At 43.8% G+C, this 63,894-nt stretch overlaps 1 protein-coding gene and 5 pseudogenes across 3 annotated transcripts; 1 reads left to right on the top strand and 5 right to left on the bottom strand.

The window, feature by feature from the left end:
* Nucleotides 1–16,271: 16,271 nt before the first annotated feature.
* LOC125549681 (small nucleolar RNA Z247) lies at nucleotides 16,272–16,410 on the bottom strand (annotated as a pseudogene).
* A 5,377-nt stretch (nucleotides 16,411–21,787) lies between these two features.
* Nucleotides 21,788–22,771, bottom strand: LOC125546455 (protein DETOXIFICATION 16 pseudogene; annotated as a pseudogene).
* Nucleotides 22,772–32,634: 9,863 nt separating this feature from the next.
* LOC125547568 (phenylalanine ammonia-lyase-like) lies at nucleotides 32,635–36,775 on the top strand (annotated as a pseudogene).
* Nucleotides 36,776–43,824: 7,049 nt separating this feature from the next.
* LOC147977727 (E3 ubiquitin-protein ligase SINA-like 10) lies at nucleotides 43,825–44,809 on the bottom strand. The gene is made up of 2 exons (XM_087516427.1): nucleotides 44,588–44,809; nucleotides 43,825–44,499 (listed from the first exon to the last, which is right to left on the bottom strand). The coding sequence occupies exons 1-2, from the start codon at nucleotides 44,807–44,809 to the stop codon at nucleotides 43,825–43,827; spliced, it is 897 nt and encodes a 298-aa protein (XP_087372553.1).
* Nucleotides 44,810–49,478: 4,669 nt separating this feature from the next.
* On the bottom strand, nucleotides 49,479–51,805 carry LOC125547569 (putative E3 ubiquitin-protein ligase SINA-like 6; annotated as a pseudogene). Its single transcript, XR_015617931.1, has 3 exons — nucleotides 51,434–51,805; nucleotides 50,374–51,107; nucleotides 49,479–49,885 (listed from the first exon to the last, which is right to left on the bottom strand). The product of XR_015617931.1 is annotated as a putative E3 ubiquitin-protein ligase SINA-like 6 (transcript).
* Nucleotides 51,806–52,759: 954 nt separating this feature from the next.
* LOC125547570 (putative E3 ubiquitin-protein ligase SINA-like 6) lies at nucleotides 52,760–53,901 on the bottom strand (annotated as a pseudogene). The gene is made up of 2 exons (XR_015617930.1): nucleotides 53,592–53,901; nucleotides 52,760–53,468 (listed from the first exon to the last, which is right to left on the bottom strand). The product of XR_015617930.1 is annotated as a putative E3 ubiquitin-protein ligase SINA-like 6 (transcript).
* Between the last annotated feature and the right edge of the window lie 9,993 nt (nucleotides 53,902–63,894).

Below are 63,894 nucleotides of genomic sequence, written 5' to 3' on the forward strand. Positions count from 1 at the left end.
GCCATATCTCATAATCATAGAATGCGGCAATTGCTAACATTATTCGGACGGACTTCAGCTTCGCTACAGGTGAGAAAGTCTCATCGTAGTCAACCCCTTGAACTTGTCGATAACCCTTAGCGACAAGCCGAGCTTTATAGATGGTCACATTACCATCCGCGTCTGTCTTCTTCTTAAAGATCCATTTATTTTCTATGGCTCGCCGATCATCGGGCAAGTCAGTCAAAGTCCATACTTCGTTTTCATACATGGATCCTATCTCGGATTTCATGGCTTCCAGCCATTTGTCGAAATCCGGGCCCGCCATCGCTTCTTCATAGTTCGAAGGTTCACCGTTGTCTAACAACATGATTTCCAAGATAGGGTTGCCGTACCACTCTGGTGCGGAACGTGTCCTTGTGGACCTATGAAGTTCAGTAGCAACTTGATCTGAAGTTTCATGATCATCATCATTAACTTCCTCTCTAGTCGGTGCAGGCACCTCAGGAACATTTTCCTGAGTTGCACCACTTTCCGGTTCAAGAGGTAATACTTCATCAAGTTCTACTTTCCTCCCACTTACTTCTTTCAAGAGAAACTCTTTCTCTAGAAAGGACCCATTCTTGGCAACAAAGATCTTGCCTTCGGATCTAAGGTAGAAGGTATACCCAACAATTTCTTTAGGGTATCCTATGAAGACGCATTTTTCCGACTTGGGTTCGAGCTTTTCAGGTTGAAGTTTCTTGACATAAGCATCGCATCCCCAAACTTTTAGAAACGACAGCTTAGGATTCTTCCCAAACCATAATTCATACGGTGTCGTCTCAACGGATTTCGACGGAGCCCTATTTAAAGTGAATGCGGCAGTCTCTAAAGCATAGCCCCAAAATGATAGCGGTAAATCGGTAAGAGACATCATAGATCGCACCATATCTAATAGAGTGCGATTACGACGTTCGGACACACCATTACGCTGAGGTGTTCCAGGCGGCGTGAGTTGTGAAACTATTCCACATTTTCTTAAGTGTGTGCCAAATTCGTGACTCAAGTATTCTCCCCCACGATCTGATCGCAATAACTTGATTTTCCTGTCACGTTGATTCTCAACCTCACTCTGAAATTCCTTGAACTTTTCAAAGGTTTCAGACTTGTGTTTCATTAAGTAGACATACCCATATCTACTTAAGTCATCGGTGAGGGTGAGAACATAACGATAGCCACCGCGAGCCTCAACACTCATTGGACCGCACACATCAGTATGTATGATTTCCAATAAGTTGGTTGCTCGCTCCATTGTTCCTGAGAACGGAGTCTTGGTCATCTTACCCATGAGGCATGGTTCGCATGTGTCAAATGATTCGTAATCAAGAGACTCTAAAAGTCCATCTGCATGGAGCTTCTTCATGCGTTTGACACCTATGTGACCAAGGCGGCAATGTCACAAGTATCTGGGACTATCATTATCAACCTTACATCTTTTGGTATTCACATTATGAATATGTGTAGCATTACGCTCGAGATTCATTAAGAATAAACCATTCACCATCGGAGCATGACCATAAAACATATCTCTCATATAAATAGAACAACCATTATTTTCGGATTTAAATGAGTAGCCATCTCATATTAAACGAGATCCTGATACAATGTGCATGCTCAAAGCTGGCACTAAATAACAATTATTGAGGTTTAAAACTAATCCCGTAGGTAAATGTAGAGGTAGCGTGCCGACGGCGATCACATCGACCTTGGAACCATTCCCGACGCGCATCGTCACCTCGTCCTTCGCCAGTCTCCGCTTATTCCGCAGCTCCTGCTTTGAGTTACAAATGTGAGCAACCGCACCGGTATCAAATACCCATGAGCTACTACGAGTACTGGTAAGGTACACATCAATTACATGTATATCACATATACCTTTTGTGATGCCGGCCTTCTTGTTCGCTAAGTATTTGGGGCAGTTCCGCTTCCAGTGACCACTTCCCTTGCAATAAAAGCACTCAGTCTCGGGCTTGGGTCCATTCTTTGGCTTCTTCCCGGCAGCTTGCTTACCGGGCGCGGCAACTCCCTTGCCGTCCTTCTTGAAGTTCTTCTTACCCTTGCCTTTCTTGAACTTAGTGGTTTTATTCACCATCAACACTTGATGTTCCTTTTTGACTTCTACCTCTGCTGATTTTAGCATTGCAAATACTTCAGGAATGGTCTTTTCCATCCCCTGCATATTGAAGTTCATCACAAAGCTCTTGTAGCTTGGTGAAAGTGACTGAAGGATTCTGTCAATGACCGCGTCATCCGGGAGATTAACTCCCAGCTGAGTCAAGCGGTTATGCAACCCAGACATTTTGAGTATGTGCTCACTGACAAAACTATTTTCCTCCATCTTACAGTTGAAGAACTTGTCGGAGACTTCATATCTCTCGACCCGGGCATGAGCTTGGAAAACCATTTTCAGCTCTTCGAACATCTCATATGCTCCGTGTCGCTCAAAACGCTTTTGGAGCCCCGGTTCTAAGCTGTAAAGCATGCCGCACTGAACGAGGGAGTAATCATCAGCACGTGTCTGCCAAGCGTTCATAACGTCTTGGTTCTGTGGGACGGGTGCGTCACCTAGCGGTGCTTCTAGGACATAATCTTTCTTGGCAGCTATGAGGATGATTCTCAGGTTCCGGACCCAGTCCGTATAGTTGCTGCCATCGTCTTTCAGCTTGGTTTTCTCTAGGAATGCGTTGAAGTTGAGGACAACGTTGGCCATTTGATCTACAAGACATATTGTAAAGATTTTAGACTAAGTTCATGATAATTAAGTTCATCTAATCAAATTATTCAATGAACTCCCACTTAGATAGACATCCCTCCAGTCATATAAGTATAACATGATCCGAGTTGACTAGGCCGTGTCCGATCATCACGTGAGACGGACTAGTCAACATCGGTGAACATCTTCATGTTGATCGTATCTTCTATACAACTCATGCTCGACCTTTCGGTCTTCTGTGTTCCGAGGCCATGTCTGTACATGCTAGGCTCGTCAAGTCAACCTAAGTGTATTGCGTGTGTAAATCTGTCTTACACCCGTTGTATGTGAACGTTGGAATCTATCACACCCGATCATCACGTGGTGCTTCAAAACAACGAACTGTCGCAACGACGCACAGTTAGGGGGGACACTTTCTTGAAATTATTATGAGGGATCATCTTATTTACTACCGTCGTTCTAAGTAAACAAGATGCAAAAACATGATAAACATCACATGCAATCAAATAATAGTGACATGATATGGCCAATATCATATAGCTCCTTTGATCTCCATCTTGGGGCTCCATGATCATCTTGTCACCGGCATGACACCATGATCTCCATCATCATGATCTCCATCATTGTGTCTTCTTGAAGTTGTCTTGTCATCTATTACTTCTACTACTATGGCTAACGCTTTAGCAATAAAGTAAAGTAATTACATGACGTTTATGTTGACACGCAGGTCATAAATAAATAAAGACAACTCCTATGGCTCCTGCCGGTTGTCATACCCATCGACATGCAAGTCGTGATTCCTATTGCAAGAACATGATCAATCTCATACATCACATATATCATTCATCATTCATCACAACCTTTGGCCATATCACATCACAAAACACTTGCTGCAAAAACAAGTTAGACGTCCTCTAATTGTTGTTGCAAGTTTTTACGTGGCTGCTATAGGTTTCTAGCAAGAACGTTTCTTACCTACGCCAAAACCACAACGTGAATTGCCAATTTCTATTTACCCTTCATAAGGACCCTGTTCATCGAATCCGATCCGACTAAAGTGGGAGAGACAGACACCCGCCAGCCACCTTATGCAACTAGTGTATGTCAATCGATGGAACCGGTCTCACGTAAGCGTACGTGTAAGGTTGGTCCGGGCCGCTTCATCCCACGATGCCGCCAAATCAAGATATGACTAGTAACGGCAAGCAAGTTGACAATATCGACGCCCACAACTACTTTGTGTTCTACTCGTGCATAGTAACTACGCATAGACCTAGCTCATGATGCCACTGTTGGGGAACGTTGCAGAAAACAAAAAAAATTCCTATGTTTCACCAAGATCAATCTATGGAGTCAACTAGCAACGAGAGGAGAGTGCATCTACATACCCTTGTAGATCGCGTGCGGAAGCGTTCAAGAGAACGGGGATGATGGAGTCGTACTCGCCGTGATCCAAATCACCGATGACCAAGCGCCGAACGGACGGCACCTCCACGTTCAACACACGTACGGTTGGGAAGACGTCTCCTCCTTCTTGATCCAACAAGGGGGGGAGGAGAGGTTGATGAAGATCCAGCAGCACGACGGCGTGGTGGTGGATGGAGCAGTGATCGCGGCAGGGCTTCGCCGAGCTTCTGCGAGAGGGAGAGGTGTAGCAGGGGAGAGGGAGGCGCCAAGGCTTTAGGTGCGGCTGCCCTCCCTCCCCCCCCCTTTATATAGGCCCCCTAGTGGGGCGGCGGCCAAGGGGGTGGAGTACCCCCCAAGGCAAGTGGAGGCGCCCCCTCCCCTAGGGTTCCCAACCCTAGGCGCATGGGGGGCCCAAGGGGGGGCGCACCAGCCCACTATGGGCTGGTTCCCCTCCCCACTTCAGCCCATGGGGCCCTCCGGGATGGGTGGCCCCACCCGGTGGACCCCCAGGACCCATCCGGTGGTCCCGGTACAAAACCGGTGACCCCGAAACTTTCCCGATGGCCGAAACTACACTTCCTATATATAATTCTTCACCTCCGGACAATTTCGGAACTCCTCGTGACGTCCAGGATCTCATCCGGGACTCCGAACAACTTTCGGATTACTGCATACTCATATCTATACAACCCTAGCGTCACCGAACCTTAAGTGTGTAGACCCTACGGGTTCGGGAGACAAGCAGACATGACTGAGATGATTCTCTGGTCAATAACCAACAGCGGGATCTGGATACCCATGTTGGCTCCTGATGTCTACTACACAACCTTCTTCTTGTAGACGTTGTTGGGCCTCAAGTGCAGAGGTTTGTAGGACAGTAGCAAATTTCCCTCAAGTGGATGACCTAAGGTTTATCAATCCGTAGGAGGCGTAGGATGAAGATGGTCTCTCTCAAGCAACCCTGCAACCAAATAACAAAGAGTCTCTTGTGTCCCCAACACACCCAATACAATGGTAAATTGTATAGGTGCACTAGTTCGGCGAAGAGATGGTGATACAAGTGCAATATGGATAGTAGATAATAGTTTTTGTAATCTGAAATAATAAAAACAGCAAGGTAGCAAGTGATAAAAGTGAGTGTAAACGGTATTGCAATGATAGGAAATAAGGCCTAGGGTTCATACTTTCGCTAGTGTAAGTTCCCTCAACAATACTAACATAATTGGATCATAAAATTATCCCTCAACATGCAACAAAGAGTCACTCCAAAGTCACTAATAGCGGAGAACGAACGAAGAGATTATGGTAGGGTACGAAACCACCTCAAAGTTATTCTTTCCAATCAATCCGTTGGGCTATTCCTATAAGTGTCACAAACAGCCCTAGAGTTCGTACTAGAATAACACCTTAAGATACAAATCAACCAAAACCCTAATGTCACCTAGATACTTCAATGTCACCTCAAGTATCCGTGGGCATGATTATACGATATGCATCACACAATCTCAATTCATCTATTCAACCAACACAAAGAACCTCAAAGAGTGCCCCAAAGTTTCTACCAGAGAATCACGACAAAAACGTGTGCCAACCCCTATGCATAGGTTCCCAATGTCACGAAACCCGCAAGTTGGTCACCAAAACGTACATCAAGTGGCACGTGGTATCCCATTGTCACCACAGATATCCACGGCAAGACATACATCAAGTGTTCTCAAGTCTTTAAAGACTCAATCCGATAAGATTACTTCAAAGGGGAAACTCGATTCATTACAAGAGAGAAGAGGGGGGAAGAAACATCATAGGATCCAAATATAATAGCAAAGCTCGCGATACATCAAGATCGTAACATCTCAAGAACACGAGAGAGAGAGAGAGAGAGAGAGATCAAACACATAGCTACTGGTACATACCCTCAGCCCCGAGGGAGAACTACTCCCTCCTCGTCATGGAGAGCACCGGGATGATGAAGATGGCCACCGGAGAAGGATTGCCCCCTCCGGCAGGGTGCCGGAACGGGTCTAGATTGATTTTCGGTGGCTACGGAGGCTTCTGGCAGCGGAACTCCCGATCTATGTTGCTCCCGGATGTTTTTAGGGTATATGGAGATATATAGGCGGAAGAAGTACGTCAGGGGGGGCACGAGGGGCCCACGAGGCAGGGGGTGCGCCCAGGGGGGGCGCGCCCTCCACCCTCGTGACCTCCCCGGAAACTTCTTGGAGTAGGGTCCAAGTCTCCTGGATCACGTTCGGTGAGAAGATCACGTTCCCGAAGGTTTCATTCCGTTTGGACTCCGTTTGATATTTTGTTTCCTTGAAATACTGAAATAGGCAAAAAAACAGCAATTCTAGGCTGGGCCTCCGGTTAATAGGTTAGTCCCAAAAATAATATAAAAGTGGAAAATAAAGCCCAATATAGTCCAAAACAGTAGATAAAGTAGCATGGAGCAATCAAAAATTATAGATATGTTGGAGACGTATCAGGCATCCCCAAGCTTAATTCCTGCTCGTCCTCGAGTAGGTAAATGATAAAAAGAGAATTTTTGATGTAGAGTGATACTTTGGCATAATTTCAATGTAAATCTTCTTAATCATGGTATGAATATTCAGATCCGAAAGGTTCAAGAAAAAAGTTCATATTGACATAAAAATGATAATACGTCAAGCATACTAATCAAACAATTATGTCATCTCAAAATAACATGGCCAAAGGAAGTTCATCCCTACAAAATCATATAGTTAGGCTATGCTCCATTTTCGTCACACAAAGATGTTCCCAACTTCTATACCCCCGATGACAAGCCAAGCAATTGTTTCATACTCAAATAATCTCAAACTTTTTCAACCTTCACGCAATACATGAGCGCGAGCCATGGACATAGCACTATGGGTGGTATAGAATATGATGATGGGGATTGTGTGGAGAAGACAAAAAAGGAGAAAGTCTCACATCAACGAGGCTAATCAATGAGCTATGGAGATGCCCATCAATTGATGTTAATGCAAGGAGTAGGGATTGCCATGCAACGGATGCACTAGAGCTAAGAATGCTCAACAAAAGAAAACTAGTGGGTGTGCATCCAACTTGCTTGCTCATGAAGACCTAGGGCATTTTGAGGAAGCCCATCGTTGGAATATACAAGCCAAGTTCTATAATGAAAAATTCCCACTAGTATGAACAAGACAACTTATGAGAATCACTATATGAAAATCATGGTGCTACTTTGAAGCACAATATATGAGACTCACTACATGAAGAACAAGGTGCTACTTTGAAGCACAAGTGTGGAAAAAGATATAGTAGCATTGCCCTTTTTATTTTCTCTTTTTTTTGGGCCTTTCTTTTTTTCTTTTTGGCCTTTCTCTCTCTCTCTTTTTTGATTGGGCAATGCTCTAATAATGATGATCATCACACTTCTATTGATTACAACATAATGATTACAACTCGATACTAGAACAAGATATGACTCTATATGAATGCCTCCGGCGGTGTACCGGGATGGTGCAATGAATCAAGAGTGACATGTATGAAAAATAATGCATGGTGGCTTTGCCACAAATACGATGTCAACTACAAGATCATGCAATGGCAATATGACAAAAGTAAAGCATGTCATGATGATGATGATGGAAGTTGCATGGCAATATATCTCGGAATGGCTATGGAAATGCCATGATAGGTAGGTATGGTGGCTGTTTTGAGGAAGATATAGGGAGGTTTATGTGTGAAAGAGCGCATCATATCACGGGGTTTGGATGCACCGGCGAAGGTTGCACCAACTCTCAATGTGAGAAAGGGCAATGCACGGTACCGAAGAGGCTAGCAAATGGCGGAAAGGTAAAAGTGCGTATAATCCATGGACTCAACATTAGTCAAAAGAACTCATATACTTATTGCAAAAATTTAGAAGTCATCAAAAATCAAGTACTACGCGCATGCTCCTAGGGGGATAGATTGGTAGGAAAAGACCATCGCTCGTCCCCGACCGCCACTCATAAGGATGCACAAGCCAGGTACACTTCATGCTTCAAAATTGTTACACAACTTTAACCATACGTGCATGCTACGGGACTTGCTAACTTCAACACAAGTATTTCTCAAATTCACAACTACTCAACTAGCACGACTATGATATTATCACCTCCATATCTCAAAACAATTATCAAGCATCAAACTTATCTTAGTATTCAACCCACTAAAAAGAAAGTTTCACATATCTTGAATACCAGGTATATTAACATTAAGCAAATTACCATGCTATTAACGACTCTCAAAATAATCTAAGTGAAGCATGAGAGATCAAGTTTCTTTAAAACAAACCACCACCGTGCTCTAAAAGATCTAAGTGAAGCACTAGAGCAAAAATTATCACGCTCAAAAAGATATAAGTGAAGCACATAGAGTAAACTATCAAGCTCAAAAGATATAAGTGAAGCACATAGAGTATTCTAACAAATTTCAATTCATACATGGATCTCTCAAAAGGTGTGTACAGTAAGGATGATTGTGGTAGACTAACAAGCAAAGACACAGATAATACAAGACGCTCCAAGCAAAACACATATCATGTGGTGAATAAAAATATAGCTCCAAGTAAATTACCGATGGAAGTGGACGAAAGAGGGGATGCCTTCCAGGGCATCCCCAAGCTTAGGCTCTTGGTTGTCCTTGAATATTACCTTGGGGTGCCTTGGTCATCCCCAAGCTTAGGCTCTTTCCACTCCTTATTCCATAGTCCATCGAATCTTTGCCCAAAACTTGAAAACTTCACAACACAAAACTTAACAGAAAACTCGTAAGCTCCGTTAGTATAAGAAAATAAATCACCACTTCAAGGTACTGTAATGAACTCATTCTTTATTTATATTGGTGTTAAACCTACTGTATTCCAACTTCTCTATGGTTTATAAACTATTTTACTAGCCATAGATTCATCAAAATAAGTAAACAACACATGAAAAACAGAATCTGTCAAAAACAGAACAGTCTGTAGTAATCTGGATCAAACGTATACTTCTGGTACTCATAAAATTCTCAAATAAATTTCTGGACATGATGAATTTATCTATTAATCATCTTCAAAAAGAATTAACTAAATATCACTCTCCAAATAAAAATGGCAGTAGTTCTCGTGAGCGCTAAAGTTTCAGTTTTTTTTGCAGCATGATCAACAAGACTTTCCCCAAGTCTTCCCAAAGGTTCTACTTGGCACAAACACTAATTAAAAGCATAAAAACCACATCTAAACAGAGGCTAGATGAATTATTTATTAATAAACAGGAACAAAAAGCAAGGAACTAAAATAAAATTGGGTTGCCTCCCAACAAGCGCTATCGTTTAACGCCCCTAGCTAGGCATGATGATTTCAACGATGCTCACATAAAAGATAAGAATTGAAACATAAAGAGAGCATCATGAAGAATATGACTAGCACATTTAAGTCTAACCCACTTCCTATGTATAGGGGTTTTGTGAGCAAACAACTTGTGGGAACAATAATCAATTAGCATAGGAAGGCAAAACAAGCATAGCTTCAAAACTTTAAGCACATAGAGAGAAAACTTGATATTATTGCAATTCCTACAAGCATATATTCCTCCCTCATAATAATTTTCAGTAGCATCATGAATGAATTCAACAATATAACCAGCACCTAAAGCATTCTTTTCATGATCTACAAGCATACAAAATTTACTACTCTCCACACAAGCAAATTTCTTTTCGTGAATAATAGTGGGAGCAAACTCAACAAAATAACTATCATGTGATTGAAAATTAAGATCAAGATGACAAGTTTCATGGTTATCATTATTCTTTAAATCATACGTGTCATCACAATAATCATCATAGATAGGAGGCATGCTTTCATCATAGTAAATTTGCTCATCAAAGCTTGGGGGACAAAAAATATCATCTTCATCAAACATAGCTTCCCCAAGCTTGTGGCTTTGCATATCATTAGCATCATGGATATTCAAGGAATTCATACTAATAACATTGCAATCATGCTCATCATTCAAATATTTAGTGCCAAACATTTTATAGATTTCTTCTTCTAGCACTTGGGCACAATTATCCTTCCCATCATACTCACGCAAGATATTAAAAAGGTGAAGCGTATGAGACAAACTCAATTCCATTTTTTATAGTTTTCTTTTATAAACTAAACTAGTGATAAAACAAGAAACTAAAAGACACAATTGCAAGATCTAAAGATATACCTTCAAGCACTCACCTCCCCGGCAACGGCGCCAGAAAAGAGCTTGATGTCTACTACACAACCTTCTTCTTGTAGACGTTGTTGGGCCTCCAAGTGCAGAGGTTTGTAGGACAGTAGCAAATTTCCCTCAAGTGGATGACCTAAGGTTTATCAATCCGTAGGAGGCGTAGGATGAAGATGGTCTCTCTCAAGCAACCCTGCAACCAAATAACAAAGAGTCTCTTGTGTCCCCAACACACCCAATACAATGGTAAATTGTATAGGTGCACTAGTTCGGCGAAGAGATGGTGATACAAGTGAAATATGGATAGTAGATAATAGTTTTTGTAATCTGAAATAATAAAAACAGCAAGGTAGCAAGTGATAAAAGTGAGTGTAAACGGTATTGCAATGATAGGAAATAAGGCCTAGGGTTCATACTTTCGCTAGTGTAAGTTCCCTCAACAATACTAACAAAATTGGATCATAAAATTATCCCTCAACATGCAACAAAGAGTCACTCCAAAGTCACTAATAGCGGAGAACGAATGAAGAGATTATGGTAGGGTACGAAACCACCTCAAAGTTATTCTTTCCAATCAATCCGTTGGGCTATTCCTATAAGTGTCACAAACAGCCCTAGAGTTCGTACTAGAATAACACCTTAAGATACAAATCAACCAAAACCCTAATGTCACCTAGATACTTCAATGTCACCTCAAGTATCCGTGGGCATGATTATACGATATGCATCACACAATCTCAATTCATCTATTCAACCAACACAAAGAACCTCAAAGAGTGCCCCAAAGTTTCTACCGGAGAATCACGACGAAAACGTGTGCCAACCCCTATGCATAGGTTCCCAATGTCACGAAACCCGCAAGTTGGTCACCAAAACGTACATCAAGTGGCACGTGGTATCCCATTGTCACCACAGATATCCACGGCAAGACATACATCAAGTGTTCTCAAATCTTTAAAGACTCAATCCGATAAGATTACTTCAAAGGGGAAACTCGATTCATTACAAGAGAGAAGAGGGGGGAAGAAACATCATAGGATCCAAATATAATAGCAAAGCTCGCGATACATCAAGATCGTATCATCTCAAGAACACGAGAGAGAGAGAGAGAGAGATCAAACACATAGCTACTGGTACATACCCTCAGCCCCGAGGGAGAACTACTCCCTCCGTCATGGAGAGCACCGGGATGATGAAGATGGCCACCGGAGAAGGATTGCCCCCTCCGGCAGGGTGCCGGAACGGGTCTAGATTGAGTTTCGGTGGCTACGGAGGCTTTTGGCGGCGGAACTCCCGATCTATGTTGCTCCCGGCCGTTTTTAGGGTATATGGAGATATATAGACGAAAGAAGTACGTCAGGGGGGGCACAAGGGTCCCACGAGGCAGGGGGCGCGCCCAGGGGGGGCGCGCCCTCCACCCTCGTGACCTCCCCGGAAACTTCTTGGAGTAGGGTCCAAGTCTCCTGGATCACGTTCGGTGAGAAGATCACGTTCCCGAAGGTTTCATTCCGTTTGGACTCCGTTTGATATTCTGTTTCCTCGAAATACTGAAATAGGCAAAAAACAGCAATTCTGGGCTGGGCCTCCGGTTAATAGGTTAGTCCCAAAAATAATATAAAAGTGGAAAATAAAGCCCAATATAGTCCAAAACAGTAGATAAAGTAGCATGGAGCAATCAAAAATTATAGATACGTTGGAGACGTATCAGCTCCCACATGCTCCTCGATGATCTCATCGGATGAACCACGATGTCGGGGACCTAATCAATCCCGTACTCAATTCCCTTTGTCAATCGGTACGTTACTTGCCCGAGACTCGATCGTCGGTATCCCAATACCTTGTTCAGTCTCGTTACCGGCAAGTCACTTTACTCGTACCGTAATGCATGATCCCGTGATCAACCACTTGATCACATTGAGCTCATTATGATGATGCATTACCGAGTGGGCCCAGAGATACCTCTCCGTCATACGGAGTGACAAATCCCAGTCTCGATTCGTGCCAACCCAACAGACACTTTCGGAGATACCTGTAATGTACCTTTATAGTCACCCAGTTACGTTGTGACATTTGGCACACCCAAGGCACTCCTACGGTATCCGGGAGTTGCACAATCTCATGGTCTAAGGAAATGATACTTGACATCCAGAAAAGCTACAGCAAATGAACTACACGATCTTTGTGCTATGCTTAGGTTTGGGTCTTGTCCATCACATCATTCTCCTAGTGATGTGATCCCATTATAAATGACATCCCCATGTCCATAGCCAGGAAACCATGACTATCTGTTGATCAACAAGCTAGTCAACTAGAAGCTCACTAGGGACACATTGTGGTCTATGTATTCACCCATGTATTACGATTTCCGGATAATACAATTATAGCATGAATAATAGACAATTATCATGAACAAGGAAATATAATAATCATTTTATTATTGCCTCTAGGGCATATTTCCAACAAGAGCATCAAGCAAAGGCACCCGTTTCGGTGCAACGAGACCAAGACCAGTCCAACGGCAGGGAGGAAGTCATTGTGGAGCCCAAGCCAGCGTCACCACCAGAGCCTTTGGCAGGCGAGGACCAACTTTAGTCAGGATAAGTGTACCAGATGTTCCCCTTCAAAATGGCCAATTGTTGGCGCCCTTCCCGCTCAATATTTGGGAAGAGGCCCAGGGCCTTTGCCTATAAATAGGACTAGCCACCCACAGGGTAGAGGGGAGATCGGAGATCAGAGATCAGAGATCGGATCGAAATCAGAGAGAGAATCGAGGAGAGAGAGAGAGAAGGGTGACTGAACTCCTCCTAGCAGTTGATCCCCCCAGCCAAGAACAGACCCTCGCGAGGCTGTTCTTCCTTGTATTGCTCATCATCATCAGCCCAAGAGGCAATCCACCACACCACACACTGGAGTAGGGTATTACACCACAACGGTGGCCCGAACCAGTATAAACCCTATGTCTCTTGTGTTGTTCTTTCCATAGCTTAGATCTTAGCGAGGCGGAGGGGTGCAGGTAGGTAGAAGGCGAAATCTCCGCGCGCACCCCAGTGTTCGAACCTCAAGGGTCTGCCGGAACCCGAAATCCGACAAAGCCTTTGAAGTTTAACACTTAACCTAGAATACCATGCTCTAGGTGCTTGTTTCAGACCATATAATGCCTTGTCAAGTTTGCACACATAATGATATTTGTCTTTTACCTCATACCCAGGTGGCTGTTTCATGTAGACTTCCTCCTCTAGAATGCCATGAAGAAACGCATTTTGCACATCCAATTGACGAAGACTCCAACCATTTGATACTGCAACAGAAAGAACAAGTCTGATAGTAGTTGCTTTAACAACAGGACTAAACGTGTCCTCATAGTCAATACCGTACCGCTGTTTAAATCCCTTTGCTACTAATCTAGCCTTGTATCTGTATATTTCTCCACTGGACTTTCTTTTGACTCTGTAAACCCATTTACAATCAATTATATTTCTGCCTCTTGCTGGAGGAACCAAGTGCCAAGTTTTGTTTCTAATAAGAGCATTATATTCTTCATCCATAGCATTTTTCCAGTTTTTATCCTCAAAAGCATCAATTAAGTTTCCTGGCTCACCTGTGACAGCTAGGCCACCAAAACAAGCATTACTGTACCTGACCGTGCCATCCGTCCGAACCTTGGGCTTCAAAACTCCATGCTGTGATCTGGTTCTCATCGGCACAGAATCGGCAGCAGGGGGCCGCTGCACAGAAGATCCGGTGGGATCCGGCGCGGCAGACGATCCAGCGGCACCTGATCCGAGGCTGATTTCCTCGGAGCCGGAGCCAGTTGCTCGTTGGGCCACTTGGCGAGGCCCACCAGACGACGCGGAGAGGCGCCTGGCCTGGCGCGTGAATGCGGTTGGCCCACCTGCGCCGCTGGGCCCGCCTTGGATTGTCGTTGTCTCACCCGCGGGCCGCGGGGGGGACGCGTGGTCGTCCGCTGGTGGCCCGCCTGACCCCGAGGCAGGTGCGTTGCCACTGCCTAGCGCGGCTGGCGAGGGCGGATCCACACCGGGATCGCCGCTGTCAGCTCCTTGGTGCAGCACCTGAATCCTCCTCGTGCTCCGCGCTTGTCGTTTGCTGCTGCATAAAATCATAGTGCACAACCGAATTTCCTCCAAAATTTATAGAAGAATTTTCATGAGAATTACCCAAGTGATCATTAGCTGTATGTTCGTCCCCATGATCAAGAGGTAAGGAGGAGGAATTTTCAGAGAGAAGAAGGACTTCGGATCTGATAGGTGCACCAGCATTAGGGTTTAATTTGGCAAAGGGAAACACTGTTTCATCGAACACAACGTCCCGAGAAATATAAACACGTCCAGCAGTTATGTCTAGACACTTGAAACCTTTGTGAAGGTTACTGTAGCCAAGGAAAACGCATTGTTTGGAGCGGAATTCAAGCTTGCGAGTATTCAAAGGACCGAGGTTAGGCCAACATGCGCACCCAAAAGTACGAAGAGCATGATAGTTTGGTGTTTCATGAAATAATTTTTCTAGTGGAGTTTCAAGATTGATCACCTTACTTGGTGTGCGATTGATCAAGTATGTGGCAGCGATGAATACCTCATCCCAAAATTTGAGGGGCATAGACGCATGAGCTAACAGTGAGAGGCCAACCTCGACAATGTGACGATGCTTTCTTTCGGCGGAGCCGTTTTGCTGATGAGCATGCGGGCAGGAAACATGGTGTGTGATGCCAACTTAGCCAAAAAAGGAATTTAACCTCTCATACTCACCACCCCGGTCGGTTTGCATGGTGATGATTTTGCGATCAAAGAGTCTTTCTACAAGTGCTTGAAATTCATGAAACACTTTAAAGACCTCTGACCTATGCTTAAGAAGAAATATCCACATAAATTTACTGAAATCATCAATAAAGCTCACATAATAATTCTTTTTATTGATTGAATCACGAGCAGGTCCCCATACATCAGAATAAATAAGCTCTAAAGGAGCATTCGAAAAACTACTAGAATGTGGATAGGGAAGTTGGTGACTTTTGCCTTGTTGGCATGCATCACACACCCCCTCTTTATTCAACTCATGAATTGAAAAAGGAATTTTGTTCTTGCTAAGAACATGCTGAACGATTTTCAAAGATGGATGACCTAGTCGATCGTGCCACCTTGATGGAGAGATCTTGGTGGCACCAAAAGCATGCCTGCCCGAGCCTAAAGAAGCTGATGATACGGGGTAGAGGCCGGCTTTACACCTGCCGTGGAGGAGGGTGCTCCTCGTTGCCTTGTCCTTAATGAAGAAGAAACGAGGGTGAGTTTCAAGAAACACATTATTGTCTTGAGATAGACGATGAGCAGAAACAAGATTTTTTGTGGCTTTAGGTGAGTAAAGGACATCTTTTAGATGAAGATTACGAGTGGGAGTACGAACATATGCTTGACCAATATGAGTAATTTTCATACCTGCTCCGTTGGGCATGTTCACTTGATCATGGCCGTTGTATCTCTCCCTCATGGTGAGCTTGTCGAGCTCTCCGGTGATGTGATCTGTGGCGCCTGTGTCAACATACCAATTGGTGTCGACGCTGTAGGAGGAGTTGGACACGGCGCTCGCACTCTTATCCTTGGTGAATGCGATGTCGAAGCGCCTGTAGCACTCTATGGCGGTGTGGTTCGGCTTCTTGCAGATCTGACAGAACACCTCAGGGAGCTCATCTCGTCCCCCGCCTCCTTGGCCACGCCCACCGTGACCGTTCCCGCGGCCGCTGTTGCCTCCATTGCCACGGCCACCACCGTGACCACGGTCGCCTCCGTTCCTGCCACGGCCTCCGCCGCAAGAGAAGCCACCGCGACCGCCACGGGAGGCTGCGTTCGCGGATGAGTGGGACGACGAGTTGCCACCCTCGAACATGGCGAGGCGGCTCTCGAAGCTGATGAGTTGGGCGTAGAGCTCGTTGGGCTTGATGGGGACGGTCCTGGCGCAGATGGAGGAGACGAAGGACATGTAGTCGAAATCCAAGCCAACAAGGATATACGACACCATATCATCATCCATGAGCGGCTTGCCGATGGCAGCCATCTCATCACCGAGGGCCTTCATGCGGCCAAGATACTCAGCGATGGTGGAGTTTCCCTTCTTGGTGGTGGAGAGGGCGATCCTCGTATTGACGATGGCCGCCTGCGTCTGGGAGATGAAGATCTCCGTGATTGCAGTCCATGTTGCTGACGCCGTGGTGCATGTTGTGATCTGAACCATCACAAGGGGTGAGATGGAATTGAAAAGAAAACTCAAAACCTGTGAGTCTCGAGCCCTGTCGATCTCATATGCCGGGTTCGGCACATCGGTGACCTTGCCGTCTTTGTCCGACAGCTTGGGCGCCGGTTCCTCCCTCTCTGGATCGAGGTAGGTGACCAGCTGAGCGCCACTGATCGTGGCCAGAGCCTGCGCACGCCAGACGTTGAAGTTGGAGCGATGGAGTTTCTCAGCGATGGGGATGAGCACGGATGGAGCGGCTGCGGTGGAGCTTGAGGAAGACATGGCGCCGCAAGGGGTTTTGGCGGCGCAGGAGATGTGCGTAGAGGAGAGGCTCTGTATACCATGTAAATATGGGTTAAGCGTATGCCTTAGCAGGGACGCGTTGCGTGTTATTTATAGGCACAGGAGATTACAGGGTTTAGGTAGTTAGGTTGTTGTAGGATTGATCTCCAAGTCATAATCTATACAAGGGATAGAGATCAACCTAAACATATCCTAACTACCTGAATACAACACGCACACGCCCACACATGTATACGGTTTATATGTACACCGTATACATCCTATAATACGTACTTTAACAATGACTTAGATGTGCAATACTTATAGCACATCTAAATATGCTTTAGCAAAGCTGTTACATATGTTTGGAGTATATAGATCAGACACGTACGTAATCCCGTCTCCAACTAACGGAGGTTAGGCTCGTACCCTGGCCTCCATGGCGGCGCACTTGAGGCCTTGGGCGGATCTCCATGCCGATCTCTTCCTCCCCATCGTGGACCGCCTGCGATCGCTGAGGGACTGCCTCGCCGTCCGCGGCGTCTGCACCGCGTGGCGATCGGCGCTGCCTCCCGGCCCTCGGTCCCCGTACCTCCTCGTCCTCCACGCCTTCCAACCCTTCGACGGCGGCCTCCCTCGCTTCAACACCCATGCCTACGCCCTGTCCCTCCCGATGCAGCGCACGTTCCGCCTCCCCACGCTCGCATGCCACAGCAACGACATCACCTGCTCCGGCAACGGCTACCTCACCATTGCCCATGGTCGTCGTCTTGGGCTGTTAAATCCTGTCACGGGCGAGCAGATCGAGCTCCTTCCTCTCCCCAACATGCCGTACCCTCACAGAATCGTGCTCAGGCCGAACCCAAGGCCTGATGGATACACTGCCGTGGCCATCTGCGGCCATGACAACGTTAGCAAGGTCATGAGCAAGGTCGCCTACATGTCGAGCGGGGACACGGAGTGGACGATCACCGACATCACAGCGGATGGACCGAAGCTGGTCGATCTGGTCTACAAAGACAACGATGTCTACTGCCTCGATGAAGATGGTGGCGTGCAAGTCCTCCACATCCCCGTCTCCCAAGGCGGCCCGATTAAGGAACCCAACGTCTGTCCCTTGCTGGCTGAGCGTGTCGTGGGTACCCCCTTCGCCCCGCCTTACGACACCGTGGCCAAGGAAATATCTTTCAAGCGCCTGTTCTTCTGTGAGGGCATCCTATACCAGGTGTGGCAAAACACCAGGCAAACCATCCGGCTGCGGTTACGGGAAGGCGGTGTATTCATCATGCCCTCGGATGAGATACTGGTTCTCAGGTACTACCCGGAGCGATGGCCATGCTGGGATGGGGTGAAGGATCTCGGAGGCCACTCAGTGTTCATCGGCAGGAACAACACGGCGGTGGTGCAGGCTGAGGCTACCCCGGGAGTAAGACCCAACTGTGTCTACTGGATTGATTGCGGGCTATGTACGCCGTGGGTGTTTGACATGAGCAACAAAACCTCTACGCATTGCGTTCGTCCTCCTTGTGGTGTAGGATTTGCAAGGTGTTGGTACTTCAGTAACAGTCGCTAAGATTACTCACTAGTATCGACAGCAATGTAAGAAACACGCCGAATAACTAGATACGGGTCTGGAAGACTTCAAAATACATGTTCTTTGCATTTTCTAATCTTGTTTAGGGATTGCATTTCTAAAGTGTTATATCTTGGTCTTTTGAATAAACTGCGGTTCAGTGCACACGAACCCTTTTTAGTTTAACTAGCAAATGTGCCCGTGCGTTGCAACGGGAGAAACAAATGCTTGCATGCCTGATCCATTCATGTTGTTAATTCTAATATTTGCTACCATCACAAATGGTGGCTAACTTATCCATCTATTCAACACCCGTCTCTGTTAAACTTGATGCATGCATCGTCCGAACTAAATCACCAATTACCGTGAAGTAGATGACAATGTAATTAAACGTCTCAACTTATAAGTAGTGAAGGAAGTCAAGGCCCTCCTGGTGAATGGATGATGAGCCTTGTTAAGATTCGTCGTAGTAAAAAATGTGCTAGCCACGTTAAGGCTGTAGTAGGTACACAATGCATGGCCTATTGGCTGTGAATTTTCGAGTTCTTTGAAAGTTAGGAAAGCTATACAACAATGTGACCGGTTGATGGAATTCCAGTTTCCATGCAAAACCCGGAAACTTTGTGAGCGCAAATGTGATCTCGATGCTAGGTATGCGATTGACAGAACGAGCGAGATGAGATTCCAGTATCCAATAAGTTGTCTGTAGCTATCCATGATTCTGACCTCTATGTCAGCACAATGGGCAGAGCCCCGGCCGTAGTTGAAACAGGCGTCCTGCACCACAGTCTCCTTGACGTCCAACGTGATAGAGTCGTACAGCAGACACCTACAATTTGTTGTCAAAAATATTGAATCCATATGTATTATATGTGTGGTCTTTTTTGTTGGAAATTATATGTGTTTTATCAATAATATGCAAAAAGAAAGCTACAAATTATATTAAAAGTGAATAGTTAGTGTGTATATTTGCTCAACAAGTGGTCAGGAATTAACATAATCAGAATATACTTTAAGTCAGTATGATATGAAAAAATCAAGTACTGTCTAGTGAAAATTCATACGATGCTGGTTTGAATCCTTCAAGCCATGTCTCACGAATCCTGTTCCAGGAATCCCTCTCTCTCTCCCATTAATTAGTGGACTCTCTCAATTAATTCTGATCTAATTGGCCACAAGAGCGTGCATCAGCTGATTTAATCGCATAACTTTTTTCCCACTAAATAATCCTACGGTTGTCTTCAGACCATAATCGCTTCATTTTCTCCCACTAATCCCTCCATAAATGGTGTTGCTGTTGTGCATCAGCCGGTTCAATAGCATAATTTTCTCCATTAATCCCTCCATGAATGGCGTGGCTGTTGTGCATCAGCCTATCTTATCCCATTATTCTTTCCCACTAATTCCTCGACAAATGGCGTGGATGTGTTCTTTCCCACTGTTTCCTCCTTGAATGCCCGGATCTCTCTCCGTCTCTCCATTAATTTCGAATGCATCTGCTTAGTAATCTCAACTCTCAAGGCGCTTATTGATTTCAACTTGTACTCATATATAAATTGGTGAAATTATATGCAAAGAAGCGAGGTGGTATTATACAATACGTGTGAAACCTCTTCTGTTTACACAAGAAAGATTTAGATAAGTTGGATCTACGTAAGGAAAACTGATGGCAGGTGATGAGTTAATTTGATCCCTGAAAGCAGTATATTTTGCCGGATTCATTGTTGGGCCACAATACAGGCTGCTGATGTACGGCCAGGGGCCCAAGCGGGTCCATGTACGTGAGACAGAGAGAAAAAAGGCGGAACTGTTTTCTACGACGTACGAAAATCCTGTAACAACGGACGGACGAAAATTTCGTTATGACGGACCAAAATTAGGGAGTAAGAAGCAATAGCCCCTTTATTATTGGGTAAAGAGGTAAAGATAAAGATTATATGTATTTTACGTTTATTAACTATATCTAGTTTATTGTAATGTTATAGTTAAATTATTGAGGATTTATATTTTTAACCAATTATAATCCATCAACGTCCATAATGAGTGTGGAACATTCTAGGATATCTTGGTTATTACAGTGGGACGCCAAATGCAGAATCTTATACCAAAAATTCAAAGACAACGCAGCGACTGTTGTGCATGAGTAGGGTTGCAGTGCAGGAGGACGCTCTTGTTGCGCAGGTCCTCCCCCATGTACTTGTACCCCACGTCCTTGTGTATATGTCGAGTTATCGATTGACGCTTGTACCATCATTTGCTCAGGAACGAAGCTTCTCGCTGGCTGTCTATTTTTTCAGAAGAACTATAGCTAAACAATGTGATCTCTACTTCATCTGATCGACGTGTGGAGACAGTTGTCTACCTAGTCCGCATGATATTAGCACACACACACATACAAATATACAATCCTCCACTCAAATGACAGATTTCGAGGTTTAGCAATATAGTTTTTATCTCTGAATATACACTGGTCAGTCAGTATACAGTTCCTTGTTGCATGTGCATGCTACTAGAAATTTGGAGCAACATAGAAGCGCAGGTCAAACCAGCCATCTAGCAACGCACAGCAGCCAATCTTGATCTATTATTCCATTCCAGTGTCGACAGTACAGCCGAGGATGGTCATGTGGATAGAACAGTCCCCTCCCCAGCCCCCGCGTCGTCCGCTTCGGGCGACTCGGGTTTCCCCGTCGCGCCGCCGCTCCCTCACCCTCCCTCCCTCGCCGCCACCTGAGAAAGCCGCCGGATCCGCTCGCGCGGCCGCCCATGATGGTGGCGGCGGCCTTTCTTGGCGAGGCAGCGGTGCCTTCTCGGCCGTTGTTGTTCACGGGTGTGCTCTGGCCGGTCGCCTGGAAAATGAACCCCATCCAACGTTTTGGGTACCGAGCGAAATTTCACGATTTCGCACGGTTACCGCGTTTACCATCGCCTCTCAAGAAACACTCATACCAAGCAAAATATCTCGAATATTTTGAAATTTTTGAATTCAAACACTCACTGTCCACTTAAATAAGCGGCACCTCTTCTATGCCAACACAACTGGTGGTGGCCTAGTGGCAAAGGCCTCCCGTTTAAAAAATACTGCAATGACCAGGCGTCGAACTCGCGACACGAGCAAGCTGTAACTGCGGTCCAGTAACCACTACGCCACGGAATTGTTCATGGTACTTATGAGTAAAATGGTTAGTATATCGACGTTAAAAATATTTGAATTCAAATTTTGATTTTAAATTTCGCCCGGGTTTTTTTCGGAATTTTGCGGTTACCGTGGTAACCGCAAATTCCGGTGACCCTTGAGAAAAAAGGACCGCTTGGGATCCAAAACCTTTACTCCGTCCAGCTCTTCTTGCAGGACGGCGAGACCCTGACGTAGACGGCCAGTATGGAGACGTTGGTGAGGTAGGAGACGGCGTTGGCCAGCGCGGCGCCTCTGATCCCCAGCCGCAGCCTGTACACCAGCGCTCAGCACACCAGCACGTGGCTCACCGCGGTGGCGCCGGAGCTGAGCATCACCGGCACCACCAGCTTCTGCGCCTGCAGGAACCGCACGTGGCACTGCAGCCACCCGTAGAAGAAGAGCGCCGGGATCATCCACCGGATGTAAGTGCCCGCCCCCGCCGCGATCTCTGGGCCCTGCCCCAGGTGCAGCAGGATCGCGCCGGTGTTGGCCCACACCGCGGCGATCGGGAGGCTCGCCAGGCCCAGCACCAGCATCGCCCTCTGTTTGTACACTCCCAGCAATCGGGGTCCTCGCTCGCCCCGGAGGCCTGCCCGCACAGGGTGTCCAGGGCGAACGACATGCCCGTGTGCCATGGTTCAACAAGCTAAGTGCAAAGTGGAAGATGAACGTGCATGTGAGCTAGCTAGCTCGAGTGGTACCGTACCAGGAAGCTGAAGCCGGTGACGATGGCGAATGAGCTGGCCATGGAGGCGCTGGCCAGCGCGAGCTCGCCCAGGTGCCCCACGAACATCACGGAGATCATCTGGATGACGCTCACGCTCTGCAGCAGGCATCCCACGATGAGCGGCCCGGCCAGGCGGAGCTGTCTCTTTGCCTAACTCCATGCTTAACTCCATGGATCTGCTCTTGGTGCTTCCGCTGGGGAGCTACCTCGGCTCACTCGGTCAGTGTTCCTCTCTCTCTCTCTCTCTCTCTACTTTTGAAGGTAAAAAGACAACTGATGTCACACATTATGTAACGGAAGAAACACCGATCTATAGAAAACGGACGGCTGAGAATTCACCAATGGAGTATATGGCTGGATCCAGCGGCAGAGGAGCCGGTAGGGCGAGGTTGGGCTGCCGCCTCATGTACCTTGATTTTCTGCAACGTTTATACAGGTATATGCTGTGTATACACCGTTGGCCAGCTGGGTTGATCTCTTCGAGCGAGTCGTGGTCACGCTGGAAAAATAAGATGTGCGGACAAGCAACCTATTTGGGCCATGAGCCCACTAAATGAACTCCTGCTGTTGGGCTGTTAGTCATCGATTGAGCACTTACAAGTTACACTTTAGAAAAAGAGAGCTTAAGTGGCCGTGAACTCAGTCGGTAATGGGCATTGGGTTTTTGTAAGCGTCTGTTCCATTGTTCCATTGCATTGACTCAAACAACATCGGTCTTTATTATTATATTTGTTTAAAAAGAATGTAAGGTTCATGTTTCATCTTTCTTTCCACCACACCTTCGTCCTACCTTCCCCGTATGATAATTAATAATCTTAATTTACTTACTTTCTGAACCAATTTCACTTTAATTTACTTACCAAATTTCTGATCAAAATATGGGTAACCCACGGGCAAAATGTGATGAACATTTATATGCATACAATCGGATATTATGGGCAGGTAAATCACTTCTAATCAAAATATAAGGTAAATCACGGACATAATTTGATGAACTTTTATTTACACAATTGCGTATTATGGTCAGGTAAATCACAAACTAACGTACTAGAATATTTATATCACATTGCAATGCACATTCATTCTTCTACTTATAAGAACAATGGAGCTCTATCGTTGTCCGGCACCCGGACAAACCTTAGTCTCTGGGTCCGCCACTGTTACCGGTTGTGACGGCAAATTTTTATGCTAGAGTTCGCCCTCCATCAAAAAAAATTCGTCCTCCGCCACTAGCTGGATCAGCACAGGAGCCCTGGCGTAAGCAAGAACAGATCATTTACATGGAGACTTTTCAGAAATGTTATCTCTCAAATGTTTGCCCGGAGGCCAACCCTAGCAAACGGTATCCCTGTCGTTGCACAGATATTGGCCAGGTGCAAGGCCAATGCCACATCAATTCCCTGGAGGTGAGCAGCGAATGGGCGGGCGTTCCTTCATTTTTTTTCAAAAAATTAGTGATGCGCACTTGGAGGGAGTGGAACTAGCAGTCAATGCGCACTCACCATTCAGCTGAAGCTAGGGTTTGTGAACACTTGCGCTCAAACTTCTTTTATGTATTTGATTCAACTATTCTTTTTTTTCATTTGAAAAAACTCTGAAACATGTTTTCTTCATTTTTGAAAAAAGAAAATACGTACTTTTAGAGGCAAATTTTTCTAAACTCACCATGTGCATTTTTTATTATAGGTAGCATGGCAATTCCTAGAAATACTAAAATTCCATGCTCTTCAATAATTTAAACCACCATGCGTATGATAACAAAATGTCATGCACTTAATAAATAAAAACTATAATAAAAATGCTATCCTCACATGGCGGTTTTATTATTTATAGCATGGAAATTCTATTATTATTAACATGAATTTTTTTTAAAGAGGATGGCATGTTTATTATCAAGACGATGACATTTTTATTACTGAGAGTGAGAGTATGGCATTTTGATTTTCAATGTCATGGCAGTTTTATTACAAAGAGCATGTCACTTTTATGAATAGGATGTCATTTTTATTACGGAGAGGATGGCATTTTTGTTATCAAAAGGATGGCAATTCCATTATTGAGAGGATGGCATTTTTATTTTTAATGGTATGGCAGTTTTATTAACTAAGAGCATGACAATTTTATAACTAGGATGCCATTATTTTATTATGGGGAGGATGTAATGTTTTGTTAAAGGGGATGGCAATTTTATTTTTGAGAGAATGGAATTTTTATTATTTTTGTACTACCGCTTTTTTTTGTTCACAAGATTTGTGGTTGATAACTAGAAAGGTGGCAACTTTTGTGGCATTTTTTATTTCTAAATTTAAATTTTTTTTTCAGTTCAGGAAATAAATAGGCTCATTCCTAAAAAGGAAAAAAATCATGCAGGGAGTTACGGGCTGTTTTCTCGTACATGGGCCAGCTGGATGGTTCACTCAACCGCGACAGCCCCAACGAACGAAAATGCTCGCTGGTGGAACGACTCCCTTGCGAACCAATCATTTCATGGGGAGCTCCTCCCTGGTCATCATTCCTTAGATATTACGCTCCATATTTTTGGACACTACTAACGAGCAGACCTACACTTACAGGAAGGATCACCCCCCCCCCCCCAAGAGTGTCGATCGAGCAAACCAATATCGCTCCCCCATACGTTCGCTATATATGTTTTTCAATGCAACGCAAGGTGCCCACAATCTAGGGCGCACGAGAAAAAATGAGTTGGGCCCAATTAGCTGAATATTTTGAAAAAAAATGGCATCTACAAAAAAGTAAATATTTTTTGATACATAAAAGGAAGAAAAAACATAAATTTGGGCATGAAAAATAAATAAATTTGCCATGCCCACAAAATTCCCCTCTAGAAACCAAAAGGTAAAAGAAAAATGGGGAAAATGATCATGTTAAAATATATATAAATCCATCTATATGAAAATGTAAGATTTCCATGCTCGTGTTCAAGATTTCATATACCAGGATAAAAATTAAAAAGAAAGAGAAATTGCCATGAAAAAATGAAAAACCACATAAATTAAAAGTAAAATTGCCATGCTGCATTTAAAAAAATCATGATATGCTCTCAATGAATTTTTCATGCTATAGAAAACAATCTTCCATGGTAAAATACAACAAAACAAACATAGGTGGAAAATTGCCAAGGTGTTGTATGAGAAAACATCCATGGTTAAAATTTTGCCATGGTCGATGGCAACTTGGATGCAAAATGTTCTATATATCGTTGAAAACTTGGCGAAAATTTTGTACTTGTAATTAAGGGTTTTTTTTCTTATCTAAACACATGACAAGGTGTTAAATTTTCTGTAATCATCACATGGGGACCTGTTGGGAAAAAAGTTTAACTTATACACTCCAAAATTAGGAAAGATAATTCACTAAAAATTATGGCAACAATATATATGTAGAAGAAACAATGAATGAAAACTCTTAGTTTTACCATCTGCCTAGGTGGTAATTACAAGTTTAGTGCCCTGCTTAAGTGTGTGTTCTAATGGTGGCAACTTTTTTTATAACATAGGGTTTTCTCAAGAAGTGGTGATTTTGCACCCAGGTCGAGATGCTCCCATGTGTGAACAGTAAAATTGTTTAAAATAAGAGAAAAAACAAAAAATCTGATTTTTCTAGGGCAATATGGCCGAATGTGTGAGCCCATCCCAAATTTCGTGGAGTTTGGACATTCGAGGACCTTGTGGTTAACAAGACAAAATTTTGGCATGTGAAAAGGTTAAAAAAACGCATTCCTCATAGCCGATTTTGTCTTTTTTGTGCGAGCTCCTCAAATTTCTTTTACCACAAATTTTTGCATGCACCTGGCATGCTGAAGGATCTTTCATGCAAAAATAATAATCAATTTTTTAAGTGTTTTACTATTTGTTTTCATTTTAGTGTTCGCCTAGTGTAGATGAGCCCAAGCTCCGAACTGAGTTATTGGTTTTTTCAGACTAGTATTGTTTTGTTAGTAGTTTTTAGATGACAATGACTAGGTTTTGCACCTGGCAACTTAATTCACATGGATAAAACATTGAATGAAACTATCTACACCCCCATTGTAAGTAAACAATCATGATGGCAAAATTATACAGATAATGGCATTTTCAAAATAATTGTTCTCCAAGTCATGGCAAAAAGTGCAGAAGCATTCTCATCAAATGGAAATTTTAGAAAAGAAATAGATATCTAGATCATGGCATGTTAATAATGACCCTTGTTTGTGATTGTTTGATCGGGGTCAGTTAATGAAGTCAGTGATGAGGGGACGTGCTATTCAGTTTTGTAGTGGTGCTTGTGGGGCATTATTCGTTCCATTCTCATCGAGGGTTAAGTTCCCTTCATCCATAGCCCCGAACAATGACTGGTAGTATCTAATGATATGTTGATTCAGCTTAGTCCCTCAATACATCCCTCATCCCGGCAAAGACTATAAATACACTTTTTCCTGTGTCGCCCATTGGCAACCATGTGAGAACTTTTGTGTGTTGTTGTCACATTCCATGATGAACTAGGCTTGGGGTCTTTGGTACCACCAAATTTCCACTGCTCGGAGTAGAAGTGATACTTCTCATTGGATCTGATACCTTTTTCGCGATGTTTGCAAAGCCAACCTGCTCTAAGCATCCCAATTCATATTTGACTGGATAGCATGCAATGGGCGACCTACCAGAGTTAGATTTCAAGAATGATCAATGCATGGTCCAAAAGTGTCTAGATATTCTCAAGGGCATGCAGGGACGGAGCCAGAAAATTTAGCCATTGGGTTCATTTATTGACTTTGCTGTGAATATTTGATATAAATTAATTAAGTAAAAATAGGTGTATCCAGTGTTGAAAACACCCGCGCAAGATAGGTTACCCCAGCATAATAATTCTGCAAGGAAGCTGGATGGAACTCAGGATCTCCAGGCCACAAGTGGAGAGACTCTACCACTTTGTTAAGTGTAAAATCTAACTTCACATCATCTTACAACAAAGATTATAACACTAAAAATAACTTAATGTCTGGAAATATGATATCACTTATCATATATCGTGTTACATAAATACCAAAGAGTGCATGACAAAGCTGTTACATGTTATAGCCAGCTCAGGACCAAATGACTTCATAGCTTCAGATAAAGCTTTTCATCTTCCTATAAGCATTGAAGAAATGACCATTAATTTCTAATGACTCACTCTCAGTCTTGTCCTTATTGTTATCCCTAAAAAGATAGCAGCAATAACAAAAGGTCGTATGCATCTTGTCACTAATCACTATACTAAGTCAACCACCATATTCATAAAATCATTCCAGATTAAATCTTGGTGAAGCATCTCCAACTCCAATGAAGCTCTAGGAATAATCACAGGTGGTATCCCGTAATGTCTTATGGTTAGATATGTTCGCCTAATCTCATATTGCTTCTTAGAATTTTTCAATCAGCCGGATTGCTTGCAACATCGATATTTGATGCACATTGCCTGGGTCTAACAACTGGACATGATCTGTCTGTATCATTATCTATATCTGTAAATTGATTTTTAGTTGAGAAATATGGATCAATAAAAGTATATGGGATAAGCAATTAGAAAACTAGGGCAAAAATCAATATTATAGTGCCATATGAGACTAGAGAGGAGATGTGGAGATTGTGATTCATTACCACGAATCTGGACTAGTTCTTGGCCTGTCGCTCAATACCTGGCATCTGGCGACCGATCCACGACGGAACACCGAGAAAGAGAGACGAGATTGTTGAGTTTTTTTGGGAAGTCATTGAGCGAATAGGAATGACGAGAGGCGGCTGCCGAGTATTCGTACAGAGAATTGGCGAACGAACAGACGTAGGCACTCTACTTGGGCTTTTGGGCTTTCGATTGGCCAGTACGTGAGTGGGATCCTATTTTTCTTTCCTTTCTTTTTTTGTACGTGCGATCCTGGTTTGATGGGTTCAGCGACGATTTTCTGTTGGGTTCATACCAAAAAAATACTCGTACGCACATAGGGCCACAGGGAAATCGTTGGGTTCAACGCTGGCTCCGCCCCTGAGGGCATGCATGCATGATTACCAGAGGAAATTTAAGTTCCCATTTGTAAACCTAACTACTCAATGGAGTTTCTCGTATTTCACCACGAGGCGGTTATTAGCGCAAGTGATTGCCTTCCCGACATACAAGATTCCCGTAAACTCCCCCCTAATAAGCATGTGGTATGGGTTATCCTTTCCCAAGTTGACCATTTTGCGTAGAAAGGCGGAATTATTCTTAACTTTGACAGCTCCATAGACTCCGACCAGTCTCCATGTAAAATTGCTAGCCCTGTGAAATTCACCAACCGAGAAATCTAACAAGTCTATGGTTATGCTCTATATGCCAAGTAACATTCCTCATGACCTTCCCATGGCGTTAGACAAGGCCATGTGAATTCAAACCTCCTTGTAAGGTGGTCGAGGACATACATAGGGAAATCTTGTCTACTGATCCAGAAATTGCCACAAAATCTATCCCCGAGTTCACGCACACAATCACCCACGTGTTTACATTTAGCTAAGTAAGATAGACCTCTGTTATTAAAAACATGCCTTTCATGTGGAAACTTGTATTGGGGTGGTAATTTATCCCTTCATGTGTAGTTTTTGTTTCTTTACAATTGAATGAGACTTTGATTTGTGTGAAGATGATGTCAAGTCACAAAAAATGGACTCAGGTCTAGCTTCGTCCAGCCCAACCTCTATTACCGCACCAACCAAGTGGAATAGAACTGAGACATCGTATGTGGCCTCAGCCTCCCCCTCCTCGGTATTTAGGTCAGGTAGCGGGCTAGGACATTTACGAGAAATATTTAAACTGTCTATCTCCATTTGTTTGAGCACCCCGCCCGACAAACATGCACATCATCATCATCATCATTCTTTCCCGTATAGACTCGAACATTCTCTAAGATAGAAGAAATATGGGTATTCGAGTAAGAAGAAAGAAATGTTTTGTGGAAGAAGTACCCGACTTGTAGTCCAAGTTGCGTGCAGCATGACTTCGCATCACCTTAGCTCAAGAGTTCTCATCGATATGTGAAGAATCGTTGGAGGAGACTGCGTGGCGGCCACTGCCGCAAAGTGAGATTGTCATCCCATCTAACGCATGAGCCACTGGTGACCCTGGATGGACAGTTGGTGATGGATGTGGCGATGACAGCATGTGCAAAGAAACAGCCTGGTGGAATAGGACCATAAACATTAGCAGGAGCCACCGCGTTGGCCGTTGTGCGACTCGCTAACTTGGTCTTGGTCCTTGCAACAATCGCAAAGGATGACACGGTCGAAGTTGATGCAGCCGGAACAACCGGCATTAGGGTTGAAGTCGGCACAACAGGTGTGGATAGCATGACAGAGGGAGTCAGCAAAGACTCAGGCCACACTGGCAAAGGTCGCATTCCCGCCGGGGCAACCACAACCCACCGAGCTCCGTGTTGACCTACGTCTGCGACGAGACTTCCTATGAGACAAATGTTGCGTCAGTTGACAACGCTACCCATGGGCCAAACCCTAATTGTCTGTTTCGGCTCATGAAGCCATCCTATGGCGAGCCGACAAACTATAGCACGACCCAGCTACTTAGTGAGCTACTACTAGTAGCCAATGTGTTTCTTGTTTTTAGATTTTATTCGGCTATTTGAGTAACTACGGGGAAATGTTATTTCAAAAGTGATTGTTTTCCATAAAAATATTTTAAAATGTTTGTGAAGATTTTTTGAAAAATTAAACATTTTTTTTTATGTTTTTAGTCCTTTTAGAAAGCAAATCTTTTTAAAATGCCACCTTTTTGAAAATGCGATCATTTTTAGAAATATTGAAACATATCTTTAAAAGCTAATATTTTCTGAAAACAAGTATTTTTAAATTCCAAACATATTTTCAAATTCTTAACAATTTCTGAACATTTCCTATAAATGCAAATATTTTTGATAAATTCCAAATATATCCTGAAATTTTAATTATTTGAAATGAATGGAAAGTAAATGAAATGAAATAAAAAATTCAAAAACCAGTAAAGGAAAAATGGAAAGTGAAAAACAGATAGGAACATTCTAGAAGGTTCCCTTCACTGGTCAGGAACCTTAAAGTTTCCTGCGACAATTTGACTTAGATAGAGTAGAACGTCCTAGTAGTTTTTTCTTCACGGGATAACGAGCAAGTAGTTGGGTAGGCGCGAGAGCTATTTCTCGATGAACATGAGATGGAAGGATCTCTAGCGTTAAGCATTTTTCCTCTCCCTCATATCAGGGACAGCCCGATTCATTTTTTCTATTTGTTGGCTTTTCATATGATCAAATTGTTTTCTTTTCTTTGTTCGCTTGAATTGCCATAGGTCACTCGTTTCGTCTGGGTTTTTCTTCTTCCTAAATTATAATTATTGCAGCTGCACTAATTAGAAGTCGCGAGCACACCCTCTGCTGGCCATCCGATGGTCCAGATCGCGCCCAGGTGGCACCTGGTCGGGAGCGACTGGGCTGAAGCGTCGTGAAGCGGTCAAAACGCCTGCGGTGCTATGGGTGGTTCCTCATCCCCTCGCCCAAATCACCTGTGTCGCCTAAATCGAGGTCGTGGCGCCGCCCAAATCGCTGCGCAGGGGGAGTGGATTGCCGGTGCGGGTGGTCGGGGCGTGGAGCAGCACTCGTGTGCGGTTCGTCGATTTTCTTTTTATTGAAACATTGCAAACTAATTCATCACATATTGCATGACTTTACACTAACCAAATAAACTAACAACAGTAACGCTAAAGATGATTCGTGTGGAGGAGTAGGAAAAATGAAACTCAGTGCTTCCAACATATCTAGTAGAAGGTCTTGTTTACACTAGCTCATATAGTTAAGAGTAAGGAAAAATGAAACTCAATCAAACATAACCCAAAAAGCTACAAGGTAATCCTGGGAGTGGTGGTCATGGACAGTTTTTACGACCAGGTATCCTGTAAATATTCTACACGTGCTATTTTGGTAGTCTCTGTCTTCTTGGATGGTTTTTGTTCCTTTTTAGAGAAATGGGACTTAGATTTGCGTGAAGATGTTGTGAACTTACAAAACATGGACCCAGTCTAGACTCATCCAATCTAACCTCAATAACCACACCAACCAAATGGGATAGAAGCGGGCCATCCTATACGGCCTCCGCCTCCTTGGTGTCGGAGTAAAGCCGGGTACAAGTGCAAGAAAACAGCCTACAGTGTCAAGATCCAGCACTGAAGCAGAGTACAAGTCCTTTAAGAATGCAACAAAAGTAATCTGGGTTTAGTCATTGTTGCAAGAGCTTGGTACTCCATCCGTTTCATAATGTAGTGCACATAGATTTTTAGAGAAGTCAAAACTCGCAAACTTTGAACAAATTTGTAGAGAAAAACATTTACATCTAGAATGCCAAACAAACATATATCATCAAATTCATCATAAGATGTAGTTTCATGTTTTCTCTATAAACTCGGTCAAAGTTTGCAAAGTTTGATTTTTCTAAAAAAATTACGGACTATATTATGGAACGGAGGGAGTATTATTCAACCTAAAGCGTGTCTCATGCAGGTAATAAACATATTGAATTGGATTACCACTTTGTCAGAGAAAGAGTAGCAAACAAGTTGCTCAACATTCCTTTTATACCCACAAGAGATCAAGTTGTAGGTTTACAAAACCATTGACAGTACGGCAGCAAGAAGCATTTAGGCGTAATCTCAACTTAGATAAGTTGTGAATGAAAGGGGTTCTTGAAATACTTTGTATGGTTTGTATTCCGTATGTGTGGTTGTGGTAATGCTGGTTATTGGTTTGTGTAAGATTGGCCATATCTCCTGTATAGCTTTCATAGAGGTCACAACCGACCCATAATAACACGTACGAGTCCCTGCTGATCGACACACAGCAAACTCTTCCGCCTAGCTTTTACAGGCATGGGTGCTAAATCTCTCCGTTGGTCCAAGCCTCCAACTAGGCCATTCCAAAATAATGCAAAGTGAAAACCCACTATATGCCAAACCTAGAGAAGAGCCAAGAAGGCTGAAAAGAACTTAATCTCGGGAAAGAAAGTTATGTACAGCATCTAGCGCTAAGACAATCAGTCAGGCGGCAACCACCTAGCAGTGTTCTTTCAGATGCCTTTGATTCCTTGCACCTCGGAGGAAACAATGGTTAATGCACCGTCATCTCGGAGGTCGACGGTGATGCAACCCATACAGTCCCACCATTATTTAAGCATACCATCTGCCATAGTTCCTTCCAAGAGAAGAGCTCGGTTCATCATCCACTACCCTCAACCGATCAACCACCACAGTCCTAGCAACAAGCAATGGCGAACAACGGGCTCGTCGCTGAGAAGGACCCACTTTTCTGGGGTGCGGCGGCGGCCGAGCTCACCGGCAGCCACCTCGACGAGGTCAAGCGCATGGTGGCGCTGTTCCGCGAGCCTGTCGTCAGGATCGTGGGCGCCGGCCTCAGCGTCGGCCAGGTGGCTGCCGTCGCCCAGGCCAAGGATGTGTCCAGCGTCACCGTCGAGCTCGCCGATGAGGCACGCGCCCGCGTCAAGGCCTGCAGCGAGTGGATCCTGGACTCCGTGGCCAACGGCGGCGACATCTACGGCGTCACTACTGGCTTCGGTGGCACCTCCCACCGTCGCACCAAAGATGGGCACGGCCTCCAAGTTGAGCTCGTCAGGTGATGCCTAGTATAATTTTACATCTCAACATCATGAGAATATTTGAGTATTCTTGCAATTCTGGCAGAAGAAACCGCTAACAGGGACTGCAGTGGGGACGTGATGTTTCTTAGCTCCAGCTCAAATAGTTCGGATGAAAGTAAAATATGAAAATTTTGATAAAGTATTTAAAAATCCTTTTTTTTCTGATACACTAACAAATGTTTTGAGCGCTTATAAAGTTACACCATGAAATAACATTCGTGGATGTCATGGCAAAAAAACATCGATGCTCCAAAAATGATATTCTTGTAAGCATTTTGAGGTGCTGATTTTTTGCCACGACTTTCACGAATGCCATTCCACAATGAAATTGTGCAAGCACCCAAAATATTTGCTCAGAGTCTGTCATGAAAAAAAAACAGATTTTTTTATTAAATATATTTTGAAATTTACTGTTCATCATAGCTCATTTCAGCTCGCAAGCAAAAGAAGACTTCCGACGGTCGCGCTGCTACTAATAAAAGGGAGTAGCAAGCAAATAAGGAAAAAAGTCCAAAATGTATATTTGTGTTGTTCAATCTTTGCTTGACCTCAAAGTAGTAGGTTTTTCTTTTCTTTGGCAAGTACGTTATAGTAGAAGAAATAATGTTAATTATTAATTGGCTTGTGAAAATTGTTTGAAATATATATGCATGAAAAGATCATATATTTAATTTTAAGTATTTATGTGGGAAATATGTACATAAAATGGTTAAAAAAATCTTCTAACGCCGCAAGATGTGGTACAATGAATTTAGTAAAAAAATCATAATTGGAGATGTAACGTATACATGTGCATAACCACACTTTCTATTATTGGAATGTACTTTTTAAATATCTCTCACTACATGATGTAATTAGAGATTAAAAAGAATGTAGGATTCAAATTGAGGACTATTGTAGTCTTTCTATTTCCTGTAAACCAACTCAGGTTTGTTTTTTGTCGACTAGCTAGTAGAAGATACATATTCTTTTCAGTATTCCTTATGTTCTATAATATAGTGCAAATTAAATTAGTTCTAAATAAAATTTTGTAAAACTTAACCAAGTTTTTATAGAAAAATATGAACACTTACAATAGCAAATGTATATGATAGGAAAATATATTCTAACATGAATACAATTGCATATATGGTATATCATTGAATAGATGGAGTATTTATCATAGTAGGAGAATATGGGTCACTAAGATTCATAGTCACTAGTACGCCTGCACAATATTTTATATCTCAACACCTTGCTAATTTAGTTGAGAACACAAGCCGACACGCAGACACTTGGCATCCTTTTTTTTGCGAGGGTAAAAGATTTTTATTTCAGGATCAGAGGGTTACAATCGAGAGGCAAAAGTTTCTTAATACACGGTGGTCCTCTACCTAACCATACAGTAGTAGTACTCTCCGTATGGCTATACAATGCCAACCGATCTGCTATCCTATTTTGTTCACGTTTAACTTTGCATGTATATAGCTTGCCACCACCACACTGAAATTGTTTAACTATCTCGTAGTAGTACGGAAAGTGATAGAATGATCTTGGTCCTATACGAACCCAATTTCCTAACTTTATGTTCTCAATTACTCTGTCCGCCCTGAATTATTTGTCGCGAAAATGGATAACAAACAATTTATTTAGAAATAAAATATGTCTACATACATCCATTTCTGCACAAATAATTCCGGACATAGGGAGTATTCCGTAACAGTTATGCAAGTAATATGGATACAAACTTATCCACGTGACCTTCTGTAAAAGAATATGATAATATGTGAGCTGTGTGAAATTTATAAAAAGGAACAAGTTATTTGTTTCAAATATATCATAGTATATAGCAACTTCATCCATACCTCTTTTTTTTTTGCACAGCTCGTACGTTATCATATTTTCTTAACGAAAGTTGGCAAGGCTAAATTTGTTGAAACTTAACAATGTTTATAAAAGACGGGTCCATATGTATGTATCAAAAAAATTAGTCTGTTGGCCGGCCGTCATTGACCTTATTCGTCCATGCATGCAGGCATCTCATTGCTGGCATATTCGGCACCGGCAGCGACCACGAGCTGCCATCGGAGGTTACACGTGCGTCCATGCTCGTGCGCATTAACACCCTCCTCCAGGGCTTCTCCGGCATACGTTTCGAGATCCTTGAGGCCATCACAAAGTTCATCAACAAAGGAGTGCACCCGAGGATTCCCCTCCGAGGCAGCATCACCGCGAGTGGCGACGTGGTCCCGCTTGCTTACATCGCCGGTGTCCTTACCGGACGCCCCAACGCACAAGCATTTACCCACGATGGTAGGAAGGTGGATGCCGCCGAGGCATTCAAGATCGCCGGGATAGATGGTGGCTTCTTCAATCTGAACCCCAAGGAGGGGCTGGCCATTGTAAATGGCACGGCTGCGGCCGCCGCCCTTGCGGCCATGGTGTTGTTCGATTGCAACATCTTCGCCATCCTATCTGAGGTTTTGTCCGCGATGTTTTGTGAGGTAATGTATGGTAAATCAGAGTTTGCCGACCATCTAATCCACAAGCTGAAACATCACCCCGGCACGATCGAGGCCGCGGCTATCATGGAGCACATTCTGGATGGCAGCCCGTTCATGGTCCACGGCAAGATGGTGAACGACATGGACCCACACCTGAAGCCGAAGCAGGACAGATATGCGATCCGCACCGCGCCACAGTGGCTTGGCCCGCAGATTGAGGTCATTCGGGCTGCTACCAAGTGTATTGAGCGTGAGGTGAACTCCATGAGTGATAATCCAGTTATTGACGTCCATCGTGGCATTGCACTCCATGGCGGTAACTTCCAGGGAACACCCATCGGCATATCTATGGACAACACCCGCCTTGCTATCGCCAGCATTGGGAAGCTCATGTTCGCGCAGTTCTCCGAGCTCATAAATGAGTTCTATAATAATGGCCTGACGTCAAACCTAGCTGGAAGCCGCGACCCAAGCTTAGACTATGGTCTCAAAGGCATTGAGATCGCCATGGCTGCCTACTGCTCGGAGCTCCAATACCTTGCCAACCCGGTGACAACCCATGTCGAAAGCGCGGAGCAGCACAACCAGGGGGTGAACTCACTCGGCCTTGTCTCAGCCAGGAAGACTGCAGAGGCGGTGGAGATGTTGAAGCTCATGTCCTCGACGTACCTGGTGGCACTTTGCCAGGCCGTCGACCTCCGCCACCTGGAGGAAAACATCAAGATCTCCGTCAACATATGCGTGGCACAAGCTGCCAAGAAGGTGGTCGACGTCACCAGTGTTGAGAAGAAGCTTGCGGCCGCCATTGACCGCGTGGACGTTTTCCGCTATGCCGACGACCCATGCAGCGCCAACTACCCCCTGATGCACAAGCTGCATTGCGTGCTCCTCGAGCACGCTCTTGCTAGCAGGAGCATCGACGATGAGGTGTTGTGAAAGATCAGTAAGCTAGAGGAGGAGCTCATGATAGCGCTGCCACGGGAGGTCGAGGCGGCGCGTGTGGCCGTGGAGAAGGGCACTGCACCCATCTCAAACATGATCATGGGGAGCAGGTCGTTCCCACTCTACCGTTTTGTTCGTGAGGAACTCGGATGCGTGTTTCTGACCGGGGAGAAGCTTCTCGCGCCCGGCGAAGAGTGTGATAAGGTGTTCGTGGGGATCAGCCAAGGAAAGCTCATCGACCCCATGCTTGAGGTTCTCAAGGAATGGAACGGTGAGCCTCTGCCCATCAACTAACTCATGTCAAGGTTTTTATCTCCATACGTGTGCCTGTCTGAATAAGTGAACAGTACTGTTGTTCCCGTGTTGTTCAGCTGTTTTTCCTTTGGGTAAGTCGAACTTGTCTCGTGTCATTTTGTAACTCGTGCTCTATATGTGTGAAATGTTTGTCTGATTCTTGCCCATCTTTGTCTGATTTTAATTTGGGCCACAGTCAAAAAAGCCCCCCACGCATTAGACCATTTCGCATGACTCGCAGCTAAAACAAGCCAGACAATGGCCCTGTTTGGTTCAGCTTTTATCGACGGATTCCGTTGCCGCGCAGTAGAATCTGAACCAAAAGGCAAACCCAGCAGAATCCGATTCTAGAAATTCGCTGCCAAAATATGAACCAAAAGCGAAAGCAGACCAGGACGTGCTTTTCAAAATCTGATTTCGCTGCGGGCCAGAATCTGAAAAAGCTGTATCAGCTGGTTTGCCAAATGACCTACATCTTTTTCACATCAGATTTTCCATAGTTATTTTTCCACAACAGATTTTTCATAGCTGCTTTTAGAAATCCACAGCCGAACCAAACAGGGCCAACATATCTCCTCTCATTCTATTTTGGCTTTTTGCTTCCTGGATCATGTAATGTCTAGTGAAATACCTATGCAACAAAGCAAAAAATAATAATAATCCTCCCGGTAAATCAGCTAAAATTTACTAGTAACACTATTTTTTGGTTGACTCTGCTAAAGAGGAACACTCGGGGAATCTACGAATAACATTGTCAAGCTCATTGGTTGTGGTTTCTTAACCTCAAGTTTCCTTCCATCAGAAATAAACAATTCCCATATCAGAAACATGTTACCAGTTCCTCAAGTTTTTCGTTAAACCAGGACTATCTATTTTTCCTGGAGCAATATCATCAAAAAATGGGCTTCCATTCAAATCTAAATGTAATCCACAAGAGCATGTATCCACTCCAAAAAGAATGCTCCTATACAACGCATTCGGCTCACGTATGCACGCTAAGGGCCGACCCAGTTACATTTGGTTAATCGGTTGACTGGTGGACCAGCGACCGCTGACTATCTAATCAGTCATGAATTACCATTGACCTTTTAGGAAAACTCAGCCCTGACTTGTTTGCAAATATGAAAAAAGTTTGTGAGTTAGAAAAATGTTCATGAATTTGAAAAACATTCATTGATTTGAAAAATTCCCGAGGATTTAAACAACGTTCATGGATTTTAAAAAATGAATTAAAAAATGTTCACAAATTTTGAAAACATTCATGGATTATAAAAAATCATGGGTTTGAAAAAATGTTGATAAATTTTAAAATTCCAGAAAGTTTTAGAAAATACAAATTTGAAAAATATCTGTGAATTTAAGACAAAATAATTATTTTGAAAAGTTCGCAGGTTTAAACCGTTTGCGTAGGATGGTTCTGCACCAGTGACAGAATGAGGCATGCGCCTTTCAGACATACTTTCTTTTCTATTCCAGTGCTTCAGCGTTTCTTTTCTTTCTTTCTTTCTCATTTTTTTCTTTTTTATGAGTTAACTGGCCAAGGCCCAAGTCATGATGATGACCACTCCAACCAACGCATAAACCAGACACATAAAGCAATGACCTGATGTTCCTAGGAGTGAAACGAAGGGAAGAAAATAAAATCACTCAATCATGAGCAGCCCGTGTGATAAAAAAATGTAAAAACACCTTGATGGCGTGGGTACTAAAATTTGACAGGCTTGCAATGCAGCATGCTCACAAGCATAGAGGCCAAGGTGAAAGGCAAAGCTACAAAAAAATCTTCTCCCCGAACGAAGTGACGACGTCCTCTGGCAGCTCAATCTCTACCCTAGCGAGCAAAGTTCCCCCCTAGCAATCTCACAAGCATAAGAAGCGCAGACAAAGCAAACCGCACTACTAGAGCCTCTAAAACAAGTAGCACAAAAGAGATGACGGAACACATCGTGTGCGGACGGACCGACAACGAAAATGCAACAAGCTGCAGCAGTATCGCACAGGAACACAACACACATCTTAACGGGCGAAAAGAAAAACAATTTGATTAACCACGCAAAGGGCATCAAAACCTCCCTAAACAAAGCAAGTTACGAATCTTCAAGCGACGAAACGGACGACCAGCAAGTGCGTGGAAATTTTGCACAACAAAAAGGCTAAACGTCAAACATATATTTTTAAAACATGTTTTTGGAAATTTCTTTATTCAAACAAAAATGTTCTTTTATGTCTAATTTTTTTGCATATATAGCTGTAGATTTTTTGTATACACCAGGAACATTTTTTATACACATTTAAATTTTTGTAAAGACATGATTAACATTTTTTCCCCATATATGTTGTCATGTCTACTTTGTTCCATACAGATTGTACAAGTTTCGTATACATTAGAAATAGTTTTCTATACACATTTAATATTTTTCGAATGCGTTGTTATTTTTTAAATTCTTTAAGTAAATTATTAAGAAAAAATAAAAATGAAGCAAAAATGGGGAAAAATAAAGCGCTCAAGGCCTCTGATCCCCGCTGGGCCAGCCATTTGGGTAGCTGTTTGTAGCGAGGCTGCCCGACATCTCGCTTTTATCACCAAATAGAATTTTTCCTGTCAATATCTCGCTTTTAGCGAGTTGTATCATCGCGTCGCCCATATTGGACAGACCCACTAAAATAGCATCCTGCGGCTAGGTGCAGAGCCCCTTTAATTTTTCTTTTGAAGTGTTAATTTAGTGTGTGTGGTAGAATAGCTAAGTAGCGATCTCTTGTACATGAGTATGCAAAAATGTTTATGTGTATGTGACCTTCTGTTAGAAATGTAATTAGATAAAATTATAATTCCCACACCTTGACTCCGAAAACAACATAGAATTAACCTAAACTATTTTTCACGTGAACCTAAATAATATGAAAATCTTAATCTATACAAAAATAAATGTGCATATGTCTTTTGGTGCGAAAAGGTAAAATTAAAAGGATGTACCATGCCTCATAGAAAAATGTTCAGGTACACAAAGAAAATGTTGCATGATTCAATAAGAGTGTCCTCTAGATCACGAATATATTGCGAGGAAGGAATGTTCATAGAATTGTGCATTTGAATCATTTTTTTGTGTAATAAATTTTTCTGTATTCAAAAATTGTTTATTGTCTATTAAAATAATTTCATGTGTATGTGGAAAATGTTCATGGAACATTACAAAAATAGTAATCATCTACTGAACAAAGGATGATGATGAACTAAAGTTTTTACTACTTATTTGAAACAAAGTCATCATGTGTTCGAAAAATGTTCATTTAACTAAAAGAAGTGTTTACATCTTTTCCCTAAATGTCCATGCTGTACAAGTGTTAACACATTCTGAAAAAAATGTCCATAAAAGTAAGTTCACATATTCTCAAAAAAATGTGTATAAATTTTGAAACATATGAGCATTATTAAATAATTTATATTTAATTTGAAATATTGAAACCACAAATATGAATGGAAAAGAAACGGAAAACAAAACCCAAAATGAGACACAAATATATAATCCAGATATTTCAAACAATGAACATTCTTAAATCCACAATGAATAATTTTGAGATATGTAGTGAACACTTTTCTGAATATGTTTTGAATACATTTGAAAATTGTAAACGGCACTTGAACTTTTTTAAATAGCCAATGAAACTGTTTAATATAGCCTATAAATATGTTTTAAAAACACTATAAAAATTACTGGAAGACAAAAGGAAAAGCAAAATGATAAAAAAATATTTAACAAAAATAATAGGACAGGGAAACCGAAATGAAAAGGAAAACAAATAAAAATAAAAGAACAGAACAGAAAAATGACGAAAGACCTGATGCTAGAGCAAGTTATGGATGGTAAAATAAACATATCAACTACACCCGAGGTGAGCGTACACATGGAAAAGAAAATATTGCTGGATAGTGGGCTGCGGCCCACAGGCGAATTAATGAAGGCGGGAGAGAATTCAGACTTGCCCTAGGCGATATATAGCCTGATCCATAGCCTTTTCCACGGATCAATCAAGATGAATACTGATAGACAATTAAACAAAAAGGAGAAGAGTATTGGTCGTCAATCAAACGAAACAAATATGTGCTAATTGTACAAATTCTGTCTGAAAAGTCCCAATATTACAAGTTCAGATAAAGAAACAAAATTAACCATAACTAAAATCATTTGGGAGGCACAAGGGAGGTATCAGCGGCCGGCGACTAACACGATGGTGGTGCCGGTTCCGGCGTGGATTCCAATTTGACGACTATCGAGGAAGGCACAAAGAGAAAACTTAGGGGCTGATGGATGAATGGGTAGGGAACTTGGAACCTGCGTGAGTTTTTTCTTACAGTTTTTCCACTGGTTCTTGTCTTTCTTCTTCCAGTTTTTCCGATGTTTTTCTTCTTTTGTTTCTCTTATTAGTTTTTTCTCTTTTATTTGGTTTTAGTTTTTCTGTTCATCTCTTTTCTTTCCTATGTTTTTCTGTACATGAACTACTTGCAAACATGTGATGAACATTTTAACATATACGTGATGAGTTGTTTTATAAAAATACGTGAGGAATTTCTTACAGATGCTTAATAATCATTTTTTATAAATATGCGATGAATTTTTAAAATACATGATGATCATTTTTCATATATGTGAAGATTTTTTCTACATACATGATAAACATATTATATATGAAATCAATATTTCATAAGCAAAGGTGAATTCTTGGTCTAGAGACATGCCTAAAAGATGAATTCTTGGTCTAGTTTGAAATTATATGAAATGTTATCGCAAGGTCAAGTGCCCACACTCTCCTTAGGACGGTTGGTAAATTACTTTACTTTCTAGACACGTATGAGTAAGAAGGATGCCTAGTTGGAGGGTGCTGCCTTGCAGGTGTATTCAGACCAAGCCAACGAAAGATAGTGTCACACATAGACAGACTGAGTGTGCTATGACACAGCAAGCTATCACCCTAGTATAAGCTAGCTCTTCATAGATTAGATCTACAGTACTGTGATCATCTTGCTTATCAACAAAGATACACAGGCAGAACATATAAATCCTAAACCCGCAAAAAAAAGAACATATATTTTCTACCCAATCAGGCCTGTTGTATTACCTTCATCATCAATGCGATTTTTTTGGACACCACTCATCACTCTACCTTTAGAGGGCGACGGCGCATTAGGCTGGCATAGTGGGAGTAACTTAGACTAGTAACATACATATGTTAGTAGTTTATATTACTACCTCTATAGTGCATAGTATTATAGATTATATCATACGTAGTGTCATTTATTGCCATGCATGACACATAGTAGCGCCATATTTATTATGTTACGGTATCTACCTATATTACTATAGCCATCTCTTTTTTCTTTAATTGTCTGCCACATAAGCATGTTTGTGAGTCCCAAGTACATGATACTACTTAGGCTAGTTATAGTGGGAGTAACTTAGGTAGTAACATAGCGCACTTCAAGAATTTTTTGCTTATGTGGCAAGTAGTTAATGAGAAGTAGTAACATAATATGTTACTATAACATAGCGCTTTCCAAGACAACATTAGTCTACAAGCTATTAAATGAGGCCACATATGACACTAGTACTATGTTACTTTGCACTATGAAGGTAGTAACTTAGACTAGTGTCATGCATATGACACTAGTCTAAGTTACTCCCCACTATGACCAGTCTTAGAGCAAGTAGTATAATAAAGCTGAGTCAGCGGGCTATGAGGAATAAACTAGTATATTTCTGCTTAGTTGGAGGAAAGAGAAGAGGAGAGAGAAGGTATGCGAGCTCTTCGGCTAGTCGTAATGGTAGTATCATAGCTACTTCCTTCGTCACAGTTTAGAAGGCACAGTTAAATTTGCGTGCGTTTCCACAATAGACAAGGTTTAGAGCATACTGCATTTATTTCTAGTAGCTAATTAGTACTCCGATATACTATTTCTATATGCATGCGTAGTGTGAATGCTATTTTTTAGCCCATCCCACAACCAATAGATAATCACCTAGGTCCCAGAGAATTTCCAAGTGCGCCTTCTAAACCGTGACGGAGGTAGTAGTATCATGCATGTCAACTAGGCAATTTTGTCGAGGTGTCATAGCATTAAATGAAAAAAGAAATGATGTACTACCTCCGTCACGGTTTAGAAGGCGCGCTTGGAAATTCTCTAGGACCTAGGTGGTTATCTATTGGTTATGAGATGGACTAAAAAATAGCATTCACATTACGCATGCATATAGAAATAATATATCGGAGTACTAATTAGCTAATAGAAATAAATGCAATGCGCCCTAAACCTTGTCTATTGTGGAAACGCACGCAAATTTAAATGTGTCTTCTAAACTGTGACGGAGGGAGTAGTATCATATCATGATACCGTATCATAATAAATGCTATGCTACTCTGTGTCATGCATGACAATAAATAAAGTACTACATGATACTAATATATGATACTACACTATGCATTAGGGAGGTAGTATCATACACTAGTATTATATGCATGATACTACTATATGATACTCCCCATTACAACCAGCCTTGGTGAAGAGCCAGCTCTAGCACGGGCTCCTAGACAATTTGTGAGAATTAAAGATGGGTCACATAATAAAAAAGTAGTATCCTTTTTTGATCTACTATTATACATGTTAGCTATAAGATAGGCTTAAATGACATGGCATTGTCTTATAGCCAGCAGCTGGCTATACTATTAACCATGCTCTTATGTTACCCCACTATGATCAGCCTTAGTCGTCAACACACTGATTATGAAAACACTCACAACCTTCAACACAGACACAAAAGCAACAACATTACTATAATTATTCCCTTCTTTGGCGAGGAAACATTATAATTAATCTTGATCACACACGACATAAGAATTGTTGATCACCGGTTCCATCCGAAAATGCAACCCAAAAGACATGCATCGCATTACATAGCAGTTCGTAACCTGACATTTTCTGCTTGTACTAGCTACCAGTACCATGGATCTTTCTTATAAGAGAAGGCTATAAAATGAGACTTGGCGGCGTCGATGGATCAGAGCTTGTCAATGCGAACACCGAGGAAGAGGTCTTCGCTCTCGCTCCCAAAATCCGGTGGCACCAGCAGGCACACCGGCGGCCCTCCACCGGGAAGACTGCCGCCGCTGCTGCTGCTCGGCACCGTGGACTGACGACGAAACAATTTTTCCTCCGTGTTGCTCGCAACCTCAGCCCATACCGTGGACCTGAAGCGGGGCGCCGCCGCCGCCGTGCCCTCCCGCACGCACACCACCGTGACAGCGGTGGCCTCGCCGAAATCGGAGAGGGTCACGAGGAACAGGCGCGGGTCGTTCCGCTCGACGAGGAGGTGCGTGCCGCCGCCGCGCCACGGCGCCGGCACGGCGATCCTGAACGGGCTCCCGTAGCCGACCTCCGTGACGGGCCAGGAGTGGGCGGCGGTGATGTGGTCGAGGAGGGCCGGCGGGGAGGCCCACATGCTGCAGCCGTGGCCCGGGCAGTGGCAGGGCGCGAAGGCGCACTGCAGCGCGTGGTCGGCGGCCTCGTGGTACATGAGCTTCCTCCCGCAGCCGTCGGCCCTGTAGCAGCACGGCAGCCGCACGGCGGCCAGCGCGTCGTCCATGAAGGGGAAGGGGCTGTAAGCCGCCGGCGGGTCGCACGCCGTGCAGCGGTCGCCATGGCACCTGCCGCACACCCTGTGGCCGCCCTCGCACTGCACGCAACCACTCACAAATCAAGCTATTGGTTCATGACAGCGATAGTGATGGAGAAGAATCACAAACTAGCTAGGCATCCATTACCTGGTGCACGGGAGGCCTGAGGGGATGTTGGCATGCAAAGCAGAGATAGAAGAGTGGGTTCACCTCCGCGGCCACCCATGGAACCTGCATGGCTTCCTCCACCGCCAACAGCGCACCTTCGCCGCCTTGGCTCTCCCTCGTCTCCACCCGTTCATGCTTCACCGCCATGGGCTCCTTCTGCAACCTCGATTTCTTGATGCTCGGCTCGCCGCCGTTCTCCATGGTTGGCGCACTCACCTGCAAGGTGGAAGACAAAGCAGAATATGGAGCACGGCTCAACTTATGCACGCAGTAGTACTGGAAGGCAGAGGGGTAGACGAGGAAGATGTGATGTGTGAACACGGTAGAAAACACTTCGTGGGGACTTGATTGCCCCAGACAATTACAATTACAATGCGCGTGCACCGGCGCTGATCAGCCAGCCCATCCAGTCGTCGGCAATAACTAGCGCGAAGCTCCAAATGCAGGCTTAACTCTTGTGAGCACACCACACTCCATGCGGATTCACTTCAAATACTACAAGGCTGCCTCTACTTTGAGCCTATATCTGTGCTGAAAACACGGGTCATATACTCCCTCCTTTCCTAAATATTTGTCTTTATAGAGATTTCAAATGATCACCACTTGTATTTAAGAAAAATAAACCATTAGATTCATATGCAAAATTACATGATATACAAAATATATACTTCGGAGGCATATACAAGACATACAAATTGAAGAGATCGTCTCCATGTACAAACTGCCGTTGGCAACCTTTCCAAATGGCTAGCCAACCACCGGTATGAGCGCGTGACGCGCCCATGACATCAAACCAAGGAATATTTGTGAAGGGGACCCGACCGAATTTGAGGTGTTGCAACCCCTAAGCCCTATTCCAAAGAGTTTGCACTATGAAAAGGAGAGGGAGGACTCCTGCGCCAGAGGATCCTGTTCTGCTCCGCTCCACCCGCCAAGTTCCTCATCTAGATTCCTTCATGGCCGAAGAGATGATAAGACGGTTTATTCATTCATCTTAATGAAACCATTTCGCGGTGCCTCTTGTGTACGATCTAACCACGATGTGTGTTTAGTCCTCACATCCCACATGTGTGCTTCATATGGAATCCATGATATGTTTATGTTATATTATGTTTATGGTATGAGTTGGTATTTTTGTCTCTTCTTAATCCTATGATGTTGATACCCAATGCACCGAATGTGCGCCAAAGAGGAGGCACATTGCAGGGCGCATGAAAGGCTACATCAAAAACTGGTGACAATAGGGATTAGTATGATAGTCCAATAAAATTCATTTGGGGGAGGGGGGATGACGCGGTCACAAATACGCGTGACTCCAAGCTTTGGTGCAGGTGAGGGGGTGTTGGATTGCAAGGGACTATACTTTTTTTAGTCCCAGGGACTAAAGAGAAAAGACCCTCTAGTAGAGTCTTTTTCTAGTCCCTTAAGAAAATGTCCCTCATATTTGGTTACATATGGACTAAAAGGGACTTTGTCTAGTCTAGTCCATGTAAACAAACAGGGTCCCAAGGGTCCACGTGACCCTGAGTTTGGAAAAGGTGAGCAGTATCCAGGCATCAAGGATCTGTGTGGGTCTGAGCTTGTGCGACGAACATCGTGACATCGGAGATTTGAGTGACTTCCGAGTTGGCAAAGGCACGCGGCGTCGAGGATCACTGTAACTCCAAGCTAGCAAAGGCAAGGGGCGCCGTGACATCGATGAGCCTTTCACCTTTTGCAGGCAATGCTCTTTACATTACTTGTGTTTTACTTCGCCCAAAACTTGTTGAGGATTTAGCATCATCAATTCACCGCTTTATACTTGGTGGGGATTTACCACTGTAGATTGCAATGTTGTTATAGTGAAAACAAAAGGTGATTCGTCGGCCTTATAGGGAAGGTTGGCATACATGGCTAATATTGACACACCAATGTTTTTTTTCTAATATGTTCAATCATCTTGACGGAGCACCGCCTATTCGTACGTTATGAAGGTGTCGAGGGAGGTTTGTCATAGAGTCAAGCCATTCTCAGATTACTTCAACACCCTGTACAAACTTCTCTTCCTCGACGCCAATCCAGGTCGTTCTCTATTATTTGGACTCAACTATTTTAATTAATCATACAACGTCTATCCAAACATGGATAGTCAACAAAAGTTTGATGGTACGATTAATTATTCTCACAACACTAACTTTTCTAGTGTTGATATCTCTATTTGGGTTAACCCGTCAGATGTTTCTAATAATAATAAAATTATTATAATAGATACGCTATTTGAGTAAAGATAACAACATATTTTAAACCGGCAAAAAAACCAACATATTTTTTAAAAAAAGTTTTACTAAAAAATACTCCCTCTGTTCCTAAATATTTGTCTTTCTAGACATTTTAAATGACTACTACATACGGATGTATGTAGACATATTTTAGAGTGTAGATTCACTCATTTTGCTCCGTATGTAGTCACTTGTTGAAATACCTAGAAAGACAAGTATTTAGGAACGGAGGGAGTAGTAACTTAAGTGTGTGTTATGCTATTTCGCAAAAAAAAAGTGTGTTATGCTTGAATGTTGGAGTATGCATGTGAATTGTGAGACTCTTGGGAGAAGAGAGGGCATCATGATGGCGTGGGGAAAAAGCAAATCAATCAGCTGTCTCGGGTGGCAAAACTTCAATATATTTTTTCAAAAATTCAGATTTGACCAACCATTAATACCCATTATACTTGTATATGTTCCTAAAACGTCTAGACTCCTCTTTCCTAGAGCACGGCCGCCTCCTCTTCTTCCCACATGACCGCATATATTCTCCCCCTCCTCTCCCGCTAGACCGTACTGGCCGGACGGACGAAGCAGGCAAGCCAGATTTTAGTCCGGGAGGAGGTGGAGAGAGTAAGCTTTCCTGCATCTCATCTGTTGCTGATTTGTTCTTCTTAGATGATTTCTTTGAGACTAAACCTGCATCCTTTCTTTAGTAATCCCATTCTACCATTCAATTTAAGTTAACCTATCCTATATATGACTCGGATCAGATTTGAAACTCTCTGAATTTATTTCATTTGTGTATGGCAATCACGATATTTTTTTGCTTTTGCGTAAAGTGTATAGCAAGAAGTTGACAGCCGCATTTACACAGTAAAATTGATCGGACATGTCGGAACCAAACTAGGGCCTAGCATTCGCAGAATCAAACATTTTTAGAATCTAGAGACTAAATTATGAGAATGTTTGTCATTTGCCGTATGAAAATCGTGTCAATGGATTTGTCGTCAATGGTTCATGCTGTTCTTATATGTTCTTTTGCACCAAGAGATTTCACGGTAGAAGCTAAGTTAGATATAGTATGTGCTTAGTTGCTTACCTTTAATATGCTATGCATTAATATCTTGATTCATTACTCACACATTTTCTACCTCTTTCAGCTGCACAATGACAATAATAGACTTCATAGACGTGATTGATGATATCATTGACTTGAGCAGCGATGGGGAGAATGTTGAACAGGATGAAATCCCAGCTCAGCCCCCGGCGACGATGCTTGATAGGCAGGAGGTGTTTGTCGAAGCTGGTGATGGAAGGCAAGAGGCTGACGAGTCCGGAAATACTATCCAAGCTACCACATGGTCCATGTTTAGGGAGAAAGGGCCTCTTGATACAACTGCAAACCAGAATTGCGCTTCAATGACAGTATCACTCCCAAGTAACTACATTCGTTCTTCGCTATCCCATCTTATGTTAAAAAACCTTGTGTGCTTATCATGAAAATAGTACACATATCAAACAACCATTGCAATGCCAATCCCGGTTTTCAATTAACAGTGACACCATGATATAGAGATAAAAAGTTGTTACATCGCTGCAGGCCCTGCTTCAGCGGCTTGGGAGGCTCATCCCTCATCACAGCCGGACCAGACTGAAGAAGGGTCCTCTACTCGGTCCAGAAATACTATAATAGATACCACTGCAACACCGTCCTCGGTTGCAGAAAAAGGGCCTCTTGATGCCACTGCAACACAGAATTTTCCTCTAACATCAGTGACATTCCCAAGTAATTACACTCTTCTCTACCACACTATTTGTTAACTTGTGTGCTTATCATGAAAATGTTCCAAATCAACCAATCATTGCAACATCGATCCCTCTTTTGAATTAACAAAGACAGCCTGATAGAGATAAGTGGTTATCGCTGCAGGTGCCACTTTCACGACTCCAAAGGGTCTGACACATGAAGGAGATAATGGAAGGCTGCTGAGGATGTATGGGAGACGTCCTAGGAAGAAGAAGAACTACCATACCGAAACCCCTAGGAGAAGTCCTAGGTTCGAAGATAAGCTGGGAGTCGATCGGAAGCTGTTGTAAATCCTGGTGTGTAATAAAAGGCTGCTGTAGAGCTGGGAGTCGATCGCAAAAGGCCCCGCATGCTAGAGCCAGCAGAAGAATCAACTGCCTCACCAAGCAATGCAGAATTTTCAAAAACCTGCTCGCCTGCACCCCCAACTAGCGTAATAAAATCTCTCTCTGCTGCTTCCAGTTAAATGTCACAAAAAGATTGCGAACCTGTTTTGAATGCGCATTATCAGGCGGTATTTTAAATAAATTTGGGAAATGCACTCAGTTTTTGCAGTTTGGGACTTGAGAAACTACGTAGTAGCTGCAATGTAACCAACAGGTTGGATGTTGGACTGAATTTGTGAGGCCCACAACATTGTGAAAAAAATAAAAAATAATCTTATGGTTTGGTGTGTGAAAGCTACATTTCACTTGTGTTCACAGTTGAATTACAAAATAAATCGAAGCTTATATCTGACGCTATGCTGGACACGACTGTTGTTGATCTTTGTTTTCCTTCAAAAAGGGGATGCCCTGGGCCTCTATATTATGTGATGCACACCACCATTTTATTAAACATAAAAGCTGCAAATCACGGAGTACCAAAAGGTTTACATCAAAACACACCAGGATTTATGTGAACCATGAATATAAACTTTGAAAGAAGCATGATCCTCTGTCCCCAGTTTGATACACAATAACACACAACTTGACCCATCTCCGAGAGGGGGAAAAACTCTTTGAAATGTGACTTTATCCAGATTGTCATCTTCGGTTTGAACTTGAAGGTTCTTTTGAGCATCAGGTCCAGCTTGCTCACAGAAAAAAGGGACAGAATGATCTTAGATACAAAAGTGAAAACAATGATGTAGGTTTTTGAGAAGGATACATTTAGATAATCTTTTCATGCCAATCGGAAAAATGGATTTATAGAAGCTCCCTTCACGTGAACATAACATTGAAGAATCTGCACACGAACAATACGATTCACAAAATGTATAATTTGCCATACATACTCTGCTGCAGGTTATAAAGAGCAGAATAAATTCTAGTGGAGGATCTCCAGATTAACTTCAATTTGTTGCTCTTCACTCAGATCAAATACAAACCAGTAGCTGCATTACTAGTACTACTATCTAGACCATTTGTTCAGAATAAAGAGTGAAGCATTCCTACCCTCGCTTAGCTACATATTACTGCTACCGTACCATTGCTTGGCTGCATTACTACTAAGTCTAACTGATCTAGTACTGATATTGCGTAAACAGCTTAACCATCAGATGCCAGAATAATCATACATTCATACTAAGTGTCATACTAATCATCTTGATCGATTAAGTTGATTAGCTTGCACATGTGTGGTTTAGCCTCCAGTCAAACATTCACACTAATCATCTAACTTAGCTGCACTAATCATACTAATCATCCATAACATGAAGGAGATCAAGAACATACTTCACTGCATCCTCCTGGGCGCCCTGGCCTGCGGTGTAGTAGTTGACTTGGTAGCGACGGCGGCAGGTGGGATCAGATCGATCCGGACGCTGAGGGTGAGCGTGTCGCCGGAGAGCAGCTCCTGGGGCACCACCAAGAACATCCCCTGGCCCAACGCCGGTGCGCTCGTGGATAGCGCGTTGCTGATCACCGGCGAGGTCATGAGGACTAGGTCGTAGTCCTTGTCGCCGCCACGGCGCTCAATGGAGAGCTTGCACCAGAACCGGGGCCCCGTCTCAGCCTCGCCGTCCGGCCTGACGCACACCAGTGACACGGCGGTGCCCGGACCGAGCGGACGGAGGGAGACGGAGGAACACGCCGCGGTCCTCCTCCCCGACGAGCAGGTGCCAGCCGTGCGACAGGGAGAAGTTCAGGCACCAAGACCGGCCATGGCGGACCGTGACGGCGGGGCGCTGGTGATCGGCGGCGAAGTGGTTGGCCAGCATTGAGCGGGAGCCCACGAAGGCGCATGCGGACTCCGGGCAGGTGCAGGGCGCGCACTGGCACATGCGCTGGTGGTCCGCGGCCTCGTGGAACACCACGTAGCGCTCGCAGCCGAACGCCTTGTAGGGGCACGGCACCTTGGCGGCGCCGACCACCTTGTCCAGCTGGCCGCAGTGGGTGTTGGTACGGCTGCAGACGGCGCGGTGCCCGGCGCGGCAGTAGTAGCACACTACGTGCCCTACGGCATCGCACTGCCGCAGTAAACGCAACAACACCCAAGCCATCAGCTCTCAGGTCTCGTTTCTCACTTGCAACTTTGCTTTAAGAAAAGGAGGATAACCTCCGACCTCTGCATTATTGCGATGCACATAATCATATATTTATTCAATTTCACTTGCTCTAGATGATAGATCGTCGACCGAAAAGATGACACATGTCTTCCATCCACTTGTGCAAATAAAATAAATGTGTGATCTTCGCAAAATCTCAAAGAAATCCACTCCAAAAGTGAGATAGAAAGAAGTTCATTGGTCCTTTAAAAAAAATATGATTGCTCTAGGGTGAGAGGAGAGATCACCTTGAACACCGGGGGCTTGAGGGGGAGGAGGCAGCCCTGACAGTGGAGGAGTATCACGTCCATCCTCATGTCGATTTGCGTCGGTGCCATGGATTCCGGCGCCACCAACGCGTCCCCTGCTTCGCCTTCGTCCTGCATCGTCACCTCCCCTTTCTCTGACTCCGACTTCACCTCCTCGGCACTCGCCCTCTTGCCACGACTCTCCCCTTCCTTCATTGTTATTTCTGGTCGCAATGTGTGTTTTAGTGGGGAAATAATGGAAGAGAAGGGAGGGTGAGGACGGAAGAGGAAAACTGGGGCGGCCATTGCGGCAATGCTGGAGCCAGCATAGCATACCCCAAAAGGAAAGATAGCTGCCAATAATTTTAGCATGCCGATAATGTTCGTTTTGACGGTTCAAAGAACTGATCTTTAATGTATCGCTATGTAGGTGGAGTTTTTATTTGGGATAATATAACTTTGGGTTCCAGTTCAGGAACCGGATCCTCTAACATTGAGAAGGAATGTCACCGTGCTACAGTGTTAGGCTAGTGTAAAATGAAGAAGAAAAGTTAGGAGTGTTAGTAGATAATTAATAGGTTGTTTAGTGTTGGTATTTACTGTAAATATAAATAATTTAAATTTAATTTTATTTCACCATCAATTTGTTTGCATATAATTACTATAAATGTATACGGTAGATCATCAAATTGCAAATTAATTTAAATCATTTTAGACATAATCATATGAATAGAAAGAAGGAAAGTTAGAGTATTGTAGCTTCTCTAACATTCCTTCTTAATGTTAGAGGATCCGGTTCCCCAGTTCAGTACACCCCCTCTAATAAAATCAACGCTTGAGATTAAGATGTGCCTCTTCGGATGAGAGGGTATGATGGTACAGTTGACAAGTAATTATTGCTTTACAAAACTCACAATGTGGGATATGATCTTCCTAAATTTAACAGATGTAACGTGGCCTGACAAACTGCATTCTGGTCAGACTACATAGCAATACGAATTTAATAGTCATGGAACTTCAATGTATCCCAAAGTTATATGTTTGTGAACTTTAGCTGTGTGGTCTGGTGAATTATATGTTTGTGAACTATATTGTTCTGACCAGATTTAACACAATGTATTTGATGTAATTTGGGATAATATAACTTTAACGTGAACTATATAACTTTGGAACTAACACAATGTATCTCATGTTTTCGCAGAAAAAAAGGGTACTCACCTGATGTTGAGTGAATTGATGCATGCTACCAAAATGCATCGTCCGTTAAGCTAAATTAAGCCAAACTAGACTAAACCTTGCTAGTATTAAGGTCAGTAGAACCCTAGGCATAGCAGAATCATTTAGGAGGTGATCTTGTCGATGCGAACATGGAGGGACACCGTCCTGGACGGGCCAGCCCCGGCCAGCAGCTTGTGCGGCACCGTCAAGAAAGTCAGCTCCTCCACGGCACGGTGCCGGGCTCCTTGCTGCTCGTCACCTGGATCTCCGCCCGGACCGTGTCGGCCCTGTCGTTGGCCGCCGCCGAAGGCCCGTTCGCCCACACTTTGGCCACGTAGTGCGGCGGCGGGGACGCCCCCGCCCTGATGCACACCACCGACAAGGCGATGGGCACGCCCAGGCCGAGCGAGCCGCCGACCACGAGGAACGCGCGGCCGTCTTCCTCCGCGAACAGCAGGCGCCGCGGCTCCGACACCGGCACCTCGAGCTGGAGCACCTTGCCGTACTGAACCGCGTGAACGGGCATGGAATGGACCGCGCTGAGGTGGTGGGGCAGGGCCGGCGGCGGGCCTTCGAAGCCGCAGCCGGACACCGGGCACCTGCAGGGCGCGAGCGGGCACGCGCTTTTGTGGTCGTCGAGCTTGTGGTAGGTGACCTGGCGGCCGCAGCCGTGGTGGTCGCACTTCATCCTGGCCGAGGAGACGAAGGCGTCCACAAAGGGGCAGCCGTGGAAGTCGCCGCCATGGTCGCACCTCTGGCACTGCTTCCAGGGGAGCTTCGCGACGCAGCTGCCGCAAGCGAGGTGCCCGCCTATGCACTAGACAGATCCAAGGAAGTAAGAAAAATACTAAAATCCGTGCGTGCAGCTGCTGCTAGATCCGATTCAGTTCATGGGATGTTGAGTAACCACCAACCAAAGAAATTGCTCAACTACACCAACCTGGAAGACGGGAGGCTTGAAGGGGGAGGAGCAGATGGGGCAGTCAAGCATGTTGGCCTCAATCCTCACGGTGGCTTCCGTCCTCCTCATGCCGTGTTCCGACGCCTCCGCGATTGCGCCACCACCACCTCCTCTTCCTTGGGCTGCTGCATCATGCACAACGATTTCTTGCTTCACCGGGCCGTTGAGATTGGGCAGCTCCTTCTCCATGGCAGAACCAGCAGCCTGCGCTCGCCTGGAACAAACCTCTCTCTCTCCCTCTGGTGTCCCTGGCGAACGGCTGGAGAAGAGAAGACCAGAGGAGGAAGGGTGGGACTCTGGGAGGGACAGCATGCCAGCGCACAGCACAGTACAGAAGTAAGCAGCAGAGTTAATGTGACACCCAAAGGCCCTGTCCATGGGTTAGAGTTTTTTTTTTACTGCAAATAGACTTTATTTCTCAAATAATAGACATGTCATTTACAAGCAGATAAGAAATAAAATCAGGGATCTCATCATCCCAAGAACTAGAAGATCTAGTAGTAAAAGAGTTCTTTGCTAATTCATCTGCCACCTGATTGGCCTCTCTATAGCAATGTCTGAAGGATATGGACGCAAAGTCCATCATAAGTCGTTTACACTCTGTGATGATAGCTACCTCCGGGCCTAAATAATCATCAACTTGGTTCAGCGAGTCCACTGCGAACGAACAATCTGATTCAATTTCTATGTTGTTGCATTCAATGTGAGTTGCCAAGTATATCCCGTTTCTGATGGCAGTTAGCTCAGCTCAGTCAACTCCACTGATATTTGGAACAAACCAACTTGCTGCAGCAATAAAATCATCCCGATAGTCCCGAGCCACGGCACCACAAGCACCTGAAAGTGTTTCATACTGAAAGGAAGCATTAACATTTATCTTCACGATCCCATATCCTGGTTTCCTCCACATGTGGTCGTTCTTACGTATTGGTCCTTTGGGTATAGTTGACCTGAGGAAATTTGTCGCCAAAACCTTGATGGCTAGTGCAGTTTTTTCTGGCGTTTGGACTTTGACTCCCTTTACTATCTGTCGGCGCTGCCACCATATATACCATGCTGCTATAACAGCAAGCTCCGCCGTTGGTACCTCCGCATCATTGCCCTGAAGCTTTGATAAAATTTCCATCGTAATAGATCCTGATCTGTCCTCGGCGACAGCTTTCCGTATGACTTGTAGCAAGCCCAGCCGCTCCCAAACATCCGTCGCTCGTCGGCACCTAAATAAGCAGTGTTGAATGTCTTCTGCTCCGACTAAATAAACTGGACATTGAGCTGAGCATGGGATGTGTCGGCTTGCTAATACTCCAAAGCATGGGAGGGCGCCATGCAAAACTTCCCATGCAAAATGTTTTATCTTCCCTGGTATTTTCAGCTTCCACATATCCTTCCAAACTGAGTTTATATTTTCTGTACCTTGCCCATCAGCTCACACCCACTGTGCCCCATGTTGATATTCAAACTCCTAATGATAAGCCTAGAGTTAGTTTGAGTTAGTTTGGACTCAACTAACCCAAAAGTATCCAAACAGGAGGGTTAGTTTGGGTTAGATGCATCTAACCCATCCAAAAAAACTAACCCACTCAAGAGGTGTTTATTTGGGTTAGTTCTTCTCGGGACCACTAAAAACATCTTTTTTCTCTTGCTCTTCCTGTAGCAGAATCCTCTTCACTTCCTCGAAGCTTCTCGTCCTCTCCCTCCCTCCCTCTCACACCACCCGTGAAGGCGTCTCGCCGTATCCGTGCTCCATCTAACCCTGCCATCCAAACACCTCTTTGGTTAGAGTTAGTTCAGGGTTAGTTCAGAGTTACAATCTAACTCTAACCTCTAACTAAGTTAGAGTATCCAAACAGGGCCAAAGTTGCAACAGTCAAAGAGCAAAACGAACCACCATAAATTTGGTGTAGCCTGCTTCGTCCTTGGCAGGTGGGGAAGAGTACTACAGTGAACAGACTAAGGCCTCCTTTAATTCATAGGGTAGGGAAATCATAAGAATAGAAAAGTCATAGGAAATGAGATGAGATGCATCTCAAATCCTATGAGTAGGAATAGGAAAGAAGATGCCCTTTGATTTACTTCATAGGATTTTTTCCATTGAGTCTAGCCTAATATTTATTTTCCTATGAAATGTGGAGGATAGGAAGAATTCCTCCGTAGTAATAGGATTCCATTCCTACAAATCAAAGGGCTCTAAAAGAATTTTTCCTACAAAAATCCTATCCTATGGAATTCCTACAAAAATCCTCCAAACCAAAGAAGGCCTTAAGTGTTTTGAAGCCGAAGCTCTATACTCCCTCTATGTAATAATATGTACTAGTACGCGTAGATTTTTATTAACAATCAAACTTTGTAAATTTAGTTTTTAGAGATAATTATTTACGTATATTTGTAATACCAAATATAAAGTATAAGACTGCATCTTATAATAAATCTAATCATATAATCTTGGTACGGGTGACAATTTTATCCATGGATTTGGATACTCATGGATACCCGACCCGGTTGGGCAAGGGTATGGAGCACATTTCTGCCCATGGGTCCATGGATATGGATACCCACGAACAGCTGGGTTGGGCATGGTTATAGTTTGTGCTCCATGGATATCCAATGGATACCCGTATGACATGTGGGGCCATATGCCAGTGACAGTAGAAAGAGCGAATCAATGGGAAATGGCAGGAAATATGCAACTTGTGACATGAGTTATATGCTACAGAATCAACATCTGGTATGTCACACTTAAGGACTTATCTTATTACTTGTTACCTACTTATGCATGTAGCTTATGTTGTCATTTGTGAGTGAATGATGATGAGTTAATTTGATCTTTGGGAAGGCTTCATGCTGACTTTTCTATGCCCATGGAGCTCCATGGGTATGTGGGTATCCAGCGGGTTTGGGTATGGGCACAAGTTATGCCCATGGATAATTTGGTGGATGGGTAGAGGGTAGGAAGATGGGTCATGGGTTGGATTTGGACCAGCTCCACCCGCCCCAAACCCGACCCATTGCCATCCCTAAATCTTGGCATTCTAGATGTAGATGTTTTTTCTCCGTAAATTTGGACAAAGTTTATGAGATTTGACATTTCAAAAAAAACAAATCACAACATTATGAAATAGAGAGGGAATTATAGTTTCTCTGCCTGTAGTATTATTAATTAGATGATACCCAACACGTTGTTGCGGGACAGTTTGCAATACATTTCAATGAGATTCCGTGTATGAAACATGGATATTTTGAGTAATAATATAAGAGCTAGAACTGAAAGTATGTTTTATTTTTGTATAGTTGCATAGTATTTATTAAATATAAATATCGCAATAGAATGCATATTTGCATGTTTGAGGTGAGTATTTTTCCATGCATGTTGCATGATGTGGCATGCTTGCATGTTTAAAGAAATAGGTTAGTGGAGATCCGGTTTGCCTGCTCCTTTCCCATGCTCCTATCCGTGCTCCCACTTCATCCTACGGCTGTCTTTTTCTCTTATTTCTTTCTAATCTAATCATCTTTCCCCCTGATTTTAAGGGAGTGGGGCCGGGCCTTATTTTGTTCCAATCAAATCATGCCACGTATGCGGGAGCATGGATGGGCGCACGTCGGGGGAGCAGGCAAGTCTCGTCCGGTTAGTGGAGGCCAGCTTTTTTTTCATGCATGTTGCATGATGAGGTGGCATGTTTGTATATCAAGAGAAATAGTTTAGTGAGCCTAGCTATTTAGATATAGAAGATAAACGGTAAATGAAACAAAAGACACGGTAGATTGATGAGCAGTGTTGGGCGTACGACGATTTCCTGTAGGACTCGTCCAACACTAGCAAACCACCGTGAGATGTCATCCCCACTTGAACCGCGAACGTAGAATCCTAGTGTAGTATGCCGGTCGGACACATATCATACCCAAAGCAATTTCCTTGATCGAAATGTAAACACTATTAGTCTCTGAAAAAATATACAAAACGAAAAAGTTTAGAACTAATTCAATAGGAATTTTGATCATCCAATCTAACCTTAGGTTCTCACTACTTCATATAGTACTCCCTTTTAAAGATAAAGGCACATACAAACAAAGTGGTGAGGATACCTTCTAACAAGCAGGTCGAAAGAAATATAATGACGACGGGCGAGTGGCACAAGTACCACAAACCCAACACCCAGCAATAAAAACAGGAGAATCCACCCCTAACAAACTACAACCAAGAATATTAAAGAGGATTGAAGCCGAGTCTCCATGAGAACCCACCGAATACCTAGGATTCGAACACACCGAGCCACCTCCGGAAGGGGGCGTCTCATCGTAGCGATAGCCCCCTCACTTCGGGTCGTGGAGAATCGCTCTTGCCAAGGGACAACAAGGACTGAAAACAAGGACCACGGGGATCCGTCTACAGTATAGGAGATAAACAGATGCAACCCACTCCACAGACTAGGACGTGATACTCTAGGGGGAGGCAAACCATTCATCGTAGGCCATCTGCCATCGAGAGGGACCGAGATTCCGCGACGATGCCATCAAAAGGGTGAAGGCTTCGGGCGCCACTGCCATCGGGCCCAAGACTCAGGGTGTCTCCAAGGCTGACCCGCAAACCAGACACCGCATCTGTCAACAGACCGGGAGGGGAATGGATCGTTCAACGAACACTGATGCGGAAGCCGACCATCCAAAGTTAGCTGCATACATGCATATTTAAACAAACTAGATGAATCTCATTAAAACTTTGTTATTTTTACATAAAACTTTATGATTTTTGGCATATTTGACCGGACTCTAAAACTGAACAAAATAACCGCCAACACTCGTTCCCCATGTCCGGCAGGCCTCCCGGGAATTGAAGCTCCGCCTCCGTAGCCTGCAAGCGGCTACTTAGCCGACGATAATGAGCCCGCCAAGTTTGGCTTCAACGGGAGCGAAAGAGCGATGGCCTTCCTGGGACCCGAGCGTCGACGACCTCCCATGCTCTACTCTTCCTTGCTATCGTTGGTGCCTGCAGATGTGCCGACTTCGTGATCGTGGCGGCAGGCACAGGTGTGGCGGAGCTGGTGACGTTGTCCTCGTCCTCGCTCTTGTCGTAGACTTCATCCGCCGCCTCATCGATCTCCTTGAAGGCGAGTTCTAGCTCTGCCTGATGGCGGCGGCACCGCCAGCGGTAGTGGCGGATTTCGTGGGCGGTACGATAGGAGTCGACCAGGTCCACGTCCGTCGCGATGTTCATGCTAGCGGCGAGTTGCTCCTCCACGCGTCGGTGCTCATCGAGGAGGCAAAAGGATGTACTCCTGGTCGGCCTGCGTCTACCAGAACGTGGTCTCCCGCTCAGCTAACATCTTGTCGTTGTAGTGAGCACGAGCCTCGTCCATGGTATTGCCGGCATAGACGGGCCAGGAGAATGGTGCCGGCATGTCCTCGCCCGCATCTTTCATTGGGACATCCTGAAGGAAATATGCCCTAGAGGCAATAATAAAGTTATTATTTATTTCCTTATATCATGATAAATGTTTGTTATTCATGCTAGAATTGTATTAACCGGAAACATAATACATGTGTGAATACATAGACAAACAGAGTGTCACTAGTATGGCTCTACTTGACTAGCTCGTTAATCAAAGATGGTTATGTTTCCTAACCATGAACAATGATTTGTTATTTGATTAACGGGATCACATCATTAAGTGAATGATCTGATTGACATGACCCATTCCATTAGCTTAGCACCCGATCGTTTAGTATGTTGCTATTGCTTTCTTCATGATTTATACATGTTCCTATGACTATGAGATTATGCAACTCCCGTTTGTCGGAGGAACACTTTGTGTGCTACCAAACGTCACAACGTAACTGGGTGATTATAAAGGAGCTCTACAGGTGTCCCCAAAGGTACATGTTGGGTTGGCGTATTTCGAGATTAGGATTTGTCACTCCGATTGTCGGAGAGGTATCTCTGGGCCCTCTCGGTAATGCACATCACTTAAGCCTTGCAAGCATTGCAACTAATGAGTTAGTTGCGGGATGATGTATTACAGAACGAGTAAAGAGACTTGCCGGTAACGAGATTGAACTAGGTATTGGAGTACCGACGATCGAATCTCGGGCAAGTAACATACCGATGACAAAGGGAACAACGTATGTTGTTATGCGGTCTGGCCGATAAAGATCTTCGTAGAATATGTAGGAGCCAATATGAGCATCCAGGTTCCGCTATTGGTTATTGACCGGAGACGTGTCTCGGTCATGTCTACATTGTTCTCGAACCCGTAGGGTCCGCACGCTTAAGGTTACGATGACAATTATATTATGAGTTTATGCATTTTGATGTACCGAAGTTTGTTCGGAGTCCCGGATGTGATCACGGACATGACGAGGAGTCTCGAAATGGTCGAGACATAAAGATTGATATATTGGAAGCCTATGTTTGGATATCAGAAGTGTTCCGGGTGAAATCGGGATTTTACCGGAGTACCGGGAGGTTACCGGAACCCCCCGGGAGCTATATGGGCCATAGTGGGCCTTAGTGGAAAAGAGAAGGGGCTGCCCAAAGTGGGCCGCGCGCCCCTCCCCTCCCTTGGTCCGAATAGGACAAGGAGAGGGGGCCGGCCACCCTCTCTCTTTTCCCCCCTCCGTGAATCCTATTCCAACTAGGATTGGGGGGGATCCTACTCCCAGAGGGAGTAGGACTCTCCTGGCGCGCCTCTCCTAGGCCGGCCGCACCCCCCCTTGATCCTTTATATACTGAGACAGGGGAACCCCAGAGACACACAAGTTGATCCACGTGATCTTATTCTTAGCCGTGTGCGGCGCCCCCAGCCACCATAGTCCTCGATAATATTGTTGCGGTGCTTAGGCGAAGCCCTGCGACAGTAGTACATCAAGATCGTCACCACGCCGTCGTGCTGACGGAACTCTTCCCCGACACTTTGCTGGATCGGAGTCCGGGATCGTCATCGAGCTGAACGTATGCTAAAACTCGGAGGTGCCGTAGTTTCGGTGCTTGATCGGTCGGGCCGTGAAGACGTACGACTACATCAACCAAACGCTTCCGTTGTCGATCTACAAGGGTACGTAGATCACACTCTCCCCTCGTTGCTATGCATCACCATGATCTTGCGTGTGCGTAAGAAATTTTTGGAATTACTACGTTCCCCATCAGTGGCATCCGAGCCTAGGTTTTATATGTTGATGTTATATGCACGAGTAGAACACAAGTGAGTTGTGGGCGATATAAGTCATACTGCTTACCAGCATGTCATACTTTGGTTCGGCGGTATTGTTGGACGAAGCGGCCCAGACCGACATTACGCGTACGCTTACGCGAGAACGGTTCTCCCGACGTGCTTTGCACAAAGGTGGCTAGCGGGTGACAGTGTCTCCAACTTTAGTTGAACCGAGTGTGGCTACGCCCGGTCCTTGCGAAGGTTAAAACAGCACCAACTTGACAAACTATCGTTGTGGTTTTGATGCGTAGGTAAGATTGGTTCTTGCTTAAGCCCGTAGCAGCCACGTAAAACTTGCAACAACAAAGTAGAGGACGTCTAACTTGTTTTTGCAGGGCATGTTGTGATGTGATATGGTCAGAATGTGATGAGATATAAGTTGTTGTATGAGATGATCATGTTTTGTTAAAGTTATCGGCAACTGGCAAAAGCCTTATGGTTGTCTCTTTATTGCATAAGTTGCAAGCGCCAAATAATTGCTTTACTTTATCGCTATGCGATAGCAATAGTTGCAAGAGCAATAGTTGGCGAGACGACCATGTGACGACATATCGATATAGATCAAGATGATGGAGATCATGGTGTCATGCAGGTGACGATAGAGATCATGACAGTACTTTGGAGATGGAGATCAAAGGCGCAAGATGATGATGGCCATATCATGTCACATATTTTGATTGCATATGATGTTTATCTTTTATACATCTTATTTTGCTTAGTTTGACGGTAGCATTTTAAGATGATCTCTCACTAATTATCAAGAAGTGTTCTCCCTGAATATGCACCATTGCGAAAGTTCTTCGTGCTGAGACACCACGTGATGATCGGGTGTGATAGGCTCTACGTTTAAATACAACGGGTGCAAAACAGTTGCACACGCAGAATACTCAGGTTATACTTGACGAGCCAAGCATATACAGATATGGCCTCGGAACACGGAGACCGAAAGGTCGAGCGTGAATCATATAGCAGATATGATCAACATAGCGATGTTCACCAATGAAACTACTCCATCTCACGTGATGATCGGACATGGTTTAGTTGATTTGGATCACGTAATCACTTAGAGGATTAGAGGGATGTCTATCTAAGTGGGAGTTCTTAAGTAATATGATTAATTGAACTTAAATTTATCATGAACTTAGTCCTGGTAGTATTTTGCAAATTATGTTGTAGATCAATAGCTCACGTTGTTGCTTCCCTGTGTTTATTTTGATATGTTCCTAGAGAAAATTGTGTTGAAAGATGTTAGTAGCAAAGATGCGGATTGGATCCGTGATCTGAGGTTTATCCTCATTGCTGCACAGAAGAATTATGTCCTTGATGCACCGCTAGGTGACAGACCTATTGCAGGAGCAGATGCAGACATTATGAACGTTTGGCTAGCTCAATATGATGACTACTTGATAGTTTAGTGCACCATGCTTAATGGCTTAGAATCGGGACTTCAAAGACGTTTTGAACGTCATGGACCATATGAGATGTTCCAGGAGTTGAAGTTAATATTTCAAGCAAATACCCGAGTTGAGAAATATGAAGTCTCCAACAAGTTCTATAGCTAAAAGATGGAGGAGAATCGCTCAACTAGTGAGCATGTGCCCAGATTGTTTGAGTACTACAATCGCTTGAATCAAGTGGGAGTTAATCTTCCAGATAAGATAGTGATTGACAGAATTCTCTAGTCACCATCACCAAGTTAGTAGAACTTCGTGATGAACTATGATATGCAAGGGATAACGGAAACGATTCCCAAGCTCTTCGTAATGCGGAAATTGACGAAGGTAGAAATCGAGAAAAAACATCAAGTGTTGATGGTAGACAAGACCACTAGTTTCAAGAAAAGGGCAGAGGGAAGAAGGGGAACTTCAAAAAGAACAGCAAGCAAATTGCTGCTCAAGTGAAGAAGCCCAAGTCTGATCCTAAGCCTGAGACTAAGTGCTTCTACTGCAAAGGGACTGGTAACTGGAAGCGGAACTACCCCAAGTGATTGGCAAATAAGAAGGATGGCAAAGTAAACATAAGTATATTTGATATACATGTTATTGATGTGTACTTTACTAGTGTTTATAGCAACTCCTCAGTATTTGATACTAGTTCAGTTGCTAAGATTAGTAACTCGAAACGGGAGTTGCAGAATAAACAGAGACTAGTTAAGGGTGAAGTGACGATGTGTGTTGGAAGTGGTTCTAAGATTGATATGATCATCATCGCACACTCCCTATAAATTCGGGATTAGTGTTGAAACTAAATAAGTGTTATTTGGTGTTTACGTTGAGCATGAATATGATTTGATCATGTTTATTGTAATACGGTTATTCATTTAAGTAAGAGAATAAATTGTTGTTCTGTTTACATGAATAAAACCTTATATGGTTACACACCCAATGAAAATAGTTCATTGGATCTCGATCGTAGTGATACACATAATCATAATATTGAAACCAAAAGATGCAAAGTTAATAATGACAGTGCAACTTATTTGTAGCACTGCCGTTTAGGTCATATTGGTGTAAAGCGCATGAAGAAACTCCATGCTGATGGGCTTTTGGAATCACTTGATTATGAATCAGTTGATGCTTGCGAACCATGCCTCATGGGCAAGATGACTAAGACTCTGTTCTTCGGAACAATGGAGCGAGCAACAGATTTGTTGGAAGTCATACATGCTGATGTATGTGGTCCGATAAATATTGAGGCTCGCGATAGGTATCATTATTTTCTGATCTTCACAGATGATTTGAGCAGATATGAGTATATCTAATTGATGAAATAAAGGTCTGAAACATTTGAAAAGTTCAAAGAATTTCAGAGTGAAGTGGAGAATCATCGTAACAAAAATGAAAGTTTCTACGATATGATCGCAGAAGTAAAATATTTGAGTTACGAGTTTGGTCTTCAATTAAAACAATGTGGAATAGTTTCACAAACTCATGCCACCTGGAACACCACAGCATAATGGTGTGTCCGAATGTCATAACCGTACTTTATTAGATATGGTGCGATCTATGGTGTCTCTTACAGATCTACCACTATCGTTTTGGGGTTATGCATTAGAGACAGCTGCATTCACGTTAAAT

Source organism: Triticum urartu, chromosome 3A (genome assembly GCF_056163025.1).
Source record: "Triticum urartu cultivar PI428250 chromosome 3A, HENAU_Tu73, whole genome shotgun sequence".
Lineage (NCBI taxonomy): Eukaryota > Viridiplantae > Streptophyta > Magnoliopsida > Poales > Poaceae > Triticum > Triticum urartu.

What these genes read in the sequence shown, in the direction of transcription:
- LOC147977727 (XM_087516427.1), bottom strand. Translation starts at nt 44,809, where the DNA reads ATGGAGAACGGCGGCGAGCCGAGCATCAAGAAATCGAGGTTGCAGAAG. An exon ending in TCAGGCCTCCCGTGCACCAG is followed by an intron (nt 44,500 to 44,587) that starts GTAATGGATGCC and finishes GGTTGCGTGCAG; the next exon opens with TGCGAGGGCGGCCACAGGGT.